Here is a 72,089-nt window from a genome sequence, read left to right on the forward strand (position 1 = left end):
AAAGAGATGAAGATGGTCATTTCATATTCATCGCAGGAGAAATCCATCAACACAAAGTCTCAGTTCTGAACATCTATGCCCCTAATACAAAGGCACCCACATTCGTAAAAGAAACACTACTAAAACTCAAAGCTCATATAAAACCTCACACACTTATAGTGGGAGACTTCAATATACCACTCTCAACACTAGACAGGACCACAAATCAGAAACTCAACAAAGAAACAAAAGAATTAATAGAAGTTATGTCTCAACTGGGGTTAACAGACATCTATAGAACATTCCATCCAAAGACAAAAGAATATACCTTCTTCTCTGCTCCACATGGAACCTTCTCTAAAATCGACCACATACTAGGTGACATAACAAACCTCAACAGATACAAGAGAATAGGAATAGTCCCCTGTATCTTATCGGACCACAGTGCTTTAAAATTCAACAACAACACAAATAGCAGAAAACCTGCAAACTCATGGAAACTGAACAATGTGCAATTGCACCACTCCTGGGTCAAAGAAGAAATAAAGAAAGAAATTAAGGACTTTCTAATATTCAACGAGAATGAGGATACAACATACCCGAACTTATGGGACACCTTGAAAGCAGTGCTACAAAGGAAGTTCATTGCACTAAGTGCCCAAATGAAGAAAATAAAGAATAGCCACATAAGAGAATTAACAGAGCAACTGAAAGCCTTAGAACAGAGAGAAGCGAATTCACCCTGTAGGAGTAGACGCCAGGAAATAATCAACTTGAGGGCTGATTATAGAAACCAGGAAAACAAAATCAATGCAACGAAGAGTTGGTTTTTTGAAAAAATCAACAAGATAGACAAACCTTTACCCAAATTAATGAAAAAGCACAGAGAGAACATGCAAATTAACAAAATCAGAAACGAAACGGGGAACATAACAACAGACAATTTTCAGGTCATACTTTGAAAACCTGTATTCCACAAAAATTGAAAATTCAAAGGAAATGGACAAATTTCTGGATAACTATCACTTACCAAAATTAAATCAAGAACAGACAAACAACTTAAATGACCTATAACCCACAATGAAATAGAAGCAGTCATCGAAAGCCTTCCAACCAAAAAAAGTCCAGGGCCAGATGGATTCAATGCAGAATTCTACCAGACATTCAAGGAAGAACTAATACCACTACTCCTCAAACTGTTCCACAAGATAGAAACAGAAGTTCATTGCCAAACTCTTTTTATGAGGCCACAATAACTTTGGTACCCAAGACTCACAAAGATACAACTAAGAAAGAAAACTACAGACCAATATCTCTGATGAACATCGATGCAAAAATACTCAATAAAATACTGGCAAACCGAATTCAAGAATACATCAGAGAAATCATCCACCATGACAAGTAGGCTTCATACCTGGAATGCAGAGATGATTTAACATACGAAAATCTATCAACGTGATCCACCATATAAACAAACAGAAAAAGAAAAACCATATGATTATCTCCCTAGATGTGGAAAAAGCCTTTGACAAAATTCAACAACCTTTCATGATAAAGGTCTTGGAGAGGTCAGGGATAACAGGAACATAACTAAACATAATAAGAGCAATATACAGCAAACCAACTGCCAACACCAAACTGAATGGAGAGAAACTTAAGCCAATTCCTCTAAAATCAGGAACAAGACAAGGCTCCCCTCTCTCTCCATATCTCTTCAATATCATACTAGAAGTTCTAGCTAATGCTATAAGACAACAAAAGGAGATCAAGGGGATCCAAATTGGAAAGGAAGAAGTCAAACTGTCTCTATTGGCAGATGATATGATAGTTTACATAAGCGACCCAATAAACTGTACCAGAGAACACCTACAGCTGATAAACACCTTCAGCAAACTAGCAGGATACAAGATAAACTCAAAAAAAATCAGTAGCCCTACTTTTTTCAGGCAACAAAGAGACAGAGAAAGAAATCAGAGAAACATCACCCTTTACAATAGCCACAAGCAACATAAAGTATCTTGGTGTAACACTTACCAAACAAGTAAAAGACCAATATAATAAGAACTTTGTGGCTCTAAAGAAAGAAATTAGAGAAGATAAAAGAAAATGGAAAGATCTCCCATGCTCTTGGATAGGGAGGAAAAACATAGTAAAAATGGCAATCTTGCCAAAAGCAATCTACAGATTCAATGCAATCCCCATTAAAATCCCACCACAATTCTTCACCGACCTTGAAAGGATAATAATCAACTTTATATGGAAAAACAAAAGACCCAGGATAGCCAAAACAACCCTATACAATAAAAGAACTTCAGGAGGCATCACCATTCCTGACTTTAAGCTCTACTACAGAGCTATAGTTCTGAAAACAGCCTGGTATTGGCATAAAAATAGACAGGTAGACCAATGGAATCGAATTGAAAATCCTGATATTAACCCACACACCTATGAACACCTGATTTTCGACAAAACAGCTAAAATTATACAATGGGGTGAGGACGGCATCTTCAACAAATGGTTCCGGCACAATTGAATGAGGGTGTGTAGAAGACTGCAGATAGACCCATGTCTGTCGCCATGCACAAATCTCAAGTCCAAATGGATCACAGACTTCAACATCAATCCAGCCACATTGAAACTCTTAGAAGAGAAAGTAGGAGGTACCCGTGAACAAATTGGTATAGGAGACTGCTTCCTGAACATAACTCCAGGGGCACAGACACTGAGAGCAACAATTAATAAATGGGACCTCTTCAAACTTAGAAGCTTCTGTAAGGCAAAGGACACAGTGGACAAGACTAAATGGCAGCCCACAGACTGGGAAAAGATTTTGACCAATCCTACATCCGACAAAGGGCTGATCTCCAAAATATACAAAGAACTCAAGAAACTAGTCAACAAAACACCAAATAACCCTATTTAAAAATGGGGTACAGAACTGAAGAAAGAATTCTCAATGGAGGAAATCAAAAAGGCTGAAAGACACTTAAGAAAATGCTCCACATCCTTAGCTATCAGGGAAATGCAAATCCAAACAACTTTGAGATACCATCTTACCCCTGCCAGAATGGCTAAAATTAGTAACACCAATGATGACTTATGTTGGAGAGGATGTGGAGAAAGGGGAACACTCCTCCACTGCTGGTGGGAGTGCAAACTCATACAGCCATTTTGGAGATCAGTATGGTGGTTCCTCAGGAAAATGGAAATTAGTTTACCACAGGACCCGGCAATCCCCCTCTTAGGCATATACCCAAAGGATTCACATCCATGCAACAAACACATCTGTTCAACTATGTTCATAGCAGCACTATTTGTAATAGCAAGAACCTGGAAGCAACCTAGATGCCCCTCAATTGAACAATGGTTAATGAAGATGTGATACATCTACACAGTGGAATACTACTCTGCAGAAAAAAAAATAATGGTATCTTGAAATTCGCAGGCAAGTGGAAGGCACTTGAAGAAACCATCCTGAATGAGGTAACCCAGTCACAAAAAGAGGAACACAGTGTGTACTTACTCATATATGGATTTTAGACCTACATCAATGGATCACCAGCCTATAATTCACACCACCAGAGGAACTAGGATACAAGGTGTATTCTAAGAGATTCATATAAAGTCCCTCACAGAACTTGGAAGGGACAAGTCCCCCAGAGCACAGGGGAAGTGTGGGGAGGACAGCGAATGGAGAGAGAAGTAGGAGAAAACGAGGGGGAGGAAAGGAAAACATGTGCGACCAGGAAGATTGAGCCTGGTTAGGAATAGAAGACAGGAAAGAGAGAGAGAGACAGAGACAGAGAGAGAGAACATAAAAGAGGGAGCCAATATTGGTTTGAAGATAAAACTGAACACAAAGAAAGGTCTAGAGAACTACAAGACTGCTCCCAACTAACAATTTGAGCTTCCGTGGAAAGGCTACCATAAATGCCCTTCCCCAAGAGTGAGATCAACAACTAACTTATCCATGGAGCCCTCAACTAATGCCTGTTGGAAACAGGATCAAACACCCATACATAAACACTGAGTCGAACTAGAACCCAGATGCAGATGGAGAGGCCAAGCCCAGGCTGCAGAAGCACATAGAGACAGCTTACCTGAACAGGGAGGAGCTAATGGCCACTAGACTGATAGCTGGGAAGCCAGCATGGGACTGACTCAGGCCCCCCTGAATATGGGTCTCAGCCAGAAGGACTGAGCAGTCTAAGGGACCTCAGACAATGGAGCCAGGATGTATCCCTGGTGCACAAAAGGACTTTGCAAACACATCCCCCATGGAGGGATAACTGCCTTAATCTAGAGACAGGAGAGAAGCCCTAGTCCCTACTTCACATGACCTGTCAGATCTGCATGACCCCAACTGGATGGCATTCCCCTACATATGGAATTGGGGAGGGGGGATGGGAGGGCAGGGTGGTTAGAGTGCATGTGAGAGGGCAGAGAGGGTAAAAGGGAGGGAAGGAGGGAGGGAGGGAGGGAAGAAAGGAAGGAGGGAGGGAGGGAGAGGGAACTGGGATCAACATGTAAAATAATAAATTAAATTTTAAAAAGATGCTTTGACTCCAAAATTTAAGTTGAAGGACAAGTTACTGGGGAAAAGGATTTCTATTTTTGTTTCCACAGAAAATGAAAAGATGTGGATTCCTTCCAGACTAATGTGGTTTGATCAAGCCAGACCGCCTGAAACAGAGTAAGAGGTGATCCTACATTCAAAACACTGGACAAAGCAGCCTGACAGACTACAGCCAGGATTTCTGAATCTTCTTCGAATTCCCCATGACACCGCCCCTTACCAGCAGGAAGTAGTTTGGAAAGAACAACGCCCAAATTCCCAAATATTGACTATAAATGTTTGTTTTCATTTAAATGGACTTTGTTATATAAAATAAATAAAAAAATGAAAAAAAATAAGTTCAGTCCATATCATCATGGTGGGACATGACAGCATGCAGGCAGATACAGTGCTGGAGCTGAGAGCTCTACATCTTGCAGGCAACAGGAATTGGACTGTCTCACTGGGCATGACTTGAGCATATATGAGACCTCAACGTCTGCCTCCACAGTGACACACTTCCTCCAGCAAAGTCACACCTACTCCAACAAGGCCACACCTACTAATAATGGCACTCCCTTTGGAGGCAATTTTCTTTCAAACCATCACATTATCTCATGGGACCTCATATACGCATTACCAGGAACTAATAGGGTAACTTTAACAGGTGTCTTAGTTACTTTCTCTTTGCTGTGATAGAATACCATGACTAAAGAAACATAAGGAAAAGTGGGTGCATATTTAGCTCATAGTTCAAGGTCCCATCCATGCTGGATAAAAGCAAGGTGACAGGACATTAAGGCCTGGCTACATGGCATCCACAATCAGGAAACAAAAATGGATGTATAAAGTGATCATCTCTTTTGCTCCATTTTATACAGTTCCAAAGTGAAATAATCCCAGCCACAATCTAGATGGGTACTCCCAAATCAATTAATTCAATCAAGATAATCCCCCATATGTATTCTCAAAGGCCTGTCTCCCATGTGACTCTAGATTCAAGATTCACACTAGCCATCACAATAGATAAGAGGCATGACCTAGTCTGTAGCTGATGGGAGATTTCATTCTGTAAATATGTTTCTCATACTGGTTAATGAATAAAGCACAGTTGGCCAATTTAAGGTCAATTTTGTGATATGCATATTTCTCCTTCTATTTAGGTATTGTGCTTATATATCTCAGTTAGAAATGTAATGTATAATTTAGTGCAGATTATAGTTATCTATAATAGTCAAAACTTATAATTAGGTGAGTTAGGATTTCTAGAAATATAGAGATGTATTTGAGATGAATAGGCAGTCTTCAAACTTTTCAAAGACCTACAGAATATGGCATTTAAAATGGTTTAGTGTTTTTCTTAACAATAAGGCACAACTGCTCCTGGCATCACCACCTGTGTCAGAAAGGAAAATGGACATCGAAGAAACATGTATGCAGTTTGCTTCCAGTATGACAAGACTAGCCATTTGTGCAAGATACTGCATTTATCTGGACTGTTTGACTTTATGCTGTATAAACTAGACATGCAGGACCCACAGGAAAGTGACTGGCGATACAGGATGGACATTGCTAAAGGATTCCTGCTTCATGGAAGAGTCTGCCAGACAGTCTGCTGGACACAGAGAAAAGTGACTGACAAAATGCCTGGACAGTTTAGTTTCCTCCTTTGCTGAGGAGTCTGCCAGACACACTATGGTCTATGGGCTAAAGATGGAAGATTACAGAAGAACTTTGGGTGACTGACCAGGAAGTGAGTTGTCTCTGTCATTTCTAGAGTTTATATATTATCCTTCTGTGGTCTTTGAGGGAGTTGAAGATAAATAGTTATGTTTATAGTTTTCCTTAGTTAGGATTAAAGATAAGTTACATAGATTTTAGACACACAAAGATAGGATAGATGATTGAATTATTTTCTTCAAATCTTGCCAAATGTTAATGGACTCTGATTTTTACTTGATAAGTATTGTGATATATATTTTGCTTTGTTAAGGTTAAACCCCTTCTTTTTACTTAGACAGAAAGAGGAGATGATGGGAGATGTCATTCTGTAAATATGTTTCTCATACTGGTTAATGAATAAAGCACTGTTGGCCAGTAGGAAAGCAAGATAGGTGGGACTAGGAGACAAGGAGGATTCAAGGAAAGAGTAAGGAGGAGTCAGCATGTAAAGACTGGAGAACAGAGGTCCGGACCCACTCTCCGGTAAAATGAGACCACGTAGAAATACTTAGATTAATAGAAATGGGTTAATACTTAAACAGAGCTAGCTGATAAGAAACAAGTAATAGGCCAACAGCATTATACCTAATACAGGTTCTCTCTGTGTTAATTGGGGCTGGCATGGCGGTGGGACCAGACCAGTGGGAAAAACCTTACTGGTAACATGTAGCTTTAAGGTTCTCACTGGGACTGGGCAGTGTTGGCACACACCTTTAATCCCAGCACTCAGAGACAGAGGTGGGTGGATCTTGGTGAGTTGGAAGCCAGTCTACAGAATAAGTTTCAGGACAGCCAAGGCTACAGAGATACATAGAGAGAAACCCTGTTTCCAAAAAACTAAAACTAAAAAGGGGGTTCTCACTGGGTACCACATGGAATCAAATTCTTATATGATCTATAAAGCACCTATTAAGTGTTCCTTGGGAAGAAATCAATCTGGGAACACTATCTACAAAAAAAAAAGGCACAACACAAATCTCCATCACTGCCCCTGCCACAGGGTACTCATGGAAAAGCCACGACATAAGCCTCACACCCAGCACTCCCAGGGAGCCTGAAGGTGACTCTCACTTTGAAATTTGTTCAACTTCTTCCTCCCGTCCCTGCAAACTCGGCAGCCTTGCCTTGAGAGCAAGTCATTCATCAGCAAATCTAAAATATTTATTGTGCATATTTTAAAGGCCAAAGTGCTACATCATGGAGCTCTGCCCAGATGGGGACAAGTTTCACAGTGCCGATGACTGAGATGAGGATGTGCCAGACAAAATTGCAGGCAATTAATCTGTGCAAATGGGATTCTTTAAAGGGGACTAGAGGACTCGCTTCAGACCACAGAAAAGTCTGCTCATAATGACCACCATTAAAATTTAACACAATTTGCTTATTTTAAAGAAACAGAATTCCTCATGTTCTCCCCAGCAATCATTCATCCTGCTCTTGCAGTGAAAATGGGAGAGGTCACAATGTGGATGATACAGGTTTGCATAGAGGGTGAATCTTGAGCTAAATTCCCATAGAAGGGACTCCCCAGGGCACCTGCATTCACTATGCTTCCTTTGGGGTAAAAATGGGATGCCGTGCATCAGTGCTTTTGTGGGGTGCTGGAGGAATAGGTGATAATGGCAAGATGGCTGTTGTTTCTAACTTGAAGCAAACTCATTCAGTCTTCAAAATCCTCATTTATAAAATCTATCCATCTGTCAGCACATGGTCAACCTTGGATTTATGTTACTAGCATCATCATCACTACCACTGTTGTTGCTATGGTTATGGCTATACACCTAGCTACTGGTCTTTGGGCTTTGGGGAAATCTCTAAGGTTTCCATAAAATAGGATCATTGTATTGTTGTGTGTCTTCCCCGTTGGGTTCTTGAGGAAATCTGACAAAATAACATGTGCTCAGTACTTAGAGCCATGGTCAAGGTCATCAGACAGCTACTCCTTTTATGGTCAAGGTCATCAGACAGCTACTCCTTTTATGGTCAGCATCTTCATCATGCTCTGTGATTGACACTATCTGTAGATCAGGGTTTGCCCTAAAACTAAGGCTGCTACCAAGATGCTCTGAGGAGGTGCTGTTGGAGGGAATGTAGATGGTAGAACTGTCCTGTTCTGAGTGCTGGCACTGCCCAGTCCCTGAGCTCAATGCCCCCATCAATAACTTAGGAGGTATGCAGAGGATATTTCACTAGCATAGTGGTGAAATTAAATGTAGTCATGGAAACTAACACACCAGGAAGGACTAAAAATCTATACGAAGTATAGATCATTATTGTTTATTAAGTGAGAAGAAATATATTTTATTATTATTTTGATTCATCTAACCATGAGGTAATGTATAAATCAAAAAAAAAAAAAAAATGTCAAGCTGGAGTGAAACACAAACCTCCAAAAACCAGGGTAGAGTTTCCTTTCATTCTCCCCCCTCTCTCTCTTTCTCTCTCTCTCTCTTTCTTCTCTCTCCTTCTCCTTTTCTTTTTGCAATCTTTGCTGAAAGACATTTGAAGTGAAGTTAATAATTGAAATGTAATGAATAACTGCAGTTTAGGGTCCATAGCACAATCATAATTGCCAGTTTATTACTTTTTTAATATATTTGCCAAGTATTAATAATATTGAAATAATGCAAGAAGATCATGGGGAATAAATGAAATATATCATTTGTCAAGGAAAAAGAATTTCCAAACAGTAGGCACTGCACTTATGAGCCTAGTGATGGATGCAGCATCGCCCTGAATCCTTCCGCATAGGGAGACACCTGGAAGTTCAGGTCTCTGCATAATTCTCATGTAGTCAGACAGAGAGGAGGTGGAGATTTGCCAAGTACCAAGTTCCATATCTGGAAATAACTAGGAAGTCCGGGGCTCTTTGCTAAAGACCTTTAGGCTCTCAAGTCTTCTTTGTCCTCATCATAAAATGAAATACATTTACATGATAGCACGTGCCTGTAATGGCAGCCTGGAGAGACCTAGGCAGGAGGATCATGAGTTCAAGGCCAGCCTGGGCTTATGTTGTAGTAGATTCAAAGCCAATCTGGACTACATAGTATGACCATTTCTCAAAAATAGATGGATGAAATAAAATAGATTCAAAAATATGAGACAAATATAAGGGAATCTAAATGGGTGCTTGGTAACTGCTCATTTTATTTATTTATTTATTTATTTATTTTTTATTTTTGGATGTTGGGGGGAGGAGAGACAGGGAGACAGACAGACAAACTTACCTGAATCCTGCCCTCTGCTCAAGGAACATTGACCTAGGTGAAGATGTTCCATTTTCTTGTCTCAGCATCAGGGGCACGCAATGGGAAAAGTGGTAGAGAATCTGTTAGCAAGATTGGTGACAGGAGTGCAGAGTGAGATCTGGAGTGTGTCACAGTCACATGAACCCTAAGGGCCCCCTAGCAAATCCTCTCTTGTTCCTTCCCCTTTACACGCTTTTCTTCTAGCCTGATGCCACATCTTAAACACATATGGTGTTTTGGGGACTTGGCTAAGGAAATGGGAACTAAGGAGGATATGGACCAAGAGCTAGAGCACAGACATCACCACTGTTCACAGTCTGGGTCACCATCTCCAGCCAATAAGTAAGAGCAAAGCAGAAGTGGTGAGCACCCGGGGTTTTCTTCACTCTGGTTGTAAGAATTGTGCATTTTCATTTGTCCTCCAAATATAAAATCAGCATCACATTAAACAGCACTTGGATGTAACTGATGCTGGTATTTTCATAAACACCTTCCCATTTAGACATAGATTCTATGCAGAGATGATTCTATTTGACATTAGACGCTAACACTTTCTTCATGTTATTCAACATTGGGAAGTTCTTCCCAGGACCACAAAGCCTTACAGAATGGCTCTGTTGTGTTTCTTTCCTGCTATTCATTCACCACAGATGTCAAATCTCTATTCCACAACACCTACAAAAAAGAAAAGAAAGTCTCCATGTACCGTTATGGCATAATCACCAAGACAAGCTAAGGATAAGAAGAAGGGTTAAGTTGCTGTGTGTTCACTCCTATTTCTAATGGGAGTTGGAGTTAAGGAAGAGAAGGAGAAGGAGAAGGAGAGAGAAGGGGAAGAAGGAAGGGACCGGGAAAGGAAAGCAAAGTAAGTGCCAGCAAAAGGAGGGTGTGTAAAGTGTTGCTCTCATGGTGTTTTAGTTTGCTTTTCATTATGATAAACACCATGGCCAAAAACAATTTAGGAAAGGTTCTATTTTTGATTAAGTTAGAGTCCCTCTCCAGGATAACCAGGGCAGGAACTCAAGCAGGAAATGAGGCAGAACCCATGGAGGAACTCTGCTTCTCTCTCATGCCCAGCCTGCTTTCCTACACATCCCAGGACCACCTGCCTAAGGGTGGTGCCACCCACAGTGGACTGGACCTTCCCACAACAATCAGAAATCTAGGAAATGCCCCACAGATATACCCACGGGGCCACTCTTATCAAGACACTTCATCACTGAGGCTCATCCACATCACTCCTTCCGGGTGTGTCAAGTGACAACCAAGATTAGCCATTACAGAAGGGGAACCCAAAGAACTGCAGTGTGGCTTTGCAGGAGGACCTAGCGAGCAAGCATGGCAGCTGGAGAGGGAAGATGCACTGTGCTTGCCACTGCACTTGTGGATGTTTGAATCACACAACTGGATTAGCATAGGTGTGTGTGTGTGTGTGTGTGTGTGTGTGTGTGTGTGTGTGTGTGTGCAGGCACAGTACTCATGCATGTATTAGGCTAGGTAGGTGCTCATCTAGCACTGATGGAGTTCTTGATTTGAGCCACACCACCTCATAAACTGGGTGTGGTAGCACATGCTGTAACAATAGCACTCGGGAAGTGGAAGCAGGGAAATCCAGATTTCGAGGTCTCTGGTTGTTTACTAAGTCTGAGGCCACCCTGAGCTACAGAGGAGCATCCAAAAACCGTGTGTGTGTGTGTGTGTGTGTGTGTGTGTGTGTGTGTGTATGTGTGTGTGTGTGTTGTATTGTTCACCCTGAGCTACAGAGGAGCATCCAAAAACCGTGTGTGTGTGTGTGTGTGTGTGTGTGTGTGTGTGTGTGTGTGTGTGTGTGTTGTATTGTTCACCCTGAGCTACAGAGGAGCATCCAAAAACCGTGTGTGTGTGTGTGTGTGTGTGTGTGTGTGTTGTATTGTTTTTACAAGTGTTATTGTATATGCATACATAGTTTTATTAAAGTGCAAGAATTGAGGCTATATTTGAATTATTTTTATTAACATGAATGTTTTACCTCTTTAAAATAGCTCATCATGTGTCCCCAGCTCCCAGCTTCCTCCCTGCTTTGTAAAAAATAGCATTGCAAACATCTATCAAATAACTTGATGATTACATTAATATACAGATTTTTTTATAGTTTAATGTATTTTAATAGCAAATTTACAGGAACAGCACAGAAGACAGACAACATTAAAAACATGCATGTACTTGCATGTAGGACAACTCAGTTAGAAAAGTATAGTGAATGGATGGAGTCTACTGTATGATAAAAATGCTACAAACACCATTTAGTTACCGTCAATAAGAAATTTACTTATTTAAAAAAAAAAATCCAAATGCTGGCACTGTCCAGAAAATTTTAACAGGTTTATTTATAATTGTTATAAAGTTGAACTGTTGAAAGTGTTCACTGAAACATTTTGCTTGCATTAATGCTTTACATCTTGCATTTATATTAAAAATTCACACACAAATGAAAACGGAAAAACTGCCAATACCTGATTTCTGTCCCCTATTTTTCCACTTGCAATCATATACTTAGGTACCTTTTGACCCCCATGGAAAAAATATCTAACATTCAGAACTACTGATAACAGGAAGAAGAGGAAAAAATTTTTTGAGAATGAAATGTTTCCCCTCATAGTGGACTCTTAAGCACATTCTCCACGTATGCGGCGTGCTAACTGGATATCTTTTGGCATAATTTTTACACGTTTGGCATGGATAGCACACAGGCTGGTATCTTCAAAAAGGCCAACCAGATAGGCCTCACTTGCCTCCTGCAAAGCACCGATAGTTGCACTCTGGAAGCGCAGATCTGTTTTGAAGTCCTGAGTAATTTCTCGCACCAGACGCTGGAAGGGGAGCTTGCGAGTCAGAAGTTCAGTGGATTTCTGATAGCGTCTGATTTCACGGAGTGCCACAGTACCAGGCCTGTAACGATGAGGTTTCTTCACCCCTCCAGTAGAGGGCGCACTCTTGCGAGCGGCTTTTGTAGCCAGCTGTTTCCTGGGTTCTTTACCACCGGTGGATTTACGGGCAGTCCGCTTTGTACGATCCATGATATAAGCACCTCCTTACTTACCCCCCTTCTCTTTCGGCTGGAGCTAGGCAAGCGAGAGGTGGCGCTGGCGTTAGAGAGCGGCTGCGAACACAATTCAATATACAGATTATTTTACTACAATATTATATTCATGAGTTGCATTTTTCATGTTCTCTTATATTCTTTTTCAATTTGGTTTTTCTGTTATAATCTGAATATCAAAGGAACACGCATGAGTGAACAAAGTCCACATTGTGCATGGTGGCAAATAAATGTTTGAGATCCCTTGGGGATATATTAGTTGGGGTTCTCTAAAGGAAGAGAACATATAGAATAAATGTATATTCCAAGGAGAATCTATTAGATTGAATTACATAATAGGGGCTGGGTAGCCTAACAAAAGTCTGTACAATAGAAAAGCTGAGAACCTGGTAAATTCTCAATCCGTGAGGCTGAGCCTCAGTAGCCCCAAACAGATTCTAAATGGTTGGGTGTTTCCTGGTGAGCTTCTTGCCTTCAATCCACACTGGAAGACTGAAGAAGCTGGACTTCATCAGTAAGGATGGCAATGGCAGCAGCAGCAACAACAGAACAGATGCACTCACCAACAAAAAGGGAAGGCAGGCAGGCAAAGATCACTGCTTTTCAAACTGGGATCTCTTTCTATCTAGGCCAAAAGAAGGTATGTCACACTCTTGGCGGGGGTCTTCTCTCCTCAGTCTTCTCTGGGAATGCTCCCATAAACCTTCCCAGGGGTCTGTCTATTAGCTGATTCCAGATTCAATCTAGAATCAACCCATCACAGGAAGACTTCATTTAAGCGCCTTCAGCTATCTGAACCAGCATCCCAGGGCTGATCTGCAGGACATGGGTTGTCCCCTCTAGAAGGAGCTGTGAAGTGGCAGGATTGGAGAAGGGGCTGGGAAGAATCTGGACAGATGTTCCACTAAGTGGAACCAGGTTGAGACAGCAGATGCCCCCATAGACATGGTAAACAGATCTTGTGAGGGGACTCTGTGAATAATCTCTATCTCACCAACAGCGGTAGGACATATTTGGGGTTGGAGAGTGGGAGAGTTGCATGGAAGGCAAATTTTACAGTTAGAGCTAAGACTGCAGTCTTAAAATAGAACCCCCAAGGCAGTGCAGAGTAATATCTCAAGAAAGAGAAGACAGCAGTGACTAATAAATCTCCAGAGAAGCTGGATGTGACAGTGTGGGTCCATAATCCCAATAGCAAGAAGGTGCAGGAGGGTAGTTAGCATTCAAGACCAGCCTCAGCTCTAGCAGGTTCAAATCCAGCCTGGACTACCTAAGACTCTGTCTCAAATAGTAAGAATGGGGAGAAGAGGAGGAGAAGGCATAAGAGAGAAAATGGGAGGAAGGGAAAAAAGAAAAAGGAGAGAGAGGACAGATGAATCTGGAGGAGCAGGAGATGAGACACCATTTAGCTTCAGGCAAAGAAGAGATCTCTATATAGCCAGGAAATGGCTTTTTAAAACAGTTCCCCCTGTTAGGAGATGAAGCTTCAGTCTAGCATAACCACAACTTAAATGCATTTGACATTTCAGAAAATAATTAATGGTGTTGGTTTTATTAATTTTTTAAAATATAAATTTAAAATGTGACAAACCAATGAGAAAGAGCAGTCTGTTTTAATGAAATTTTCACTTCTGCCATCAATAAATACAGAAAGAGCCCTGTCTGTATCACAGTATTCTTTCCCTGTCTGTGTAGGAAGACACGCATCTAACACAGGGAGCAGGAAAGATTCCAGACGTCTGCAGGGTTCAAGAAGACAGACTTGGGCTGCAGTGGAATGGGACCACAGGGAAGTTTGTTTGCTTTCCTTTGACAGTTTTCAAGAGATACTTCATCCATCCCTTGGCTAGAAATAAACGAATTCTTATCTGTTTCAGTTTTGTTCACAACTCAAGAACGTGGAACATTCCTTTCCACTGTGTTAATATATGTCACTGTGATTGGCTTAATAAAAAAAAGCTAAACGGCTAGTAGCTAGGCAGGATTTCTGGTGCAGAGAGAATGCTGGGAAGAAGAAGGGTGGAGCTGGAGGAGATGCCATGAGATGAAGAGTGATCAGGATGGGAAGTACATAGATGAGGTAAACAAGCCTCAGGGTAGCACATAGATTAATAGAATTGGGTTTATTTAAGTTATAAGACCTAGCTAAAAACAAAACTAAGCTATTGGCCAAGCATGTATAATTATAATTTATCATTAATAACAAGTCTCTGTGTGATTATTTGGGAACTGGCTGTTGGGACAGAAAAGTCTACCTACACAAGATGATGAGTATTTTGGCCCAGTCCTGTAATCCCAGACCTTGGAAGACTGAGGCAGAAAGATCATAAGCCTGGAGTGTCTCAAAAGAAAAGTGCAAGGCTGGGGATGCCACTTAGTTGGTAGAAAGCTTGCCAGGCACACACAAAGCCCCATATTCAATCTTCCATGGCACACCCTAGCACTGGAAAAGTAAAGGATCAGAAGTTCAAGGTCATCTTCATGTACATAGAGAATTCAAGACCAGCCTAGGCTACATGAGACCCTGTCTCAAAAAAATAAATCATCTGAGAACGCTATGGTATTCCTTGGTGACCCACAGCAAGGTGACATGGAGGGTACTAGGGTTTTAACCTGGAGCCTCGTGAAAGCCAGGCAAGAGAAGCAGAGTCCTCAGGTGGTATCCACAGCCCTCCTTCTTTATTTTTTATTTTTATTTTACATATGGATCCCAGTTCCCTCTCCCTCACTCCTTCCCTCTTTCCCTCTCTCCCACCCTCTCATGCCCCCCACCACCCTCCCCTCCCACCCACCCCCATTCCACATGTAGGGTGATGCCTTCCAGGAGGGGTCATCTAAATCTGTCAAGTCATTTGGAGTAGGGACTAGGCCTTCTCTCCTGTCTCTAGGTTAAGGCAGTTATCCCTCCATGGGGGATGTGCTCCCAAAGTCGTTTTGTGCACCAGGGATACATCCTGGCTCCACTGTCTGAGGTCCCTTAGACTGCCCAGACCTTCTGAGACCCATGTTCAGGGGTTCTGAGCCAGTCCCATGCTGGATTCCCAGGTATCAGTCTGGGGGTCCATTAGCTCCTCTTTGTCCAGGTCAGCTGTCTCTATGTGTTTCTGTAGCCTGGTCTTGTCCTCTCTCTCTACATCTGGATTCTAGTTCAGCTCAGTGTTTAGTTGTGGGTGTTTGTTTCTGTTTCCTTCAGCTACTAGATGAGGGCTCCATGATGGTGGATAAGTTAGTCTTTGCTCTCATTATCAGGGAAGGGCATTATGGTAGCCTTTCCACTGTTGCTCAAATTGTTAGTTGGGGTCAGTCTTGCAGGTCTCTGGACATTTCTCTAGGTCCAGTTTTCTCTTCAAACCTATAATGGCTCCCTCTTTTATTCTCTCTCTATCTCTATCTCTGTGTGTGTGTCTATCTCTCTGTCTCTCTCTCTCTCTCTCCTCTCGTCTATTCCTCCCCTGACTCAATCTTCCTAGTCCCATATGCTTTCCTCTCCTCCCCTTCTCTTTCTCCTAGTTCCCTCTCCACTCACTGCCCTCCCCAGCCCATATGCTCAGGAGATCTTGTCCCTTTCCCCTTCTGTGAGGGACTTTATATGAATCTCTTAGAATCCTCCTTGTATCCTAGTTTCTTAGGCAGTGTGAATTATAGGCTGGTGATCCTTTGCTCTATGTCTAAAATCCATATATGAGTGAATACATACCATGTTCCCCTTTTTGTGACTGGGTTACCTCATTCAGGATGGTTTCTTCAAGTTCCATCCACTTGCCTGCAAATTTCAAGATTCCATTTTCCCCCCACATTGTATTCCATTGTGTAAATGTGCCACTTCTTCTTTATCCATTCTTCTGTTGAGGGGCATCTAGATTGCTTCCAGGTTCTTGCTATTACAAATAATGCTGCTATGAACATAGTTGAACACATGCCTTTGCATCATGGATGTGGATCATTTGGGTATATGCCTAAGAGGGGGATTGCCAGGTCCTGTGGTAGACTGATTCTCATTTTCCTGAGGAACTGCCATACTGATCTCCAAAATGACTGAAAAAGTTTGCACTCCCACCAGCAGTGGAGAAGTGTTCCCCTTTCTCCACATCCTCTCCAGCATGAGTCATCATTGGTGTTTCTAATTTTAGCCATTCTGCAGTCCTCCTTCTTGCTATCTATTTTGAGATGGGGTCTTGCTAAGTTTCCCAGGCTTGTCATGAATTCACTCTATAACCCAGACTGACCTTGAACTTGTATCTATTTCCTAAGCCTACCAAGAAGTTGGGAGAGAAGAAGGGAGGAGGAGGCTTTTCTAATTAGGCTAATTAGTGTGAGAAGACACACCCTAAATGCCGGCAGCATCATTCCCAGGCACAGGGCCTGAGACCATCTACAAAGGAGACGAGTGTGGTGCAGCGTGCCCCTCTGCCTCACACTCCTGCTGCCACCCACCATGATGGGCAGTGTGGCCCTTAACTGTAAGCCACAAGAAACTCTTCCTCTTCCCAGTGGCTTCTCACAGGGTATCTGGTCACAGCAGTGAGACAGACAGGGAAGGACAGGGTTTGAAGAGTGCTCTGTGGATGTTGGATGGCCTCTTGGGAGCACCAGCATCCTTGAGTCTTGTGGGGAGTGTGGGAACTGGGCCTGGAGTCTGCAGGTGTTTTGGAGGAACTGGGAAACCTCAGTCTGGAATCACCTCTCTTTCAACTCCTCAGTCCTTGCCACCCTTCCCTGAGCCCTTCCTCTGCACCAGAGAATCCCAGCTTTGTCTTCTGAGGGCAGATTGGAATGCCAGAATGTATGGAGATTAATCACAGAATAATACAAACTGCCGCTTATCATTGCTCATATAGTTGACATAATTACCCTACAGGCAACATGAAAACGTTGTACTGCAGTAACTCCCAGCCAGGAGGAAAGGCAGCATTGCTGATAACACAAAAGAGAGAAGAATACTGAACACAGCCCTTTGAAAACTTTTAATTAATTTTCACCCTCGCAGCATAATTGGTGTCAGTTCAAACTTCAGTGTTTCCAGAGCCCTTGGCCTTGTTGCAGAGAAATTTAGGACCAGCATGGCTGCCTACAAAGAAAGCTCGACCCTGGTCAGGGATGAGGGAGAGGAAATAAAGTATTTCTGCATCGTTAAACATAGGCTGTGTCACTAGTCCATTTAAAATTCTTCCACAGTTCCTCATTGCATGTTAGCTGCCACCAAGGCAGCCAGCCTTCCTAGGCCACCCTGGCAGTTAAGTCATTGCCCATTGCCAAGTGCCAAGCGCACCCTTAAAAGTGCATTTTTATCTTTTCAGCATGCCCTGTGGAACTCAAAGATAAGAACTTTAGGTGTGACTGCTGACCCTGGCAAGGGCTGACTTGCCTTGTGTATTAGTCAACTTTCTTGTTCGTATGACCAAATATCTGAGTTAAGCAAGGTGGGGAGGTTACTTTGATTCATAGTTTGTGAAGATACCGTCCATCATGGCAGGAACACATGAGTGACCCTCTACTTCCAGTGAAACTCCACCTCTTAGCAGCCCCACAAGCTTTCAAAGCAGCAGCACCAGTGGGGGCCAGGTGTTCAAACACTCGGGTCTATGGCCATTTCACACTGCAGCCACTCCTGATCAGTTCCACCTGCTGTCCCTCCTCCACCCTGCACCAGACTTAGTGGATTCCCTGCTGTCAGATGCACTATTCTCCCAAAACTTTGCATTTGTGCGGCTGCTAATCACCTCTGCAGACCCTTCCCCTCCAGACTCCACCAGAACGATATCATTCTTTAAACTTAATCATTTAGATAGCAACATATCCCCAGAGCCTTCCACAGACAAGTTTTCTGCTTTGAGCTCTCAAAGCTTTGTAGTTTCTCCTCTGTTTCAAACCATATCCGACTACTGTACATGAGTGTGGACCTCCTTCCCGGACGATGCAAAGGCACCTTAGCGGTGAGTGTAGCCAACACCTACACTGTGTCTACAGTAGAGGATTTGTCCCTAGAATGTGCCACGTGGATGTAAACCTGACACTCTGGTGATGCCAATCGTATAGGATCCTATATTTAAACCTCTGGCTGGAACCCTTATCTTTCATAGTGAATTACTCAATTCTGTAGTCAAATTGACATGTATAATCCAATAGTTTCTTTTTTGCCTACACTGCCAGGAAGCCCAAATCTAAGTTTTACATTGCCAAAACATTGCAAAAGTCTTAGCCCACTGTGTTTGCCGTCGTTGTCATCAACTATGATGGTGATTTCCTTTTTCCATCTCTCTGGTTTTATTTGTTGTTATTTTCTAATTCCAATTTTCTGACCCTCTCTTCTTACTTTACCCACCCTGACTGTTGCAGTTACTTTATATACAAGGGCATGCTTGCCTCTCACTCCACAGAAAACATAGCAGTCAGATAAATAGCAAGAATGAGCAGCAAACAAGGACTGAGCAAATGTCTGTTGAGTATTAACTATGAACCTGGCATCACAGCAAAGCCCTGTATATGCACAGAAAAAAAAAAGGCATGGCTCCTCTACTCATGGTTCCTCCACCATCCATGGGGGAGTGATTGCAGCACAGGACACACACCTGCCATAAAAGTGCAAGTGCCCCGAGGCATCTCGGGAACAGGAAAAGTAGAAATACTTCTAGGGAAGGAAGGGGGACTGTCCACAGGCTTGTGTGTTTGAACACTACATCTCCAGATGGTATTGGCATTTGTACAGATTGTGGGCCCTTTAAGAGGTGGGGCCTAACTGGAGGAGGCAGGACTTAGGGCTGCTGTGAGGCCCTATGGCACCCTCAGTCCTCCCTGCTTCCTGGTCAGCCAAAATGTGAGCCACCCAAGCTTCTGCTGCCACTCCAGGTGACACACCTTTCACACCATGAAACCATAAAAATAAACTCTTCCTCGATAATAAGAAAAGCAAAGAAAATGGCATAATATTTGAGTAGAAACTTCATGGATATGTAGGAGTTTACGGTTTAAAAAGAAGAGCAACATATGCCGAACTTCAAGGGTGCTGAGTGACTTGATATTGCAAGAAGACAGGTGTAAGTAGTGGCTCTGTAGATGACTGGCCTGTTAAGACCAAGAAGGACCAGTCCAAAGGCACATCTGGGCAGATTTTCCATTCCAGGCCACTGTCCGTATCCTCTTACATAAGGGGACCTCTTTCCAACACTCAGCTGTTTTAGTGTCAACTGACTGAGAAAACACATCACAGCAAAAGTTATGGGAAGTTCAACGATGCATTTAAATTAATTTGTTCTCTTTTTCAACCCAATCAAGTCTACAGACATTTGAAAAATAGCTTTCCCTGGAAACAACCACTGTTCTCCTCCGAGATGTGAATAAAATATGAGTGTGTTCTCCTGCACAGTTACTCTCATCCCAAACATCTTGGGTCCTTCTCTCTCTCTCTCTCTCTCTCTCTCTCTCTCATCCTCTCCTGTGATGTTCAGCATGGAAATGTAGCCTTGGCAACACATATTCCCAGTCCACATTGCCTCATCCTTCATTGGTTGCTCATTATGCCTCTTTTTGCTGTGTCTTCAATTGATAATTCACTGTGGTTCAGTTTCTCTTGTGTGTTCATCAACTGGATGGTCCTCAAGTCTTGCTGTGTGTTAGAATCAGCCAGAGTGTCAGCTTAAGACCGAGTTCCTTCCAACTTCTCTTGGAGTGTCTAATTCAGTAGATCTTTCTAATCTGAAGCCTGGTAACTTGCATTTAAGATGACCTCCCCTGTCACTCTGAAGCTTCATAAATGAGGACCACCCTTTGATTGTGGCCAACCTGCAGGATCCTACTCATCCAGTCTATGTCACTTTATCAGTTGCTTCATAGTTTCTGGTATAGTTTCAGCCTCCTTAGAACTTCCTTTGTTTTAGCTTGAGGTTTGGTTTTATTAATATAGTTCAGGCTGACATCAAACTCACTATGTAGCCAAAGATGACCATGAGCTCTTGATCCTCCTGCCTCTACTTCTCAAGTTCTGGGATTGCAGGCATGTGCCATCGTGCCTTTCTTTATAAAGAAATAACATCATGGGCCCAAACAGCTGGTACTTGGGAACTACTCAGCAAACAATAGAAACAGTATTAATTAATTTTATCATTGCTGTGACAAAATAAATACCATCCAAAAAGCAGCTTGAGGGCGGAAGGGATGGTTGAGGGTGATGGTTTAAGAGGTCATAGTCCATCCTGATGGGAAGGAATAACGGCAGAAGCATGAGGCAGCTGGCCACTCTAGATCTGTGGTGGAGGCAGAGAGAGATGGATTCTGGCCCTCAGCTGGATCCTCCATTTCTCCTTTTTTATTCCACTTGCAATCCCAGGTCACAAAATCATGTTGTTCACATCCGGGATGGGTTTTTGTTCCTCAGTCAAGCCTATCTGGAAACACCTTCATAGACACCTGGAGGTGCGTTTCTACGGTGACCCTAAATCTAGTCAAGTTGATGATGAAGTGCCATCTGAAACTCAGCCGTGGGTATGACAATTCTCAGAGTTGGCTGTGCGTAAGGCACATAGTCAAGCCCTTTAAATGCTCCATTTCATAACAACCCTGAGAACCAGGTGCTCTGGCCACACCCTTTTCCAGAATGATGCCCTCTATAGGCAGAGAGGATGAGGTACATGTTCAGTCAACCATCCACAGTTGCTCACCTCACTGAGTGGTGGCCTTAGATTCACTCAGAGCAACGACTCACTTCTTGGAGACCAGGCTTTCCTGCCTGTCTTAATAACAGCTAGTCTCTGAGGGCTCAAGATGCACTTCCTCAGGAAACTGACACATTCTAGACAAACATTCTGAGCAGATGTCTTGACCCAGACTAGTTCATTTCCACAGCCCTAACAAGTCCAGATGCTGGGAGTTCAAAAAGCAAGTCACAGCCCACTCAAAGGCACGATGGGTATGGTAGCTGGAAAGAAAATGGCCACCAAAAGGAGTGGCACTATTGGGAGGTGTGGCCTTGCAGGAGGAAGTGTGTCACTGTGGGGGGTGGGCTTTGAGGTCTCTATGCTCAGGCTTCACTCAATCAATGGCACAGCTCCCTTCCTGCTGCCTGTGGATCCAGATGTAGACTCTCAGCTCCTCTCCAGCACCGTGTCTGCCTGCGTGCTGCCATGCTCCCCACCGTGATGAAAACCATAAAACTCTGAAACTGTAAGCCAGCCCCAACTAAGAGTTCCTTTATAAGAGTTGCCGTTCTCATGGTGTCTCTTCTCAGCAATAGAAACCCAAACTAAGACAATGGGCCTCCTAGCCCCGCAGCCAAGACCAGGTCCTCATCTGTGAACTTGCCTTCTGGCCATGGGATGGAAGTCGCTCATACTAATTAAATAATGGGTCTGATGACTGGATAGTGCACAGTGACTTTAGAGTTCACAGCAAAACAGGACAGGCAGAAGAGCATGGTTCTCTGGGACAGTGGATGTGTATTTGGGAGCAGAGAAAAGCCTTTCTGGAGGCAGGAGCTGGGTCAGGTTCCCTTTTCTGGGCCCTAAAAGTAGCCTGGGTTTAGGAGTCTTGTTTCTTTAAACTTCAGCCTCCACACAGCTGGATGTGGAGGAGTTCACACTTATTTTTTCCTAGTTTGTGCTCCCTCACACATAAAAGTGTGTGTGTGTGTCTGGTGTGGTGTGTGTGTGTGTGTATCTGATGTATGGGGTGTGTGTCTGGTGTGTGTGTGTGGGGTATGTGTGTGTGTGGTGTGTGTGGTGTATGTGTGTATGTGTGTGTCTGGTGTGTGTGGTGTGTGTCTGTTGTGTGTGTGTGTGGTGTGTGTGTCTGGTGTGTGGGGTGTGTGTGTGTGTGTCTGGTGTGTGTGTGTGTGTGTGGTGTGTGTATGTTTGGTGTGTGGGGTGGGGTGTGTGTGTGGTGTGTGTCTGGTGTGTGTGTGTGAGTGTGTGTATGGTGTGTGTGTGGTGTGTGGGTTATGTGTGTGTGTCTGGTGTGTATATGTCTGGTGTGTTTGTGGTGTGTGTATGTCTGGTGTGTGAGGTGGGGTGTGTGTGTGGTGTGTGTGTGGTGTGTGTCTGGTGTGTGTGTGTGGTGTGTGTCTGGTGTGTGTGTGTGAGTGTGTGTGTGGTGTGTGTATGTCTGGTTGTGGGGTGGGGTGTGTGTCTGATGTGTGTGTGTGTGAGTGTGTGCATGGTGTGTGTGGGGGGGGTATGTGTGTGTGTCTGGTGTGTGTGTCTGGTGTGTATATGTCTGGTGTGTGTGTGTCGTGTGTGTGTGTGGTGTGTATGTCTGGTTGTGGGTGGGGTGTGTGTCTGGTGTGTGTGTGTGTGGTGTGTGTCTGGTGTGTGTGTGAGTGTGTGTGTGGTGTGTGGGGTATGTGTGTGTGTATGGTGTGTGTGTCTGGTGTGTATATGTGTGTGTGTGTGTGTGTGTGTGTGTGTGTGCACGCGCACATGCATAGGGACCCTAGAGTCAAGTGACATTCCCCAATCACTCTACCTTTGCTGTTTGAGACAGGGTCTCTCTTTAAACCTAAAGAGCAGTGATTTGCTGTCTGATTGTGTCCAATCCTCTCAGGACTGGGGTGACAGTCACTTGTGCCCACTCCTTCCAAGGCTTGGGTGATAGTCGCATGTATGCTACGAGGCCCAACTTTTCCATAATTTGTGGGATCTGAACTCGGGCCCTCACGGTTGTATGACAGTCATTTCACCAAGACCCGTGTCAAGGTGGTGATCTGAATTAAGCATCATAATGGTCCCAGCCTCTCCTCGAAGCTGGAGTTTAGAGTGTGCACTTCCTACATATTAGAGAACAGTTTCCAGAAAACTGCGTGCAGTGCCTCTCAATCAGCAGCCCTGCTGCACCCCCTCCCTCCTGCTCCACTGAATCTGAGAGCACATGGACACCACACACAGCCCATCCTGCAGAGGGCTCTGCAACATAGGCACACTGGGCTCTTTACACAAGTACTCTCCAGGGACACATCCTCAGAGCAAAGCCCTGCCCAAAGAAGTTCATGACTGCTTCTCAGGGTATCCGAGCCCCTCTTGTTTTCCTGTGTGTGCCTGCTTCTCTCATGCTCCCTCTCTCCTCTCCTCACAAACCCTCAAACGCTCCCAGGGGACCCTCGCTTGTAAATGTTTGGAAAGGCTGTTGTTAGAACAAGCCTGGAATAATGACTTCATTCTGATAGCCAAAGAGGCCTAATGTCCCATCCCAGCTGTGGTGTCAGGTGTCCAGGAAACGACAAATGAAAATCACTGAGAGGGCCAGCAAGAACCATGAGTCACCCAAGCCACACACAGCACCACACATCAAACCCAGGCTGTCGCCCCCAGGAGTGGGAGCCCTGTGGATGATGCTGTCACCACTGAAGAACTTCCCAATGCAGTGCCCGTGTGCACACACACACACACACACACACACACACACACACGGGCGCACACACATACGGGCACACACACGCACATGCGTGCACACACGCATAAAGGACACACACACACTGGCGCACACACACATGCACACAGGCACATACCATACAGGCACACACATACACACATGCATGCACACACACCAGCACACACACAAATACGCACATGGGCACACATGTCACACACGCACATGCACGCGCACACACGCATACAGGCACACATATCACGCTCACACACACACACATACACGCACACACATACAGGCGCACACAGTCTCAGGCTCCTGGCAACCAAGGATTGGCCCTTCCCTGTGTGAGAAGGGTCCCTCATGGTGTCAGGGACCTGGCCAGCCCTGAGTCTTGTCTACAGTGAAGAAATCAAAAGCAACAGCAAATGCAGGCAAGCTATTATCTGCCTGCAATCACTGTCCCCAGGGAGGCTCCCCTTCCCTAGGGCAGGGCCCATTGAGCCCTGAATCATCTACTCATTGTGAGTTAGAGCACAGTTCTCCTAGCAAAACAGCCTCTGTGTTCAGCAGGTCAGCTCAAGAGTCCCATCTGGGTCCAGTCTGCTCACCGTTGCCATTTCTCTTACAGAAGGAAATGGGAGGGAGGAGAGAGTTTGGGGATCTTTGCCTGAGATTCTAAGCCAATTGTGTGCCATTCTGCCCTAACCAGCAATCGCAAACCATCATCCATGCTGGGTGAAGACTTCCCAGTGTAGCTGTTTGGGGTCAGCCACTCCTGTCAGTGACCCCCTCATCTGTCAGTAAGCTCCATAATAAGCCAGTGAACAAACATTCAGTAAATGAACTAGTGAGTGAACAAATGAAGGAGGCTTCACAGCCACTCAGGTCAGGTGACTGGGTTGTCCTGTGGCCCCTGCAGCCAAGGCTGCAGCCAGGTGTGGACTCATACCTCCAAAACAGAGGTGACTTCACACCGGCTCTTCCTTCTTTCCATTTTCCTTGGGGCACAGAAACCCCTCCACTGACTGCAGAGCACACCCTGGCACACTTACCCCGCGTCTCCACGGACCTCCTTCACCCGCCATCCCCTGACACTGGCTCCCTACAGGGCAAACCCCGAAGACCAAGGGACTTTAGAACCACCATGCTTACCTGCTAAAGAACAAAAGAGGAATAGCAACATCTGGGCCCATGCTTAGCTCTCCCAGATGAGGTGGGTTCAACTCCCAGAGCCCATGCGGTGGCTCCCAGTCATCTGTATCTCCAGTCCCCAGAGATCCAATTCCCTGTTCTGGCCTCTGTGGACACCGGGTAGGCATGTGGTGCACAGACATGCATGCAGGCAAGACATCATACACTTAGAATAAAATAACAATGATGTTAGCTGGGCATTGGTGGTGCACACCTACTCGGGAGGCAGAGGCAGGCAGATTTCTGAGTTCGAGGCCAGCCTGGTCTACAGAGAAACCCTGTCTCGGAAAACCACAACAATAACAACAATAATAATAACAAGATTAAATTTGTTTTAAAGCTTTTATTCCACTGGGCACCATTGAAGTCTGAGTATCGTGAGTTTGGGGTCTTTCTGTGAGGATATTAGATGACAGAGGTGGGAAGAATGGAAAAGCACCTCCAGGACCTGGCTGCCAGAAGCATCCATAGGTTGTCAAATGCAAATGGATTAGAATAGAACAACAGTAGAATCCTCACCTCATTGTCACAGTCTTCACCTCTGGCCATGATTCCAGCCACAACCCTCCTGCCCCTCCTCTCTCACCCACTACCTCACTCCCCAACTCCCTTTCATTGCCATCAAACATGCCACCTTGTGCCCACAGCAGGGCCTGGCCTGCTGCTTCCTTACACACAGGCTCCTGTCTGGGTCTGAGTACTGTGTCACCTGCTGGGTGAGGCAGGTCACCTCATGCTGTGTTTTGTTGTCCTGATGTTATCCACAGCCTGACTACTGTTTGTTCCTCCCTCTGTGCCGAGGTAAGGGCAGGGACCCTTCCCGCCATCCCATTCTTCTCCTTGCACTTCCATAGTTGTGACAAAATACCCAGACAAAAAGCAATTCCAAGTGACAGCCCATCATTGCTGGGAAACCAACGCAGGAACTTGAAGCAGCCAGTCACACCCCAACCAGTCAAGAGCAGAGGACAGTGAACGTGTGGATGCTTGCGCTCAGCTCTGGTACAGCCCGCTTTGGGGCTGGGTCTGCCCACGTTCAAGACAATCAGCCACAGACCAACCTGATCCAGATGACCCCTCCCTGACACACTTCCCTTGGGTGGTTCCAAACCGAGTCAAGTTGACAGTCGGAAACAACCCCCCACTAAGGTGCCCCAGGCTTGACACCTTTCTTGACACGCTAGATGTCTGTAGACACTCAGTGAACAGGCGAGGGGCTTCTTTCCTAAGAAGCTGTTGCTCCTTGCCTGCTCACTGCTTCTGCTCACTCAGGAGGGGCCTCAGCCTCAGCTCTATTGACACGGAGACCAGGAAGGCACCGCCTTCAACCTCTACTCTCTATGTATCGGTGGCACTGCTGCCTCCAGTTGTGAGGACCAAAATTGTCCTAGGGTGGAGAGCACCACCCAACCTGACAACACCTGTTCCTCACTGTCTCCCTTCCTGTTAAAACTCAAGAGGGTTTTTTTGTTTTGTTTTGTTTTGTTTTGTTTTGAATCCTCAGCCCCCATTGTTGTTGCTCTGGCGCAGGTCTATCATGTGGCCAGCAGATGGCAGCAAAGACCATCCTTCTGTAATGCAGCCTCTGCAAACATTTCCTGGCCCTAGACAGCAGGCCGCTTCTGGCAGGATTTGCTGTAGTCTGGTAGGAATTGCCTCGATGCTGTGTTTACAGTTCTCCTGAATAAACAGAAGATGTCCCATGTCCAAGGTCCAGGGACAAAGGAGAAGTGGAGGTGTAGGTCTTGGCAGGGAAGCAGAGGATGCTTTTGGAATTCCCAGTTCTGAGTTTCATTCCCATTGCAACCTTTGCCTCCTTGTGCCTTTGGGGCAATTGACATAGCTACTTGTACCCCAGTTTCAGTGGGGGTGATGATATCATATGAGGGGTGGCATGGTCAAGATGGTGCTGTGGTGAACATGATATAAAATGAAGATGTCACGTTGAAGGTGATACTGTCCTGAGGATTATAGTGATAAAGTTGATGTCATAAGTGAGAGACAGTGGCATCATGAAGTTGGTGGCATCATTGTGGTGATTTGAATGAGAATTCCCCCCATGAACTCATATGTTGGGATAATTGGTCCTCAGCTGGTGGGGCTGTGGATTAGGATTAGGGGGTGAGCCACCCATTCCCAGTTAGTCTCTCTGCCTTCTACTTTTGGATAAAGATGTATGCACTAAGCTACGGCCTCAGCGCTCTGCCTGCCTGCCTGCCACCATGCTCCCTGCAGTGATGGTCATGGGTTCTAACCTTCTACAACTGTGAGCCCCAATTTTAACATTTCCTTTTTATAAGTGTCCTTGGTCATGGTGTTGTGTAACAGCAATAGAAAAGTAACCAAGACAGTTGTTAGGATCTTGAGGTCACACAAGGGCAGTGATATCATTGGTGACTATGACGTTGCCATTTGAATGGCAATGTCACATGAGGATGGTGACTTATATCATGATGCTGAGAGCAGTGTTGCCGTCTAATAACCATGGCCATGGAAGCCACTGACCCACCGGCAATTCAGGGAGCTCCTTCAGCCCAAGGCTCCCTGCCTCCCATCCCAGGGAGGGTTCTAGTGACTCCTCCCTGGGCACGGCCAAGCTCCGCACACACTGAGAGAACTCTCATCCCAGGCCTGGGGAGGGCAGATACCTGGCACCTGGCGTTTGCTGGGCACAGATGCAGAGGTGACCATCCAAGGGGATGACTGTGGTTTTGAGGGCTTTCTTACTGACTGCAGCTGCCACCCACCCCTCTTCCTGCGGGGGTCTCTTGTCAGCCCTGGAGAAGTGCGGGGACCAACGCTGCCAACCTGAGTGGTCTAGAGGGTCTCTGGGATGCATCTGCTAACATTTCCAAAGTGAGCCCCTCGTTGTACCAGAATGCCTTTCCTACAGAGAAGTAGGCCGGACTCTTCCCCACTCCCCTGCTCCCTCCCTCATTTCCCTCCCCCTCCCTCCTCCACCCCTCCACTCACACACTGGCTGGAGTGACCCACACTCTCAGGGAAACTTCCCTCCTTGGTGTTAGGCCCCCAGAGTCTCCCTGGCACTGCCCACTGTGCCCTCCCATCTGTGTCCAGGCTGTGTGAAGCTCAAGGCAACATTTGAGGGCCAGGAGCCCCACATGGCCCTGACTCTGCTTAGAGAAGTCATGCTGGAAGGCAGGGTTGCTCTGAAGAGCAAAGTATGCTGTGTCTCTGCTGTGCACCTTTACACGTGTTAACTAAGCTCTCTGATCCACCCGACCTTTCTCACAAAGAAGAGACAATGATCCAGAGGTCAGAACTGAGGACAAAATAAAGCCAGAGAAAACAGAGACTGGGACTGGGTTACAGAGCTCTGAGGTGGTAAGGATTGGCATTTATTTCAGGTGATATGAGCTCCACACTCCCTCTCCTCTTGCAGTCCAACACACACACACACACACACACACACACACACACACACACACACACACACACACACCATAGCAGAGTGAGCATTCCAGAAAGCACAAAGACAGCAGCCAGCAGAGTTCACCCGCGGTGGGCACCACAGCCCTCTGGCCTCTGTGAAGGGCGTTTGAGGAAGAAAAGGCTGTCGCTCACTGGGATGGGGCCAAAAGACTCTGGGCCTAAGGGGCCCACCAAACTCAGACAGCCTGGTCCTGCCCCTGTCTCAGGCTGAGCACTCGTGCGGCTGCCAGGAAGGCCACCCCAGTGAGCAGCTCCGAGACAAAGCTAATCCAGCCTAGGGCCAGGGACCAGCCAAAGCGGATGTCCACCTGGTCCAGCAGGGCCCTCTCCTCCAGGAGGCATGCTGCCTCTCGGAAGGCAGCCGCTGAGTAGGCGATGTAGATGCTGATTCCAGAGAGGGTCACCATGGCTGCAGGGAAGATAGCAAAGTCAGCCAGAGCCCTCTGGCCTGCCCCTCCTCCCTACTTTTTCTTCCCTCTTCTACTCCTTCACCCCCTCTCACCTCCTCCCTCCTCCCCTGCCTCCTCCTCTCACCCTTGTGAATGGAAACCCTGAATGGAAGCCCTGTCAGCAATCCGAACTGGTGGGTCCTTGAATGACAGGGAGGGCTGTACCGACCACAGGGCTTACAGTGCTGTCAGAGAGCACCAAGGCTTCCTTCATTCTGCTGGAATTGTTGCTTCATCGGGGCGTATTTGTGGAGACCTAAATCTATGTTCCCGGGCCATGTTAATTCATATTCAGCTTCAGAAACAAACTCATCTCCTATCCTTTTGACAAAAAGCTGCTGTTTTCCAAGTGCCTTCCCTTTCCTCTACCTCCCCCCTCCCTAACGCTGGCCCACCTCTTCCTCCCTCATCTTCCTCCCTCCACCTTCATCTCCTCTCTCTCCCTCCCTTCCTTCCCCTCTCCCCTTCTTCCTCCTCCTCCCCATCTCCCTCTATTGTGCCCGACTGTTCTCCCAGCCAAACTGCTGCCATCTTCAAGAGTTCTGCTGGGCCTGCACCCAAAACGTCACCAGGGCTGCCTTGAGGGGCAGAGAGTGTCACAGCACCCTCACCTGGGTATGTGGCCACCAGTTCTACCCTACTTACTCGTGGTCTTGGGGGGGATGAGAGGACGCAGGAAGGAGGGAAGGATTGGGGTGTGCTCCAGCCTTAGGGAGTTACCTCCCATGCTGCCTTCAGGCCTCCCAGTGCCTGCTTTAAGGACACCCTTTTCCCACCTGCAACCCCTCACCGGGTGCTCATAAACTCAGTGTCTCCCCTGGTGAACCTCGGTGGAATTGTACCTCACCGGGCCCTGAGAAGAGGGGTCACTGTGGCTTGCACCTCTCCCCGGGAGGGATTTTAGCAACACCCTCCTGTCTCCCACGCACGCATTCTCTTCCCACCACACATACCCCTTTACCTCCTCGTCTTTTCCTCCCTCCCTCCTCTCCCCCCCACCTACCCCCTCCCCCCAACCCAGCCAGGGGTCTCCCCAGCACCATCTGCACAGCCTGCTGAGCTGGACCGCTGCCTGCTGCAACTGTACCTCTTCCAGTCCTGCTCAGCTCTGCGAGCTGGTTCTGGATGAGCCTGGGCAGGCTATGCCCCGGGACTCCACAGCTTCCCAGCCACCCACAGCCTAGGTCTCAGTTTTTCCCTTGGGTCTGTCTTCAGGCTGTGGGTCCTGGAATGTGGACTCCAAGCCTGCTCTTCTTTCCCCTGGCACTTACTGTGCTGGCACACAGGTCTCCATAACATACTGGTTTCCTGCTTCGTGGTCCGGGATGGTGGGTACTGGCCACACTTGGGTTTTCTTTTGTTTGGGTTTTGTAATGCTGGTGATGGCAGGCAGAGCCTCTCACATGCTAGGCAAATGCTCTCACTGGACCCATTCCATTCTAGCCCCTATGAGGCTTTTTACTTTGAAGTATCATTAAATGAATAACTGAGCCCCTTGGTGGTGCCAGCTATATGCTAGTTTGCCTCCAGATCAGAAAGAGCCACCATCAGAGTCTTACCTGAGGGTACTGAGTGACGCCATAGCCAAGACCATGAATAACCATGGGTAGATAATGCTTCGTGTTATCTGTTCCTTGATTTTCTTCCTCTAAGTCTCTCTCTCTCTCTCTCTCTCTCTCTCTCTCTCTCTCTCTCTCTCTCTCTCTCTCTGTCTCTGTCTGTCTCTGCAGGGAGCCAGAGAAAACAACCTGGGCCATAGGTCTGCTTTCCTAAAGCATCTGCATCAGTTTAATTGGATTGGTTTAGTTTGGTTTAGTTAGGTTTGGATTAAGTATGGGTTTGGGTTTGGTTGGAGAATGTGGTTTGGATTTGGGTTTGAGGGGTATGGTTTGATTTGGTATTGGTTTTACGTTTTTAAGAGTTGCACTGTGTGGTATTATCTGGATTTCTACTTGAGATCCTCCAGCCTTAGCCTCCTGAGTGCTGGGGTGACAGGTGTGTACAGCCATGCCCTGTGTCACCTAACAAATATATATATATATATATATATATATATATATATATATATATCCACAGTATGATGTATGTGGTTGTAACATGTGTGCATATGTTGTTGGAGCAGTTTAAGAAGCTACTGAGCACATGCATTGCTTCACATGGCCTCTTTTATGGTGAAACACACAAATCTACCTACTCAGCCACATTCAAATGCAGTGTGTGTGTGTGTGTGTGTGTGTGTGTGTGTGTGTGTGTGTGCATGACATATGGACAATAGTCCCTGAACTTATCACTACTGCTAGTGAAGCTGAGAGCCATTCAAGCATCATGTCCCCAGTCCCCACCCGAAGCTTCTGCTCATGGTTTTATTCTGTCTTGCTGTGAGCGCTGCTTATTGAGAACCTGCAGCTGAATGAAATCATGAGCAATGTGTCCTGCTATGCCATGTCAGTCTGATTTCCCACATCAGATGCTCAGCAGAAGGCAGCGAAGGCAGTGGGTGTCAGGGTCTATTGTCAACCCACAACTCAAAGCTGGAAGCCAAGGACATCCATGGGAGACCAGAGGTGACAGACACAGCTCTTCAGCAAGGTGCTGGGGATGGCTCCCAAGGCTGTACCCTCTTCTTCCCTCCCTGGAATCAGAGATCTTGGGATCTCAAGCTAGAAACCTCTGCCTGTTCCATCTGATAGCATAATGGGGGAAAGCCTGTGCAGGAGTTGAGACCCTGCCCCTAAAGAGGGTTCCTGCACAGCACTCACCACTCATGCAACTATACAGCCTGGAGGCAGAGAGAAACCTACCTCCAAAGAGAAAGAGGGTCCCAGTGAGCAGAAGGAGGAGGTGGGCTCGGAGGAGGAAGCTGAGGAATCCAGTCATTCCCCCAAACACCATCATGATCAGGCTTAATGGCAACAAGATCACAAATGTCCCATGCATTGCTAGAAAGGGGAACCGGCACAGGGGGTTAGTAACATCAGTATTCTATAATTTGCATACATTTACCATGTGCCCCCAATAGTAGGAACACCGCAACTACTTCTATTAATAATAATAACAACAACAGTGGAAGAATTCTTTATATGCACGGTCTGTACTTACTCTCTATGACCTGTAGAGGGCAGTGCTGCATTATTTTTTCAGTGCAGCATCAAGAGACTGATATTCTAATGAGCATACAAATAACAAACAAACCTTTGTGATCAACACTGGGGCTCCTGGAAAATCTAGGCCCTTCTAGGCTAAGGACAGTTGCGAGAGGGTGAGCAGGTGAGAGGGCAGAGGACACGGAGAAAAGCCATTTTATAAACCCCTAAACCCACATTCTGTCGCTACCCCTGACCCTACCCCCAAATTACAGGAACCTCCTAGATTCAAGGCACATGACTCATTTCTCCTGGGGGAGGGGGGTGGATCTAGCCTCATCCCACATCCCAGAAGAAACTACACACCCAGAAGCCTTTGTGATCTTAATAATAAAACATTAATAAAATATCACACAGGGACCAGAGAGATGGCTCAGTGTTGAGAGCACTTGCTGCATCAGCCTTAATCTCTGCGTTCGACACACAGGTGGGAGAAGAGCAACTTCACAAAGGCTGTGGTAGACCTCACACACACACACACACACACACACACACACACACACCACACACCACACACATACACACACACCACACACACCACACACACACACCACACACACACATACACACATCACACACACACACCACACACATACACATACTCACACACACCACACACACACCATACCACACACACACGCATACACACCACACACACACCACAAACACACACACACCACACACACACACACCACAAACATACACACACCACACACATACACACACCACACACACACCACACACACACACCCACACCACACACACATACACACACACCACACACACCACAAACATACACACACCACACACATACACACACACCTCACACACACATACACACACCACACACACACCACACACATACACATACTCACACACACACACCACACACATACACATACTCACACACACACACCACACACATACACATACTCACACACACACACCACACACATACACATACTCACACACACACCACACACACACACACACCACACACACACACACACACACACACACACACACACCACACACACACCACACACACACCACACACACACCACACACATACACACACACACCACACACACACACCATACACACACCACACACACACACATACACACACACACCACACACACACACACACACACACACACACACACACACACACACACACACACACACACACCACACACACACCACACACATACACATACTCACACACACACACCACACACACACCACACACACCACAAACATACACACACACACCACACACACACCACAAACATACACACACCACACACATACACACACCACACACACCACACCACACACACATATACACACACACACCACACACACACACCACACACATACACACACACCACACATACACAAACCACACACCACACACATACACACATACACACACACCACACACACCACACACACACACACCACACACACACCACACACACACACCACACACACATATACACACACACCACACACACACATACACACACCACACACACACACCACACACATACACATACTCACACACACACACACCACACACACACCACACACACACACGCATACACACCACACACACACCACAAACATACACACACACCACACACACACACACACACCACACACACATACACACACACCACACACACCACAAACATACACACACCACACACATACACACACACACCTCACACACACATACACCACACACACACCACACACATACACACATACACACACACCACACATACACACACCACACATACACATATCACACACACACACCACACACATACACACACCACACACATACACAAACCACACACCACACACCACACACATACACACACCACACACACACCACACACACACACCACACACATATACACACACACACCACACACACACCACACACATACACACACCACACACATACACACACACACCACACACACACACCACACACACACCACACACACACACACACACACACACACACACACACACACATATACACACACACCACACACACACACATACACACACCACACACACACACCACACACATACACATACTCACACACACACACACCACACACACACCACACACACACACCACAAACATACACACACACACCACACACACATACACACACACCACACACACCACAAACATATACACACCACACACATACACACACACACCTCACACACACATACACCACACACACACACCACACACATACACATACTCACACACACACCACACACATACACACACACCACACATACACACACCACACATACACACACCACACACACACACCACACACATACACACACCACACACATCACACACACACACCACACACACACACCACACACACATACACACACATACCACACACACACCACAAACATACACACACCACACACATACACAAACCACACACCACACACCACACACATACACACACCACACATACACACACCACACACACACACCACACACATACACACACCACACACATCACACACACACACCACACACACACACATACACACACATACCACACACACACCACAAACATACACACACCACACACATACACAAACCACACACCACACACCACACACATACACACACACCACACCACACACATATACACACACACCACACACACATACCACACACACCACACACACCACACACACACACCACACACATACCACACACATACACACACCACACACATACACACACACCACACACACACACACACCACACACACACCACACACACACACCACACACACACCACACACACACACTACACACACACATACAACACATATACACAACACACATACCACACACCACAGGTACACAGTAACAAGATTTTGAAGCCCTGTCCTTCAGGCTGCCTCTGACATAATCTGGGGCCTTGACTATGGTGTGGGCACTAGAGATTCAAACAGGTCCTCAGGCCAGAGCAGCAAGCACTTAACTGACTTAAGCTGTCTCCTCAGTCAACCAGGATGGCTTAAACCCAGCAGTTGAATAGACAGTGTCTGCTATGAGCCCAGATCCACAGTCCAGAGACAAAGATAAACAATTCACAGACAGTACCCCCTGTGGGTAAACTGATAGAGTGTGCACAGAAATTAACATCCAGATCACAGTGCTTCTAAGAGCCAGACAAGCCATTAAATCACCTGCCTCAACCACAGCCACACCAGGACTCAGACAGCTGGGACAAGTGTGCGTCCCCATTGTCTCAGGATGTACCCAGCCAGGCTGCCACACCCCCTCCCGGGGCTCTAGTGTGCACCCCCTCATCTGAAAGCCCAGGGGCCATGGCAAGCCAGGATGAAGCTTTGCAAACCTGTTTTCTCCTATGTTAAATGGAGAGCCAACAAATATCTCATCCTCTAAGCCTGTATGTTGAGACTCAGAAGAAAAAAAAATCAACCATCAAAGGGTTGGGGGGATGGTTCAGTATTTAGTGACTGCTGTGCAAACACAGGGATTGAGTTGGAACCTTAGCATTTAGAGAAAGTGGGGTGCAGCAGCACAAATTTGTAACCCCATGCTGGGGAGAGGTAGAAAGATGGGTTCTTGTAGCTGCTGGCCAATCAGTGTAACTTGCAGTGCTGGCCAGTTACACTGTCTCAAAAACTAAGGAAGAGAGGCCTTTAATCCCAGTGGATCTTTGTGAGTAACTTCAAGGCCAAGTCTGGTCTATAGACTGAGTTCCAGGACAGGCTCCAAAGCTACACAGAGAAACACTGTCTCAAGGGAAAAAATAATAATAATAAAATAAATAAGGTAGAGAGCAATAAAAGAAGACACCGGACATCAACATCTGGTCCCACCTTGCCAATTATAACCCAGTGTAGGAGAGGGACTTAAGTAACAAAGGGTGGGGACAGCTGTGGAGCCAGGAGATGTGCCCAAATCAACTCCTACTCTTTGATAACCACCTGCATTTCTGCAGCTTCCAGATCTAATGTCCAGCTGCATGGTGTGAAAGCTGGAAAGATGGCTCTGGGGGTGTGGCTCCATTGAGTGCTTGCCTGTCATTTGGCAAGCACCAAATAAAACCAGGCTTGGTTCTCAAAAAGAATTTTAGAGCCAGTCCCACCCTCCACCCCCAAACTGAAGAGATGAGTTGTCAGTTCAGAGCATCAGAACCTGTTTAAGCCAGGTTCAAGTCCAAGCTCCCACGAGACAACTAACAAACATTTGCAACTCCAATTCTAAGGGGGTCTGGTTCTAAGCTCTTCTGGCCTCCATGTGTACTGCACACATAGACAAGACACCCATACACATAAAATTCAAAAATAATTATCTCAAAAACAAAAGGTTGAAACCAGACATTGTAGTATATGCCTATAATCCCAGCAGTAGGGAGGTAGGGGCAGAAGGATCCAAAATTCAAGGTCATCCTTGGCTACACAGTTCATTCATGGCCAGCCTGCACTACCCAAGACACTGCCAAAACAAAAAGCACCAGGAATTTATCTGCTAAGTTGTAGAGGCGAGGGCAGCAGTTAGCAGCACAGGGCATTGCTTGGCTCAGCTCCAGGCTCTACGGCCATGCCTGCCTCTTCTCTGAGCTTTTCTTCTCATAGAACACACTCATCCTGGGCTTTGCAGCCCGTCACATTAACCCAAGAGGACCTCCCTTGAGATCCTCAACTATGTCTGCACTGTTGCTTTCCCCAAATAAAGTCACTCTCCAATTCTGGAGCTGAGGGCATGAGCACATCTTTTGTAAATGTGTTCATTTAACGTGGGGGACATGCCATGGCACGCATGCAGAGGTTAGAGGACAATTGTGTGGAGTTGGTTGTCTCTTTCCACCCATACATGGAAGTGTGAATATGAACCTTGTCCCCAGCTGGTGGCACTGTGTGGGGAGGTTGAGGAACCTTTGGAATTGCCCAGCCGGAAGGGGTTCATCACAGAGGTCTGGTGGGCTTTGAGCTTTTACAGCCTGACCTCCTTCCTTTCCCACTCAGTCCTTGCTTCCTTTGTGTGGAGCCAGCCTCCTACTCCTGCCCCCATGCCGCCCTGCCTGCTGCCATGTCTTCCTCACTGTGATGGACTCTATCCCTCTGAGACTGTGAGCCAAATAGGCCTTTTGTCCCTTGAGTTGTCCTTGCTATGTTTATTCAATCACAGCAACAGAAAAGAAACTAACACACATGGGTTCTAGGTATGAAACCCGGGTCCCAAGGTTTGTGAGGCAAGTGCTCTTCCCTCTTGTAGCCATGCATAATTTTTGTTAGTGTCATCATTTTTTAGTGCAGCATCATCTACTACACTACCGTACTGCCATACCTTCAGTGACATACAGTAGGAGCATCGTATATGCCAGGAGTAGGTGCTCAATAGATGGTAGCATTGTTGCATTATAGATGGCTATACGGTGTTACTATAGAACTGGGTACTGTACTGGCCATGGTTAGCATGTGTCCCCACTTGGTCCCCACTTATGTCTATCACGGAGTGATGGGAACAGCAGGATCAGAGGCCTGGAGTGAGGTCTGAAGTTGGGGTATGCCTTTCAAGGACATTGCCAGGCTCTGGCCTCTTTCTCACCCTTACATCCTGGCTGTTTAAGTGAGCAGTTTTGCTTGGGCCTGTGTTCCCATCACAGTAAGTCACCACAGCCCCAAAGTGACGGGCCCAGTTGCAAGTACAGTGTGACCTTGGAAACCATGAGCAAAAATGGACTTTCTGTCCCCGTGAGTTGATCACATCAGGTGCTCTAGTAAGGGAGCCTGATTAATCCAGCTGGGGAGCTACACCGGCATCAGGCGGCCATAACGTTCTGTAACCAGCATGCTGCATGCCCATTCCTCTGCGGCTTCCTGGTCTAAGCACATTGATCTTTCTTCTTACAGAACTTTATGTATGCACATGAATGGCTAGCCATTTTCATCCTATCGCCAAGCTTTCTTTTTCAGTGCTTCAAACAAACATGACACATATCTTCTGAGAAACATCATACAGATTCCAGCAGAATCAACTTTTTCAATGCTTTGACATGGGGTTGGCTTTCCCTAGAGCCCCCAAAAGGCTGTCTTCACACCCAGCCTTCCCTCTCCCAAAGAGTTGAGTCTCTGCATTTGTCAGATTTCTATTAAGAGGAAAAAACTGAAAAGAAAGATTGATTTGGGCTCAAAGTTCCCAAAGTTTCAGCCCATGGTCACATGGCCCCCTGGCTTTCAGACTGGTGACAGGGCAGAAATGTCATAGCCCAAGAGGCCAATGCAGTGACTCCTCAGCCACTTCCTCCAACCAGCTCAACAACCTAAATCTCATTCAGTTCAAACTTATCCACAGATTTGTTCATGGATAGATACAGCTAGTGCCTCGCCATCCGGTGACCTCTCTGTCCTCCCTCGCCATCTGGTGACTTTGGTAAGTGAGACCATGAGAGGAGACCCCATATCTGAACCATGACAGACTGGCTGCAGGCTCTGGCCTCTCTCTCTGCATCCCACCTTGCCGACAGCAACTCTGAGGAAATCATACGTTATCTCCCTCCTGCTCCTCCTGCTCCCAGAGCCTCTCCACATTGAGTGTTTTATGTCCTACTCCCTGTTTCCACCCCCGCACTTCCATTTTCATTTTGTACCCAGCTTCATTTTAATTTTCCACACTACTGCAGCGGCCTGCATCCAGAACTCCAGGAAACCCAATCAGGTGTTTTTTTTTTTTTTTTCACCGGAATTTCAAGGCCTCACAGAGGCCAGGTCCAATCCTCAGTCAGCCTCTCCTGCCGGCTTGTTTGCTGAGAAAGCATTTGACCCTCTGAGTCTGCCTGATCATGGTCACCGACTCTGAAGAGACATGAAGACGGGCCTAGACAGAACAGGCAGTCCTCCCTCCAAAACTGCAGGCCTTCTGGCTGTTTATGGAGCACACTGGCCCAATCCTGTCTCCTGTTCCCTCGTTTCCACTTGCTTTTCCTCTTCAGTCTCATGTCTGAGGCAGAATAGCCTGAAACTCTGATCTCACACACATGTGTGAGTGCATGTATGTGCCTGTGTGTTTTTACATGTTCCTGTGTGTGCAGGTCTGAGTGCACCTGTGTGACGTATATGTAGAGACCAGAGGTCAACCTCAGGTATCTTCGAAGGACCTTCGAAGGTTTGGTTTTTGAGAGTCTCACACTGGCCTGGAACTCATGGATTCAGCTCAGCTGGATGGACAGAGAACCCCAGGGGTCCACCTGTCTCTTGTCTATCTGCCTACTAATAATACTAGAGTGACAAGTGTGCCTGCTAGTATTGGGGTGACACACCTGGTGGGGAGTTCTGAGGGGGTTATGAATTTTGTTTTGGTTGTTGTTTGATTGGGATTTTGTAGATTCTGGGTATTGAACTCAGGTCCTCATACTTACATGTCAAGTGCTTTACCTACTGGGCCAGCCCCCAGGTCCTCTGGTCTTCTTGTACACACATTGCACAGCATCATTCCAACAGAGTAGAAGTAAACTGCCAGGGTTCAAGTCCCAGACCTGCCAGCTACTGTGCAAACTTAAGTAACTCACCCTCTCTGTGCCATATGTTTCTTCACCTACAAAGGTGGGCGTGATAATGTGCATAATATTGACCACCTCATGGGCTGTTGTGGAGATTAAATCAGTTGATACATGTGAAGAAATCAGAGCAGGCCAGAGCAGCTAGGAGTGAAATAAATATATACTGAATAAATCAGTGTGTCAGGTGGGGAGATGGCCCAGAGGGTGAAATGCCTGCTATGCAAGTGTGAGGACCCAAGTTTAAAACCCAGCATCCATCCACACCAAGGCCAAGTATGGCATCACCCATGTGTAACCCCACAGGTTGGGCAAGAAGGGAAATCTGGTCACTGGAACTCACTGCTAGTTGTCTGGCTGAAGCAGGAAGTTCCAGATTCAGGGAGAGACTATATATATATATATGCAGAAGACACCAACATCAACTTATGGCCTCCACATGTATATGCCTGGCATGTACACCTTCATGCACACACACACCAACCACACGTGCACACACAAAATATTCTTTTTAAAAGCTTTGTCATTGTGTATGCATGTGTGTATATGCATTTTCATGGGTGCCAAGGACAAAACTCAAGCCCTCAGGCTTGCACAGCAAGCACTTTACCCACTGAGCAATCTTACCTCCCCCCCCCAAAATCTCTACAAATAAATAAATAAATAAATTTCCAATGACTAGTTCTATTTTCCAAGTGAGAAGCTGGAGGCTCAGGGATGTAATAAAGATTTAAGCATTAATTGTGTCCCTGTTATATACAGATCCTATCCCTGTGTCTTTGCATCTTGGATCTCATTTCGTCCCAGAGAAACCCACTCTCAGACACAGGTGATTGCTAGGAATTCATACGGGAGGGTAAGCTACAATCAAGAAACCTCTCTCTCAGTCCATTGTCTTTAAGGTGCTGATGCCATCTCCATCCCTTTATTAAGAATGTCCACAAGGCCAGGTGTGGTAGCCTAGGACTTTAATCCCTGCACTCAGGAGGCAGATGCAGGGGGAATTCGGGGCAAGCCTAGTCTACAGATGAGTTCCAGGACAACCTAGAAAGTGAAAACAAATTTTAAGAGATAAAGAATGGCTACGTGGTTCAACTTGGCTAATCAGCACACAGCATCTTATTAGCTTTAGCCAGTTGGCTCAACACAAAAGCATATGATCCGATCTGGTCCAATGGGATAGCCCATTCTTCTGGGTTGCTGGACTCAGCCCAAACATACCCCTGTCCAAAGCAAAGCTCACAGAGGATCCCTCAAAAACGTGTGCCAGCCATTCCTCCTCATCTTTATGTTGGCATAATTGATGTTTTTGTCAGTTGCCACAAAAGATTACTGGCTGACACCCCTAGAACACTGGCTGTCCACCGAAACTCTTGAAAAGTGTTGATGACCTCATTGCCATCAAATGCACTGGCCCAGAGTGAATCTGGAAGCCAAAATAAATATTCAAGACAGGGTATCAGGACATTGTTACTAAGGGACGTGCCTCTGGAGGCTGAACTAAATGGTTTTCGTCTAAGAAGAAACTCTTAAGGAGGAATTATATAGACCTGGTTGGCTGGTGGGTATGTGGGGAGGAGGGGGTTTCTTGATTCTTGGTTGAAGTGGGAAAATCCACCCTAAATGTAGAAGGCATTATTTCATGCACATGGTCCCTCACTATATAAAATAGTGGTTCTCAACCTTCCTAATGCTATGACCCTTTAATATAATTCCTTGTGTTGTGGTGACCCCCAGCCATAAAATTATTTTTGTTGCTACTTCATAACTGTAATTTTGCTACTACTATGAATTGTAATGCAAACATCTGTGTTTTCCATTTGTCTAAGGCAACCTCTGTGAAAGAGTGGTTTGATCCCTCAAGGGGTCTGGACCTTCAGGTTGAGAAATGCTATTGGACACAAAGCTCTAAGTTCCTGCCTTGACTTCCTCACAGCAACAACTGTAAACTGGAACTGTGAGCCAAACAAACCCTTTCTCCCCTAAGTTGCTTTTCATCGGGGTGTTTGTCACAGAAATGGAAGGAGAACAGATGGCTTTCTCTGTCCCTGACTGGATGAGGTGAGGAGCTGAGCCATCTGCTCATTCGCTCCTCCCCAGAAGGCCAAGGGAATCATGAGGCAGTGGTGATGGGGTTTGCCTGACCACTCTGCTGCTGTGGTCAGGATACACTGAAGTGGTCCCCTGGCAGGCTTGAGTTATCTGACCATCCATGCCCACCAGGATCAGCTTAGGGGGCTGACTCAGAACAAGCCTGTGGTCAACCTGTCTCTCTGGCCCATCCATGCAGCAGATCTTTAAATGACTGGAACATCTTTACATCATAAAGAGCTTGGACTAAACACAAAATTCATTTATGGAAGAAAACCAATTCTGAGAAAAAGCTCTCTCTGGGGGTGATCTGCAATGAGTGTGCAGTCCAAAGGGGCAGCTTGTCCTCATTCCTGGATAATACAATAGAAACAACAGTAGCCTCAGCGCCTGGCTGTATATGTATGTAATCAAGCACTCGCCACCCTGGGCTTTTTAAAGGCAACTCTCAGATTCTGTCATCACTTTAAGGTTAGAAGGAGGCCATCAAGATGGCTCAGTGGGTAAAGTGCTTGACATGCAATCCCAGAACCCACATAAAGATAGAGAGACCCAATTCATGAAATTGTCCTTTGATCTACACATAGACATCACACACAATAATAATAAACATGCTTTTTTTTAAAGCTCTCTGTGTAGTGAGGAGGTTAAACAAACAAACAAACAAACAAAAAGATTAGAAAGAAAATGGCCAGTGCCCTCAACACAAAGGATCCAGACAAGTGAAGGAAATGCCCAAGGTCACGTGTGTCACATGGACACGGTAGTGAAGTGTTTAGACTTGCATGGGGGTGAAATGCCAAGGAAGCTGTTTCTCAACATTAGGAAAAAAGCAGGGCTGTTTCAGGAACAAGGCAAAGGGATGCCAGGCCAGTGTCATCTACCTGCAGCTGTTGGAGTCATCTATAAGCAGGACAAGGTGACTGAATGATAGCTCCCAACCCCAGCAAAGGGTCAAGATAAGAAAGAGTCTGGAAGGGGTTGTAGTGGGGAAAGTGGATGATTGCTTAGAGCTTGCCATAAGCCTGTCAAGCCCTTCTTTGAGGCAATATGTTGCCTTGCACATACACAACTAAAAAGCAAAGTAAGCTCCTAAGTGGTGTTCATTTTACACATGCCATCTCTTGGTTCATCATGGTTATTATTATTCCCACTCCACCCCATGGTTGGGGATAGAACCCAAGACCTTGCACAGGCTAGGCACCTTACTGAGCTATACCCCAGACCTTTTTAAATTATTAATTTAGTTTAGGTTGCCAGGCTAACATCAAACTCACATTGGAGCCCAGCAGTCTTTGGTCTTCCTGCCTCAGCCTCCTGATGTATCATGTATCTTTGTTCCACTTTGTGAACAAAACAAAAGGCCAAAAAAATCTACTCTGGCATCAAGAATCAGAGAAGAACTGAGTTAGGACGGGATCCTCCTCTCCCCTACTTCAAACACAGAATGCTAGATGATTCTTGAAGCAGAGCTCAGACCTCCTCTCCCCTACTTCAAACACAGAATGCTAGATGATTCTTGAAGCAGAGCTCAGACAGCAGCCAAAGCACCTCTCAATGCCGCTAGAGAAGCTGACTGTACCAATACTCTCCTCAGCCCTCACACAGGGGTGACCCTCTCAGCCCACACAGGGGTGACCCCCTCAGCCCATACAGGGGTGACCAAAGGAAACCACTGGCAGTGGGAATGAACACAAAGGTGTGCTGGAGCTGACTGAGGAGAAGCTCACAAGAGCTAGATGAGATTTGGGGAACTTTGTGAGCCAGGTAATAGAATGCTGACAATTTAAAATTGGTCACAGTGGAAATATTTACACCACAGAAATAGATGAGTACTATGAATTAAGGGCATTTAAATTTTTTCCAAGCATGCTACTGAACTTGGGAGAAACAGTTATGATCCATTCATCTATTCATACATCCACCCATCCACTCATCCATCCATTCACCCATCTAGTCATTCACTAATCCATCCATCCATTCACTCACTCATCCATCTATCTAGTCATTCACTCATCCAGTCATTCATTCAACCTTCCATCCATTCATTCACAGGCCCAGCCACTCATAGACACACACACACACACACACACACACACACACACACACACACAAATTTTGACCCATAATATAGCTTGCATTTACTCTCATATTCATTCAACAGACTTAACGCTTTGTGCTAAGTGCTAAGTATTGACAATTCAACAGTGGGCCTGCCTTCGTGGACTTTACAAACTAACAAGAGAATTGGATTCTACATCCAAAATATTCTCTTTACAATGAGAAGGAAGTTAGCCAAGCTAAGCAGGTAGGCAGGAGCAGAGAGGCACCAGGAAGAGGAAATGGCATGTGCAAAGTTCTATGGCAGGATGAAGCCTGGGATGGAGAGCGAAGTACTAGGCAAGAAATGAGACACAGAGACCAGCTTCTGGTCACTTCCTAAGACTCAGGCTGTCTGCCCTAGACTACCCACATCCAAGATCTATGGATTTCCACTCTCATTTCCTCCTCAGGCTCTTCCCGGACTCAGTTTCCAGGTGAAAGCCAAAAATGGAAGCACCAGGCCTGGTGCTACGGGCCTATAATCCCAGCTACTCAAGCTGAGGAAGGAGAATTGCAAATCCAAGGCCTGATGGGGCTACAGAGTGTGTTCAAGGTCAGGCTAGAAAACTGAGACTGTTCAAAATAAAAACTAAAAAGAAGGAACATGGTATAGGGACAGAGTTCGGTGGAAGAGCATTTGCCTGGTACAAGCATGGCACTGGATTCAGTGCTCAGTACTGAATGGGAGTGGGGTGGAGGGAAGATTACAGTACCAACTTCACAGAGACAACAAAGAAAAGCTGCTGGCTCCGTGTCTGCACAACTCTAAGTCTCAATAAATGAAACCACTCCCTTTGTTCCCTTCCTTCCACAAGTGCCATTCGGCCCTTTTCCCCTCTTGTGTGGATCCTCTCTTCTCTAAGGAGTCTCGGGCGCTGTGGGAGGTGCTGGGAAAGGCGGCTACCAGCAAGGCACAGGCAATGGCCCTCAGACAATGGCCCTTTCTCCACCTTCTAAGCACCTGCCTTGAATGGCCTCACACCCTTCCTACTGGCAAGCTGGCCCTCTTGTCTAGGAAACAAGTCTTCTCATTTGGCCTTTAGCATCCAACGATGTTCAGACACAGGTGTGGGCTTCCCCACCTTCTTTCATGCTGATTGCCACGGAAATGCAATTGCTCCAGTAGCGAGGACCTCTCTCCGCAACAACTCTTTGAGAGCTTAGAGGGCATAGCCTGGATTTGAGTTCTCATTCACCAAGTTGTTTGGTACGTAGGACTGTCACTTGGTTGGATGAATTCTACACAGATTCTGGGTAGAGCAAGAGGGGCCCCGCCCCCTGCCATAGCACCCCCCACCCCACCCCCACCCCGCTCTTGTCTCAGGCCTGGTGGTCAAAGGCCACCCAATGCCATCACGAACACTGCAGTTCAGGAACCCAAGTTTAAAGAAGAGCACCCAAACTGAGAGGCTGAAAGAGGCTCTTCTCTCCCTCCATCCATCCAGTATCCCCAGACTTACTGAGAAGCTGTCGGCTGGAGTCGCTGACCGTCACATTCTCCTGCCAGAAGGGGTTCATCAGCGGCGTGCAGGAACTCTGGACTGGTGGGAGGGAGGAGTTCAAGGGGAGGACCCTGGCATTCTCTCTCCCGCAAAGCCTTCCTAGATGTCTCCCACCCAAGAAAGCAAACCGAACACTGCATTTGTGAGCCGAGCTGGACAAAGCCGGGAGCACTTGCGCAAGCCTCTGTCCACCCTCCCCGCACCTCTAAGTGCTTGGCCCTATAAGCTTGGAGGCTGAGCCAAGCAACAGGTCCCAGGCTTGCAAGTATGGCACCTCGACCCTTACCCCGGCAAGTCCGCCAGAGACCGGAGTGGGAGCTCAGAGGCTCCGGCTGGCTGCGGTTGGCGGGTCCCTGGCCCTGCGCCCCCGGACTGCTCTTCTCCAGCCTCTCGGTGTCGATGATGTACCAGAAGTCGGTGCCGATGGCGGCCGCCAGCAGCACGAAACTGAGTGCCCCACTCAGTGCCGCCGCGCCTGCCAGAGCACCCAGGCGCACCCGCATCTCCCAGCGTAGGACCCCTAGCCGCCGCCGGCTCCTGCCCAGGCTCCCCGTCTGTTCGCTGCACCCCAGATTCTCCAGCGCGGATCTAGAGCCCGGCTCAAACTCTGGCTCCACCACCCTCACCTGAGCATCACACTCGCACGTGTCCCGGCTCGGACCCACGATTTCAGAGATCCCTGTCCTCTCAGACCTCCTCCTTGGTGTCTTCGGACCCTCTCTGGAGCTGGGATCCCAGACCAGCCCAGTCGCTGCCTCCTCACTCAGTTCTACCCTGTGTCGGAAGCACAGTTCCAGCGCCTTATACCTTCTTGCTCAGCACTTTTCTCCCCAGACCTCCACTGCCTCAAGCTCCATGAACGCCCCAGCTGCTCCCCACCTCTGTCAGCTTCAGCTCTCCTCGCTGTCCCCACACCTCTGCCTTGACCCCCCCCCCCAACCGCAGCTCAGGTCTGCTACCTCTACTATGTTTCCCACAGCTCTGGTTCAGGGCCAGTGTGCTAAAACCTCGGGAAGACTGGCTCCCAGTGCAAGCAGGCTGGACTGAGGGAGGGGCCAAGTGCTGGAGGGAGGGGCGGACTTCAGACACTCTGGAAAAGAGGGGGTGACACTCTCTAGGCTGGGGGTACAAATTCTCCTGCAATGCCATCCCCTGAAACGATTTTGATTCCAAACTCCACTTTCCAGTATTTTTTCTGGGCTGGCTACAAAGAAATAAGTTGAATTTGGGTTTGGGTTTTTGTTGTTGTTGTTTGGGTTTTTTGTTGTTGATGTTGTTGTTGTTTGTATAAAAATTCTTTGAAGTAGGGAAGACCAGGTCTGTGAATCTATTTTCTTTGTCACCAAAATCTTCATCATCACAGCCACCACCTCTATCACCACTACCTCACCCCTACCCCACCACCATCATCACAACCATCACCCTCACCATCTCTACCATTGCCCCATCCCATAACCATTACCACTACTGTTCCCACCCTCACTGCCTACCCAACACCATCACCAAGGACAACCATCTCCATCCTCACCCCACCACCATCACCAACAACAGCCATCAGTCACCATTGTTACCAGCAGCAACACAAACATCATTACCATCTCTTTACCTTCACCAGTGTTCTTATATTCTTAATCAGCACAAACTTTCCATCCCGTGAAGAAATACTTGTAAAGCCAGAATGTCTGACACAGCGCCCATGTTGAGAAGGAAGATATGAGCAGCCCAAACACAACCGAGACTTCCTAGTCCTTGACCAAGACATCCAGAGAAAGTACACATGTGTGTATGGCATATGAAAGTGAAGGAAACAGATTCTGAGATAGCCTGCCTTGGGGGCTTTAGCTGTCAAGAATCCTCATGACTGCCTTCACGGCTGAGGGGCTCAAACCCTTGGCACTGCTGTGATATATTCTTAAAGACTGTCACACTAAAGTCCAAAAGTGAACAGGCTGTGGTCAAGCCCAGGATCATTAAAGCCTGAAGAGAGCATGTGGAGTACTGGTCGTGGGGGGAGGGGCACCACCACAGGGGAGGTCTCAGGTAGTCTCTGAGGAAGTGACAGTGACCTGGGAGACACCAGCCTATCGTGCCTACAGATGTGTGAAAGTTACATCCCAGAGGAGCTGAAAGAATCCAGTGAGAGAAAGGTACACAGACAAGATGGGAGAAGTAGAGGTCTGCAGACTCTCGAGGCCGATGGGACTTCAGAGCCCCCAGGACAGTTTAGAGCAGGAAGCAGAAACGTTCTAAAGCACATGGTGAAGGGTGCAAACCCCTCGTGCTGTTAGTGTGCACCACTGGATGGCAAGAAGCAAGAACAGCTGAGGAGGTGAGAGCTGGGGAGATGGCTCAGCCGGTAAGAGCCCTCGCTGCACATGCATGAGGACCTGAGTTCAAATCCCCAGAGCCCTCGCTGCACATGCATGAGGACCTGAGTTCAAATCCCCAGAATGCACATAAAAAGCCGGGCATGGTCACATGTGCTTGTAACCCCAGCTTTGGGTGGGAAGGGGAAAGACAAGAGGACTGTCAGAGCTTGCTGATTGCCAACCTAGCTCCAAATTCAGAGAGAAACCCAGCCTGAAAACAACAAAGCAGAGTTCACCTGCAACCCCCACCCCAGTCTCTCTGGCATGTATGAGAATGTGCACACACACATACATGAGCAATACAACAACACACAAAACTTTTTAAGATGAGTTGGGTAAGGCTAGTACCATGGTGAATGGGGGAGGGGGTAGAATGTACAGTTTCTTGAAAGGTCAGACTTGATAAGGATTGTAATGTGGAGAATTATGCTGTTGCTTTTCTTGTCCCCAAAGCCATCTTAGTCTTCATCCTTCTTACCCTCATCTCTGTCCTCAGCAGCAGCTGCAGCAGCAGCAACTAAACCCTCAATTTCACTTGCTCTTGGTTGGCTCTCTCAAAAGTCCTTAATTGTGGAAGTCACACAGCTGGGCCATTCATTTCTAGTCTCCCACTGGTTTTGCTGTTAATGACACCTCCAACTAAAGCCACCTAACAAGTTGAACATGGTTCCTCAACAAATGTTATCTTTCCTGTCCTCTGAGGCAAACAGCTTTTCTCTGTATTCCCTGATCCTCCAGGGGTGGGGAGGAGTAACCTCTTTCTATCTTTTCCTGTCTCCAGAATCAAAGACTCCTTTTGTACCCTAAGCTAACACAGCAGAATAAATTGTCCTTGGGAGGATATCAGTCATGGGAACTTTTCTTCAGATCTACAGAATCCAGAACACAACTTGTAGATAGCAGCAGCCCATGAACCAGAAAAATAGGTCCCCTCCGCTGAAATTTGTAACCACCCCATGATTTGTGATTAGACCATTGCCCACCTATCTGATACATCTCACCACAGCTCCCTCATGCCTGAAACCCTCAGGGAAGTTGGCCTTAGTTGCACAGATTTTTATTCTTAGGACAGCAGCTTGTACTTGTAAACTCAGATTCATAGTTGCAAGCTAATAGAGCTATCAACTGCAAAATGGATCTCCTTATTCTGTGCGCCGTTCTACCCCATCATCTCCATCCACCATCTTCCACAGGATCCTTCTTTTCCCTCTTTGTCACCACTGATGGTGTGTGTGTGTGTGTGTGTGTGTGTGTGTGTGTGTGTGTGTGTAGATAAGCTCACCTATGAATATACATGTGAAAGCCAGCTTTGGCTATCTTCCTCCAACACTTACACCTCATTTGTTGCCACAGGATCTCTCATTGAATATGGACAGCACCATTTGAAGCTAGACTGCCTGCCCAGTGAGTCCCAGAGACCCACCTGTCTCTTCTACCCATCTGGCACTGGGGTTACAGCTCAGCATTCACATGGGTGTAAAATGGATTCAGAAGAGGTCCTGGGTTTACACAACATGAGCCTATTCCCACCCCTAAATTTTGTTTGCTTCTAAACTCATTTTCATTTGAGAAATCACCAAAAAGATTCACACCATCAACTTTACAAAGGTAAAATTCAACTACATTCCAGAAGGCCTAAAGATCTGCTCCAGTCTCTCTCTGTCTCTGTCTCCCTCCCCCTCCTCCTCCTCTTCTCTGCTCCTCCCTCTCTCCCATTCCCTTGACCTCAGGCTCTGTCCTTCAGTTTGACTCCCACTTGCAGCACCAAACACAGCCTTCCTCACAGTGCAGCAGCCCAGCAGAAGGAATCTTTCTCGATGGTACCAACCAGATTCGCGAGAGTACAAAACTCATTGGCCCATTTTTGATAGAATGCTCATCTTCTCTGGTTACATGAGTCATACTATAGCACTGAAGACTATGATGTGCTTGCTGGCCACATTTGGGCCACCTGCAGAGTCCCGCCATAACCATTTAATTGAGATGAGAAGTCACCTGTGGGAGTAGACAATAAGAACATAGATGCCCAATTAAATTAGACCTTCAGATTCCTAGTGAACCTTTTTCACATAAGGATCTCCAATGTCAGACATGACAGTGCAAGCTTATAATACTAGCACTTAGGATATTGAGGCCAGCTTCCAACATAAAGGGAGTTCTAGGCTGGCCAAGGTTATATGAAACCTTATCTCAACACCCCTGTTACTCACAAAAGGATATATTTGAAATATACTTTTAAAAATGTGTTGTGCTGTTTGTCTGAAGTACAAATTTAATTCTTTTTTTCTGCATTTTATATGATGAGCTCAGTAGGCGACAGTAAGAAAACCAACACACATATACCAGAACCAACATGGACAGTCATGGGTAAAGCCACTAGATACCTTTCATATCTAGCATGTACCTAGTGAACGCCCGTGCTCCCCACTTGTAGACGACATCCTTAGAGGTTTCTCTGCGAAGATAATTTTATAGGCTTTAAAAAATCCCTTTTCCCCCAGAGGATTTTAACACAGTCTAGCTAAACTGTGCCCAGTCATTCTGAAAGGAACATTCAGGGAGTTCTTAATAATACTGAGGTGTGTGTTGGGGGGGGGGATCATATCAAACACTGTGTAGCATCATGACTCAGCCAGTCAACCACAGAGCCCTGAACAAATGCTCTGACTTCTGGCACAGGAGCCAAACGCCAGAGCACTGAAGGTGACCGACCCTGTTACCAGGCACCCTGCTAGCCAGGGACAGACGATGGAGAGCAGCAGCCAGCATGGATTCCAGAGGCTGGTCCATGACTTAAATCAGCACCTAACAGGCTGTGTGAGGGAGAATAACTTGCTTCTCTGAGCCCTGGTTTCCTCATCAACCCCAGAAGGACAACACAGAGATGATGGTCCTGTGTGGAGCTTTTGACTAGTGCCATCACAGTATGTGGGGTGTGCTACTCACAGTATAATGGGGCGACGGTTTAAAAAGAAGGGGAAGAGGGACAGACACTGGTGGCAGCCGATCGTGATTATCAACTTGATTAGATCGGGAATAGGCTAAGAAACACACTTCTGAGTGGGTCTGTGAGGGCACTTAGGGGGAGAATAAGCGTGTGCTCGCAGGGGTGGGGGGGATAGCCCCGCCCAGCTGTGAGAGCAGGTGCTAAGAGGAAAAGAGGTCAGAGTAAAAAACAGTGCCGCTTGCCTGCTTGGCTTGGCTTGGCTTCCTCCAGTGAGTGTACCTACTCTCTGCCCTTAGCTGCTGCTGCTGTCGCCACCACTGCCTTTCTTCGTTCTTTGCTCACATCAGAACCCAGCATCAAGGACTCTCCCAGCTCCTCAGTGCTAGATTGGGGCTGTTGAGACAGGCAGCTTCGTGGGCTGAGCTGCTACTGGGTTCTCAGCCTCTCTGGTGTAGAAAATGGGATTGTTAATCTCCCTGGCCCATAACCAAGTAAGACAGTTTAGTGAGTCTCTTCATGTAGTGTACATTCATTCTCTCAGTTCTCCCCTCTAGAAAATCCTGACACCACAGTGAGGTTTGTTTTTCACCGTGAAGCCTGGAGCATCACAGAAAAATCCTGTTTGAGTCAACAGGACTCAGGCTTGGCTCTTTTCTTCCTTGCTTACCAGCATGTAAACTCAGATAGGCCACTTTTCCTATAGCCTCAGGTTACCCATCTGGTAACCTGTGCTGGTTGGCAGCATCCTTCCAATCACAGGGCCCTCTTCCTGGTACCCAGCCTTTGTATGAGGATGCCAGCCCCTGGCCGCCCTGATCCTTGTGACCTCACCCCACTTGAAAGTGTTGTTCCCAGGGTTGTATTCTGGGGTTCTGGAGGCTGTGGATTTGGGGAGAACACCAGTCAATCAAGCTAACGAGCCAGAGTCTGCAGGGACTCAGGCCAGAGACAGCCATCACCACCCCCTTTCTTCCTCTCTGGATCCAAGGAGCTGCTGAGGCAGAAATTGTCATTGCTTGTACCTTATGAGTCTCCAGTTTGCTGGCTCCCTCATCCAGAATAAGAAGGTTCCTTTGTGTTTCCTCCTTCTGGAAAGTCTGCTTGTTTGTAAGGATGCATACAGGTGTGTCTCTCTAGTCACAACTAAACTCTTGGACAATGATAGACAAGGTCTCACTGTCCAGTGCTATATCTTGCCTTTTACCTGGGTACCAGTGCACCTGAGCAACTCCAAATCCTGGCTTGTTCTTCCAGCATCACATACCCAGCCTTTAAGGTCCCCAGACATATGGAATTCTTCCTCACCCACGGGCCTTTGAACAACTGGCTCCTTAGACTGCAGTGTTCTTGAGCCATCTGCCTGCATTACCATCTAGTGGAAGTAAACATCCCAGAGGTGATATGGGGGTTAGGGGAAGCTGGTACCAAGCCAGCAAGTGAGCCACTTCAGGTCCCTGTTCATCTTACAGCCAGGCACTATAGTGCATGCCTATAATCCCAGGATTAAGAAGGTAGAAACAAGAGGATCATGAGTTTAAGATCATCCTCAGCTACATACCAAATTGGAGACCACATGAGGGTCTGCCTAAAATAAAAAAATTTTAAAAATGGAGATAAAGTGGGGCTGGTCAAGTGCTTCCCTTGCAAGCATGAGGGCTTAAATTCAACCCCCCCAAAAAAAAGATCCCAGTACTGGAAATTCAGAGACAAGTGGATCCCTGAGGCTCCATGGCCTACTCTACCAGCTTCAGGCCAATATAAGACCCCATCAAAAGAAAAGATAGATAGTTCCTGAGAAAAGACACCCAAGGTTGTCCTCTAGTCACCATACATAAGTATACATCTGTGTACATGATCTGCACACATACCTCACACACACATATATCTATATGCACACACACACCTGCATACACACACACCTGCATACATACACACACATACATACCTATATGCACACACACCTGCATACACACACACCTGCATACATACACACACATACATACCTATATGCACACACACCTGCATACACACACACCTGCATACATACACACACATACATACCTATATGCACACACACCTGCATACACACACACCTGCATACATACACACACATACATACCTATATGCACACACACCTGCATACACACACACTTGCATACATACACACACATACATACCTATATGCACACACACACCTGCATATACACACACCTGCATACATACACACACCTATATGCACACACACCTGCACACTCACACACCTGCACACACACACACACATAGCTATATGCACACACACACACCTGCATACACACACATCTGCAGACACACACATCTGCAGACACACACACATACACACACGCCTGCATACACACACATATATACCTATATGCACACACACCTGCATACACACACACACACACACCTGCACACACCATAAAGCACAAAGGCCCATTGCCTTGGTTTGTAGGTTAAAGGCTCTGACAGGCATTTGGGGGCAGGGTAAACCAGATAGGTACATGACAGGAAAGTCACTCATTTTGGGTATCTGTTTCTTTATATAAAAATAAAGAAAAATAACTAAGACCAATCTGGTAGTGCAGGCTTCTCATCTCAGTTGTACTGGAGGCTGAACGAAGATTGTAAGTTCAAGGCCAGCCTGGGCAACTTAGCAAGCAAGAGCCTGTCTCAATTTGGGTTTTTTGTTTGTTTGTTTGAGTTGCTTGTTAATAGCAGCTGCTGCTCTTGCAGAGGACCTAGGTTTAGTTCCCAACAGCCACATCACGGATCATAACTATCTTTAACTCCAGTTCCAGGGTATCTGATGCCTTCTTCTGACCTGCTCCGGTACCAAGCATGTATATGGTGCACAGATAGTCATGCAGGCAAAACGCCCATCCACATAAAATTTTAAAAAGGAATCATGTTTTTTTAATATCCTAGAAGAGACAAACTAACTGCCAGCTGCATAGGGACATAGAGAAGATTAAGAATGACTGCAAGTGGACTTGAAGGTGATCTGGGGAGTGGCACAAATGCTTTTTAAATAGATTATGGTCATAAGGATAGGAGTCATTTGAATACATGTACATTACAGAGCCAGTGTCTACCTTATCTAGGCCTGAATGAGGCAAAGGGAGAGTGGATGCTTGGGAATAACTGTAATGCTAGAGGTGGGGAGACAGCAGTGGTTGAAGTAACAATAACAGAGATGTCTGTAGTACCCTCTGTACAGTGAGAATGCCAGGTGGCACATGTTGGCTCCATGATTAGAGTACTTGCTTAGCATGTACAAAGTCTGGTTTCCATCCTCCAAATCACAAAAATCACAGATGAGACACACCTGTGATCCCAGCACTCAGGATGTGGTGCAGGAAGACCAAGAGTTCAAGGTCATCTGCAGCCATAGAATTAGAAGTCAATTTGGACTACTTGAAACCCCATTGAAATAAATAATGAACATTTGCTCAACTATGTTCATATCAGCATTATTTGTAATACCCAGGCCTTGGAAACAGCCTAGATGCCCCTCAACTGAAGAATGGATAAAGAAAATGTGGTACATTTATACAATGGAGTACTACTCATCAGTAAGAAACAATGATATCCTAAAATTCACAGGCAAATGGACAGAACTAGAGAAAAACATCCTGAGTGAGGTAACCCAGACCCAGAAAGACAAATCTAGTATGTACTCAGTCATAAGTGAATACCAGACATAAAGTAAAAGATACCCAGCCTACAATCTACAACCCCAAAGAAGCTAGATGGAGAAACAAATGGAGTCAGATTAAGAAATCCACAACTAACCAATGGGTCAAGCTCCTGGAGTATAATCAAAGTGAGGGAGGAGTGATAATATGAACGAAGGAGTCAAGACCAGGATGGGAAAACCCACATTATCACCTGACTCGAGCTAGTGAGAGGTCACTGACTCTGCTCTGACAAATGGGGAACCTGCATAAGACCAAACTAGACTCCCTTGATATAGGTGACCATAGTGTGACTGGGACAATAGATGAGGCCACTGACAGTGAATTCAAGATCTAACTCTAATGCACAAACTGACTTAGTGGAGCCCATTCTGTATGGAGAGACACCTTGCCCAGCCTAGCCACAGGGGTATGGAGGTAGCGAGGTGCCCTCAATGAGATGATGGGACAGGCTTAGTAGACTTCCTAGGGGAGGCCTCACCCTCTCCGAGGAGCATGTGGAAGGTGGGGGGGTAGGGCTGAGAGGAATGGGAGGAGAGGAGGGATGGGGAACTGGAATTGGAATGTTAAAAACTAAATTAATAAAAAATGTTTAAAAAACAAACAAATAAAAAGATGGGTTTGATCCCTAGCATTCCATTTTAAAAAGGAAGAATGAGAGAGGGGGAGAGGAATAGAGGAGGGGAAAGGAAGATGGGATGATAGAGAAGGGGAGGGGATGGGAGGAGAACAAAAAAGTCACCTTCTATATCTCAGATACCCACTGCTGCACTTCCTGCAACAGTCCAGGAAGCAAATGTGTCCACTGTTGGGTTGGTAGTGTCCACACTCACCACTGGCCTCAGGAGACTGTCTGCCTGTCCATGGGACCTGCTGTCTTCCTTGGCAGTGGGTTTCCAGGAAGTCAGAAGCCTAGTGGAGCTTCAGTTCCTCCATCAGTGTGAAGGTGCTCCCTCAGTTCCTCCATCAATGTGAAGATGCTCCCTCAGTTCCTCCATCAGTGAGAAGGTGCTCCCTCAGTTCCTCCATCAGTGAGAAGGTACTCCCTCACTTCCTCCATCAGTGAGAAGGTGCTCCCTCAGTTCCTCCATCAGTGTGAAAGTGCTCCCTCAGTTCCTCCATCAGTGAGAAGGTGCTCCCTCAGTTCCTCCATCAGTGAGAAGGTGCTCCCTCAGTTCCTCCATCAGTGTGAAGGTGCTCCCTCAGTTCCTCCATCAGTGAGAAGGTGCTCCCTCAGTTCCTCCATCAGTGTGAAGGTGCTCCCTCAGTTCCTCCATCAGTGTGAAGGTGCTCCCTCAGTTCCTCCATCAATGTGAAGGTGCTCCCTCAGTTCTTCCATCAGTGTGAAGGTGCTCCCTCAGTTCCTCCATCAATGTGAAGGTGCTCCCTCAGTTCCTCCATCAGTGAGAAGGTGCTCCCTCAGTTCCTCCATCAGTGAGAAGGTGCTTCCTCAGTTCCTCCATCAGTGTGAAGGTGCTCCCTCAGTTCCTCCATCAGTGTGAAGGTGCGCCCTCAGTTCCTCCATCAGTGTGAAGGTGCTCCCTCAGTTCCTCCATCAGTGTGAAGGTGCTCCCTCAGTTCCTCCATCAGTGTGAAGATGCTCCCTCAGTTCTTCCATCAGTGTGAAGGTGCGCCCTCAGTTCCTCCATCAGTGAGAAGGTGCTCCCTCAGTTCCTCCATCAGTGTGAAGGTGCGCCCTCAGTTCCTCCATCAGTATGAAGATGTTCCTGACCTCAGGATTCAAGGCCGAGCTTACTGAGTTCCAGGTGGCCGGTGGAACAGATGGCCAGTGATTAACTCCAGTTATGAGCTTGGAGTGTGATCTAACAAGTTCACACAGCTCTTGAATTATGAGCTGACATTCAAACCCGGGGCTGGCTCAAAGCTCAAAGCCATTGCAGGTGTCCAGGTATTAATGAGTGATTAGGTCTGAAATTGGCTCCTACACCAGAACCTTGGACAGCAGCCAGCCAGCACCGTCTCCTCCTGGAAGCATTTACAATTCTAGAGGGGACCTATGCCTCCACACATGGCTTATGCTGGAAGCGCTACATCAGTATCCAGCACCTCCTCCTGCCAGCTCCCCAAGGCCCTCTTAGGCCAGAGCAAAGGAGGCCACGCCAGAAATTCACTGATCAAGATTCTGCACACCACAGGGATGACAGGTGGAGAACTGGAATCAGAACCCAGCCGATCCCCAGAGACACTGCATGCCTTCCCCAGTCAGGCTCTGCAAAGACAGATGACAAGAAATGAATTTGGCCCTACCTCCTACGGAAGAGCTATAAGAAGTTGGGAGGACAGACGGAGAAAGATAAGCCAGCATCTCCTCATCTCTGACCTCCAGCTGGCCCTCCCCAGCATCTCCTCTCCGACCTCTGGTTCACTTTATATCCAAGCATTACACTCTCTCTGACCTCTGGTCTATCCCTATATCACCCCAATTCTCTTGCCTCACTCTAGCATTCTTATGACCATGCTCAGCTCCCTATAGCATCCAATAAATCTCTCCGTCTCAAATGCCTTTACTTAGCCTTCCTTCATAAGTCCTCTTTACCTTATCAGATAATATTCATACAATTTTTAGAGGTTGAGCTGTGGGCATCTTTTATGTGTCATGGTTCTGTCCTCCAGGAACCCTAACTGTATATAGACTTACAGTGACTCACATGTCAGAGATGAACGATATTCTGAACAGTACAAGGGTTTGGGATACAGTGTGTTTTGATGGGTTCCTGTGTTGGAAGTTTGATCTCCAATGAGGTAATATTTGGGCCATGCACTTTCAAGAACTTGGAAGTCTAAAGTCCCCAAGGCTGTGTCCTCCCAGGAATTGGTGCCTCTGATGCGTTTGTTTTTTGTGGTGATGGAAAAAGAACTAGGACCTCATGAAAGCTAGGCAAGTGTTTCAGCATTAAATCCCAAACCCAGCATTCTGAGAGGGGTTTTCATACCAGGAGCAAGTCCATGAATGCCCCCTACTCCAGAATCCTGTTGGAAATGGGGCTGCTTTCTCCCCCATGTGCTCCTGTGACCATCCACCATGACACAGTGCAGCCAAAGGCCCTCTCCAGATCCAATCTCCCACAGGCTCCACACCATTGAGCCTCCAGACCCACTAGCTCAATAAAGGGCTTTACTCTATAAAGTTAGGCATCCTCCAGTGAAAGGAGTGACTGGGGTAAAGTCATTAAAACAAGAGAGACTGCCCATGCATAGCAGCATGGACTTGTCAATCACAGCTACTTGGGAGGCAGGGCCAAGAACACGGAAAGTTCAAGGGTAGCTTGGATTGCACAGCCAGATCCAATCTCAAAGGCAGAACAGGGATTCTAACCATGTTCATCTGATCTTCAACCATATGGTCTGGCCTCCATGTAAGGATGACTAGCCTTGGTTCTCAGCTTCACTGGGTCAGGAATCAACTAAAGGCACACCCTGGATGCACTTGTGAAAGATTTCTTACTTAGGACAATTGAAATAGAAAGACCCACCCAAATGTAAGTGGCAATTTCCACTGGCAGCCCATATATAAGGAGACCAAAGATAAAAGGCTTGGCTTTTTGCCTGTCTACCTTCAAACCATGCTGGCAAGTTCATCTACTTCTGCAAAAGCTCCAGGAATCCCCCAGGACTTCAGTACCAGACTAGGGCTGCTGAGGCATGTAGCCTCATGGACTAAGCAATTACTGGATTCTCAGCCTCATCAATGTGCAGATGGCATTGCTGGACTACTCAGTTTATATTTCATAATTCAATAAAATAAACACTCTTGGCAAAATACATTTATTCTGTGGGTTCTGTTCCTCTAGCAAAATCCTAACAGGTCATTGAAAGAAGACTTTAAGGAAAGAAATTGTGCAATACAGATCAGGCAAGCTGGGGCTGGGCTGCAGAATGCTGAACTCCTCTTTGTATCACTGCCTTCCACAAGTGGGTCTATGAATGCAAAGCTGGAGAAGAACCTAAGTAGCCAGTGTCCCCAAAACAACCCAGGCCACATGCAGCTGCACACCATCAAGGCTCCAAGAACTAGGCCATTTATCTCCAACTCAGTCATTTGAATGTCTGAGGCCCCTGTGAGCCCTGGTCTCCCCACTGGACACAATGGCTGACTACTGGTTCCAATGAGCTAGCCTCTCCCTAAACCATCTCCATGCTACTCCCAGACCCTGGGCTTGCTGTTGCTTTGCTTTGTTTTGTTATGTTATTAGACTATCTTTATAGCACTTCAGGGCCATAGCAGACTGAGGGATGGTACTACACACCCCTGTGCCACCATGCATTATCCCATTATTCACATCTCCTATCAGAGGGCTTCACTGGCTACACTGTTGACCCATGCCCATCACCTGGAGCCTGAAGTGTTGTTGAGAAGCACTTTCTCCAAATTTCTACAGCAGGAAAGGGTAATAAAGTGTCTAGACACAGGCCAGACGAGCCTGCCTCAGCATCCTCTGATGAGACTCACAGTCTACACAGATTCCCCCAGAGGACTAGCCGTGAGACTCCTGGGTCACTGGGCTGCGAAGGAGCAGAAAGGTGCATCATAAAACAGTATGCCATCCTTTTACTTGGGAAAGGGGGGAAATAAAAGCTAGTGTCCCACAAGCAGGTGAAGGCCATTAACCCCTCAAAAGCATGTCTTCCTAATGTCTTCAGGCTCTGGGGCTTGAGAACTAGAAGATGCTGTTGTAGCCAGGGTGCCATCTTCTTCCCCAGCCCCTGCACAGTGTATGGATGTGGAAATGACAAGGGCTCAGTAATAGGCACTTCCTGCTATGCCCTGCCCTGTTTTTCAGCCATGCCGACTCCATTAACCCTGTGAAGACTGCAGTGCAGTGCCCTCTGCGGGATGGGATGTATCAAGTGTTTGCATGCATGTGAAGGCAAGAGGACAACCTCATTTTTTGGTGATGGGTCTCTCACTGAACTAGAACTCACCAATTAAGATATAGTGACTGGCAAGTGACCCCCAAAGACCATCCTGTCCCTGCCACTCTAGCACTGGAGTAAGTAACACCATAACTGGCTTTAAAAAAAAAAACAATGTGGTGGGGGTTAGGTGGTCGTCTGGAGAGATGGTTCAGTGCTTAAAGCACTGCTGCTCTTGTGGAGGACCCAAGTTTGGTTCCCACAACCCACATAAGGCTCACAACTAACCTTAACTCCAGGTCCAGGGGATCTGATGACCTCTTCTGGTCTCAACAAGTAGACACATGCATATGGTGTACATATATACAGGCAAAACACTCATGCTCGTACAATAAGAATAAATCTTTAATTTTTCATTAATTTATTTGAGTATGCATGCATATGCACGTAGATGTCAGACAACAGTTTGCAGTGTCAGTTCTTTCCTTCCCAAATGTGGGCCGCTGGAATCAAACTCAGGTCATTTCAGCTTGGTAGAAAGCACCTCTACCCACTAAGCCATCTGGCGGGCTCACACCAGATTTTTACATGGGTTCAGATCCTCATGCCTGTATGGCAAGCACTTTTACTCACTGCCATCTCTCCAGCCCTGTCCCTGTCTTATAGACAAGGAGGCTGATTCCTGAAGCCAGTGCAAACCAGCCCACTGCAGCCCTTGCAGTTTTATTGTAGCTCCAACCCACAGCCTGAGTACTATTGAGATGAAATTCCATAAGGGGGTTCTGTGCTTCCAATGCCCACAACCAGCCCTCCTCCACCAGGTGAGTGCTGGGACTAATTCTGGTCACAGGTCACAGAAAGCATGGTTCTTAAAGCCTGTTGACTATTATTTGAGTTACTTTTATGTGGCTGTGACAGGGTACTTGACACAACTTGAAAAGGGAAGCAAGGTTTGTCCTGGCTCGTGGTTTCAGACTTGCCAGTTTCACTGTGGTGAGGAGGGCAGCATGGAGCCGTTTATATCCTAGCATACAGGAAACAGAGAAACTAGAAGGAGAATCCAGGCAGGAAATGGGCCCCTAGGACATGCCCCTGAATCTACTGCCTCTGACCAGGCTGCACCTACCTCTCTCTCCCTCCAAATAGTGCCATCATATTACAAAGACAGCAAGAGATGAGCCCACTAGTTAGGTCAGAGTCCTTCTTTCTGTTCTTTGTCCCTTTTTTGTTTGGTTTGGTTTGGTTTTTTTCCACACAGAATTTATCTGTCTTTGAGGCTGGCCTGGAACTCACTCAGTAGTCTAAGCTGACCTAGGACTCGCAGAGATCCATCCACCTGCCTCTGCCTCCCGAGTGCTGGAATTAAAGGCATGCGCCACCACCACCCCGAATTTGTCTCTTTCTTTCTAACAAAAATCAGTCGCATGCAGTACTTCAACTGGTGTGTCTGCAGTCTTGCAAGTTAGACCCCCTTCTGTCCTCCTACTAATGGATTTTGGAGGCTAATTTGAAGGTTCCAGCAAGGGGAGCTTCTCGTCTACCTGAGACAAGACTAGTTTCTTCTGTCAAGGAAGGGCAACCTCTTGACGGAGCGTACAGGATGGTGAGGGAGGAAGGGGACACCTGCCTAGCCAGCCAGATCAGCAGATAAGTCCTGGTAATGAGTGGGATGACAAATGTCTCAGCAGGATCAGCCCCACCTCCAGAGCCTTGTGTTCTAGTCCTCTCTGGAAGACTGGTGGACACCACCAGAGATATGCATAAGTATGCTAGGTATTTTTTTAATCCAGTAAAGTTGACCGGTAAATTTAACCACAATGAGCTTGGGTTATAACCCCTGGTATCTACTATTTCCTGGTAACTGGGCCAACCACCTTCATGCATGGTCTCATTAAAACCACATGCCTTGGGCCATAGGCACCGTTGCTACAACTTCACTCCACAGGATTACAAGATGGGTTGAATGAACTACTATGGGAGCAGTGTTTGGCACATAAGATGCATCACGTATATAATAATTAGTACTGCTTATAAAGCACCTTGTGCCTGGTTATATGTTGGTCCCTGGGCAGCAGGGTCAGGGGACCATGAGCAATAGGCACAGATGCCTCTCCTGTATCCGTTTGTGGACAGTTTCCCAAAGTGGGGTATTGCTGTGGTTTGAATGTGAACTGTCCCCCAAATACTCCCATGACTGAGCACCTGATCCCCAGCCAGTGGCAATCTTTGAAGGCTATGGACCTTTAGAAGATGGACCCTTGCTGGAGGAACTGGGTCAGTTGGGGTGGGCATGGAGGTTTTATAGCCCAGACCCACTTCCTGTTCACTGACTACTTCCTGAGGGTACATACAGTGTGACTAACTGGCCCCTCCTGAAGGTAGATACAGTGTGACCAACTGGCCCCTCCTGGAGGTAGATACAATGTGACCAGCTGGTCCCTACTGGGGTAGATACCATGTGGCAAATGAAATGAACTCTTGTCTCCCAGAACTATGAGCCAAAACAAGCCCTCTGTCTTAAGTAACTTGTGCGTAGTATTTTAGCACTGAAGAGAGATGTTCACTAAAGCAGACACATTCTCAGAGTAGGCTGGAACTGGAGACCATTTACTGATGGTGTGCCTCAATGGATGTGGTGACATCTGACCAACCATGAGACAGCCACTGTCTCTCTGTCTGTCATTGGAGTCCATGTGATTACCCACAAGAAAGAGGTGTCACTTTGAGGCCAGAACACATACCTTCCACAGGTGGGTTACTTACTTTTCTCATTGTTGTGACAGTGTGCCTGATGATAGTAACTTGAGAGAAGGGCTTGTTTGTGCTCAGAGTGCATGAGCATGAAGCGGGAAGTCACAGCCACAGGGAGGAAGCAGAACAAGATGAACACTGGTGCTCAGCTCACTTTCTCCTTTGTATTCAAACCGGGACACCAACACGTGGGATCGAGATGCCCACACTCAGGGTGTATCTCCCCACCTCAGTCAATCCTTCCTGGAATGTCCTCCCAGCCCCTCCCAGAAGCATGTTTCCATGGTGATTCTAAATCCCATCAAGTTGAGGACCAAGACAGACCATTCACTGTGTAACACCAGAATGTCTCCCTTCACCTTCACAGTGAGAGTGTGCCTGGTTCTGAATCGAAACAGAATGGCCCAGGCTGAAATCCAATGACTCATTTCCAGTTACCTCCATGGGAAGAAACAGTGATTTTTTTTTCATGTCAGTAGCAGCAAATAGAGTTCTTCCCAAAGTTATTTTAATAAGGCATGATTTAAACAAAAATATCACACAAATGACCAGGCTCTGGATTTGAGGGGGAAATCATAAAGATGTCTGGGAGCAGACTTTATGAATCTGAAATGGCTGTGCTATGCATAACAATAGCCAGTATTCATTGATGGCTGTCTATCTGTTTATTTGAGAGTTTTTAAACAGACTCTGGATATGTAACCTCCTGTCTCAGTCTCCCAAATACTGGGATTCCATAGTGCCCCACTGTAATTGTTAATACTGATTGTCAACTTGTAGACATGCTTCTAGGCATGCCTGGGAGGGATTATCTCAATTGGGTTCATGAAAGGGAGAAGTCCCACATTAAGAGTGGGCAGCACCATCCCTGGGCTTGGGGACTGGGATGCATACGCAGGAGGAAGAGAGATGAACACCAACCTTCATCTCTCTCTGCTTCCTGTCTTCCCCATCATGGTAAACTGTGCCATTTATCACATTAGTGAGCCAAAATAAGCCCTTTCTCCCTGAAGTCACTTCTTCCCGGGTATTTTGTCACAGCCATGAGAAAAGTAACTGAGATGCCACAATGCCTGGCTCCTACATATTTAACATTACATTAATCATGATTTTCAAAATGTAAGTGTATTTCTACTACAAATAGGATACATTCGGTGAGTGCTCATTCAAGTGAATAAATCAATTTTTAGATCTCTATCATACATGGAAAATCTTATTTTAAGAAAAATGAGTCCTGCTGGGCCTGATGGCACACCAGGGCTTGTAATCCCAGCAACTAAGGCAGGAGGCAAGTTCAAGACCATCCAGGGGAGTTTAGTGAGGCTTTCTCAAAATAAAGAGAGGGAGAAACAGCTCCCATGGCATGTGTAGACCCCGGGGGGGGGGGCAACCTCCAGCGCGCACACACACACACACACACAGTGGATGGCTGGGGTGGGGAGACAGGCAGACAGACAGACAGAAAGATACAGACAGAATATGCATCTATAAAAGTGTTGATGCAGGCAACCCATGCCTAAGCAAAACTAGCCAGTCCCTGTGAGTAGTAGAGGAATGTCTACAATAATACATCACACCTGAAGCCCTAATCACACAAGTAAGATATATAGCTTATGCATTAAGGAGTCACTTTCTTTCTTTCTTTCTTTTAAAGATGTATTTACTTTTAGTTTGTATATAGGTGTTTTACCTGAATTTACTTCTGTGCACTTACATGTGTGCATTTCCCATGGATACCAGAAGAGGTTGCCAGATCCCCTGAAATTGGAATTACAGGGCATTGTGAACTGCCATGTGGGTCCTGAGAATTGAACCCTGGTCCTCTGGAAGAGCAGCAAGTACTCCTCTAAGCCTTCTCTCAGCCCCTGGCCAACTTTTCTGAAATGGCCAGACAGGAAATATGTGAGACCTCCCAGCATCTCTGTCCCAATGACTGACATTGAACATCTTAGCAGCACTAAACTGAGGTCTGAGATGTTACCTGACTTCCAAAGCTTGGTCCCCTGTAGGTGGCAGTACTCAGAGATGGCAGAACCTGGTGAAAGCAGAAGTGTACCCTACAGTGGTAAGAGATAGTGACTTTGGTAACCCCCCCCCCCGCATGCTTTCCTTTTCCTTCCTTTCCTCTTTCCCTCTCTTCCTCCTTGTTAGCCACAATGAAGTAAGCAGTGTATCACCACATACCCTCTACTATGTTGTCTTGCTTTGCCAAGACCTACACCAATGGGCTCAAATGACACCTCTAAAACCACGAGCCAAAATAAGTCTTTTCTCCTCTTACATTATTTTTCTCTGGTGTTTTATCACAGCATAAGCATGTGTGTGGCATAGCAGCTAGAAATGAACAAGCCTGGACAAGCTTCAAAGAGACCTTGAGATGTTCACTCATAAACTCAGGATGTCCCAGGGGGAGAAGGGGAGCCCATGAATTCTTCCAGGGCTTCTGCTTGAGAATACCTGGGGGAGAAAGGAAAATTCACTGATGAAGCAAATACTGTATGGTATCTAAAGGTCCATGTTTTGATCCCAGGTTTCCATAGCAAAATCCACTGGGCTGGGTGGGGATGGGCTTTGGGATGGATAGCATGTTTGAAACAGATACAGAGATGGATTTAGAGAAAAGGTCTTTAATGGCAACAGTAACAGCTAGACAAAGAAAACTCATGATCTTGAAAGCCAGTGGGGACTGGGCTCCAAATTAATACATGATCTGTACTCTAATGACTTGGGCACCTGTCATTATTCCCCAACAGGGGAATAGAGAGATTCATGTGTGACTACAATTCATGGAGCCTCAGACCCCAGGCAGTAGGGGGTTGGGCTCACTTTCCCAACCTGCCCCTGGAACAGCAAAGATGGCATTTGGGTCCCACTGCAGTGTTGGTTTAGAGCCTGAAGGATGGGGGCGCTCTAACTGACAGAAAATTTGGGCTACTTCAAGCTACATCCTTTGCTTAGTTCTAAAAGAGCAACCCAAACAGGTGGGTGCTGTTTGTCTGCTTTATGGCTGAGGAAAGAGGCTCTGAGACATCAGTAACCTGCCTAAGCCATGCACTTTTAGGAACGAGTCCCAGACTCCAAATACAGGGCTTTGTGTTTCCACCCTGCTGACTCGTTAGGCGTGTGAAAAGTCCATTCCTGGTGCCCGCTGCAACCCAGCACTCCAACCTCCTTCACTTAGCCCCTTAATCTGTGAGGAGGACAAGTCAATAATGCAAGTCCTGGTTGCCCTAGTCCCACCTCCCTGCCAGCCCCACTGCCCCTGTCTCCCTGCCCCCCTCCCTTGTGGTCTGTCCCTGCCCCCTCTCCTCTAAGCCCATTTTCTGCTTTCCCCCATGGCACTCAGCCCTGCTGTCTGGAACATATTTTCCCAATTGAGCGACAAGAAATCGAAATTTTTGTTTTCGCTCTAGCTACCCTTTCTCACCCGTGGCTAAAATCCTCACACAGAACAGTAATATCCAGAACAATTTGGAAACCAAGTTAGGAGCTTGGCCTCCCCCGGTCAGTATCTACTAAATCTGCACCTTGAACCAGAGGCTGGCTTTGGTCTGGCTAGGGGCAATAGGCATAAGAAGGGGCTAGGGTTGGGCGCCTGGGGATCAGAGCTTCCCAGCACCCCTTCCCCACCCCAAGCAAGTGAGCCTCAGATTCCTGATCTTCAAAACAGAGGCCTTCGGGGAGTGGGGATAAGGGGAGCCAAACCCCCTTAGAACACACGGGGGCTGAGCTTGGAGCCCATTCCCTAAGCAGAGTTCTGGAAGCTAACCCTGGCAGATGCCACCCTCCTGGCACGCCTGCCGCCCTGCATCAACTGGATTTGCCTTACAAAATGTTCCCAAGATGAAAGGAGCTGCTGGCCAGCCAGACAATCAAAGCTTCTTTGGGGCCTGAAGTTCCTAGCCTATCGCTGGCTGGAAAAGAGAAAATGAGAGGTGGAGAGAGGGGAGGAAATGGCAAAAGATCACAGAGCAGGTTGAGCCTCAGTACAGCACCCCCTCCAGCTCTCTAACTTGTTCACACGCAGGAGGAGTGGGAGGCGTGGCGTTAGCCTGTCCATCCCTCCAGTGTAGGGAAGCTGGCACTCGGCAGTTCTCAGATCTCACCCCTTGACTTCCTTCTGCTGCCCAGAGTCTTTCTTGGACATGTTTTATTCCTTTCTCCACCCTGAAGTCTGCTTCCCAACCACCAAGTCAGTCAGTTTTACCCCTGGTGCAGTCTGTGCCTGGCTGTTCCCTATACAGGGCAACTGTGAAACCTAAGGTACACTGGGCAACCGCAGCGGCTGCGGCTTCTTCAAGGATTCAGCCCCTGGGAGGCTTCCCATGCCCTGGTAGATGGCCTAACCCCATGTGTATAGATTCAGTGGGTTGCAAGGACTGGGAAAGGGAGAGGGAGAGAGGCAGATCGAAGAGCACCTGTGGAGCTGAGAGGGAAACATAGAGGAATAAGGGAGGAATTGTATGGGAGGGAACAGAAGACAAATTTCATCAAAGCACATTGTGTGCACCTATGAAATTCTCTAACAGTATAAAAGTATAAAAAGAGAAAGGAATGAGAAAGCATCTCGGAGGCAGTCCATCATCACCACACTGTGGCCATGGATGCTTGCTATCCATCACGATGCCATCTAACTGGGTATCAGGAGCAGGCTGTACACAGAATCTCAAGGTGCCACTACAAGGTGGACATGGGGTTCAAAGAACAGCATAGTGGACTGGGACACTGGTGGGCTAAGGTAAAGAATCCTTCATGGTGCAGGAACAGTGGCTACACAACTACAGTGCTTGGGTCCCCAGAAACCACATCAGTGCTGGGTGAACATAGGGGCCTGCCTGGAATCCCAGTCTCAGAAGATAGGGCTTCTTCCCCAGAGCGAGCTGGGTAGTGAGACTACACATACCAAAACTCTCTGGGTTTGATTGAGAGACCCTGCCTCTCAAAGGGTGGTGGAAGAGAATTCCATCAACAACCCCAGGTCTCCATAGTTACATACATGCATGCCACACATGTAAAACATGCATATACACACATGCCTATCACACAAATGGAAACAGGGAAACAAATAAGTGTTTTTATTGGGTGATACAAGTAAGGAGTTTATGACTCCTAGAAACAGGCCTTGCAAACAGAAGAACCCTAAGTGAAAAGAGTTGCAGGTAAGGCAAGGACACATCCAGCTCCACTGCTACACAGGTCCAGAGGCAGGGCGATGACTGACAAGTTGTATAAGTTATATACTAACTAGACCCATTGTTCTGCGGAATGTCCTACATGCCCCTTACCTAGAAATGCTTTGGGGACTTTGCAAACACCAGCTGGAGCCCAACCCACAAAGAACACCATGCCTATTAGCCTATAAGTTGGCAATGTCAACCAGTCTTGGACCCATGAGTCTCTCAGAACTTTGGGAATGGAATGGGTTTGTACTCTGCTTCACTTGCAAGAGCTGAACAGTGTTTAGAATGTTGCAAGGCCTATGTTACCCCCTAGCTCACAGGGAGGAAACCTTAACTACAGTACTTTTACTCTTCAAAGGGTCAACACAGCCTGACATGGTGGAAAGAGCAGCTCACACAGAGTCTGCCTAGCACCCATCAGATTTTTTGAATAAGTGTAATTGCACTGTGGCCATTCCATGAAACACCATACGGCAATGAAAAAGAGTGACGCTCACGGGCAGAGCACAGGAATTGGACAGTCCCATAAATGTGAAACAAAAAGCTTCAAACATGAAAAAATATGCCCAGTACGATTCTTATTAAGTTTAAAATAAGCAAAACTAAGCTATGCTGGGAGGAGAATGCATACACAATAATACCATGAAAACCAGCCAACAACTAAGGACCTCAGAAGGAAGGATGGTGAGTTTCTGTAAAGAAGGACATGGGAAGCTGTCTCTATGTGCTTCTGCTGCATGGTCTTGTCCTCTCCATCTGCTTCTGTGTTCTAGTTCAACTCAGTGTTTATGTATGGGTGTTTGCTCCTATTTTCAACAGGCATTAGTTGAAGGCTCCATGGAGAAGTTAGTTGTTGATCTCACTCTCCGGGAAGGGCATTTATGATAGCCTTTCCACGGAAGCTGAGATTGTTAGTTGGGAGCAGTCTTGTAGTTCCCTCGACCTTTCTTTGTGTTCAATTTTATCTTCAAACCAATTGGGAAGCCAGCAGGGGACTGACTCAGGCCCCCCTGAATATGGGTCTCAGCCAGAAGGACTGAGCAGTCTAAGAGACCTCAGATAGTGGAGCCAGGATGCATCCCATGGAGGGATAACTGCCTTAATCTAGAGACAGGAGAGAAGCCCTAGTTCCTACTTCACATGACCTGTCAGATCTACATGACCCCAACTGGATGGCATTCCCCTACATATGGAATTAGGGTGGGGGGAGGGGAGGGGAGGGTGTTTAGAGTGCATGTGAGAGGGCAGAGAGGGTAAAGGGAGAGAAGGAGGGCTGGGGGGAGGGAGGGAGGGAGGGAGAGGGAACTGGGATGGGATCGAAATGTAAAATAATAAATTAAATTTAAAAAAATGCTTTGACTCCAAAATTTAAGTTGAAGGACAAGTTACTGGGGAAAAGGATTTCTATTTTTGTTTCCACAGAAAATGAAAAGATGTGGATTCCTTCCAGACTAATGTGGTTTGATCACGCCAGACCGCCTGAAACAGAGTACAAGCTAATCCTACATTCAAAACAGCTGGACAAAACAGCCCTACAGATTACAGCCAGGATATCTGAATCTTCTTCGAATCCCCCCAAGACAGCGCCCCTTACCAGCAGGAAGTAGTTTGGAAAGAACAACGCCCAAATTCCCAAATATTGTGTATAAATGTTTGTTTTCATTTAATTGGACTTTGTTATATAAAATTAAATAAAATAAAAAAAAGAAAAAGAAAAAAAAAGAAGGACATGGGAATAAACAGAGCCTCTTGAATGGGTTGTCAATTAGAGGGGTGTTTATTTTACAGCTATCATACCTGCATGCTGTCTGTAACTTTATTATTATTATTTATTTATTGTTGTTGTTGTATTGTGCTTTACAGAGACATGATCTTGTTGTGTAGCCCAGGCTGACCTGGCACTTGCTGTGTAGTCTATGCTGGTCTGGAACTCACAGGCCATTGCTGTCTTTCATGATAGAAATGTGTTCAAACTGTCATTAGGTACCTATAAATTAAAACATCAATGAAATAGCACTACCTACCTTTAGTGTGGGAATAATGTTGGGGAATATTATATTGAGGTGTGTTACTTTTTTTAAGTTGCATTTGTTTAACTCAGTGAAGCTGTGTTACTATGCCTGTCTAAAACAGCTGATGGTCTAATAAAGAGCTAAAAGGCCAATACTGAGGGAGGGAGAGAAATAGGCAGAACTGCAGGCAGAGAGAACAAATATGAGGAGAAATCTGGGGAAAGAGGAGATCTGAGAATGAGGCGGAAAGGAGGAAGACTTCAGGGGCAGCCACACAGCCACACATGGACTAAGAAGGAAAGGAAAGGTATACAGGGATAGAGAAAGATAAAAGTTCCAAGGCCAAAAATAGATGGGATAATTTAAGTTAAGAAAAGCTGGCAAGAAACCAGCAAAGCTAAGGCCAGGCATTTATAACTAAAAATAAACCTCCATGTATGATTTATTTTGGAGCTGGGTGGTGACCCCCCCCAAAAAAAGCCAAGCATCCAAAGAGCCAAAAGAGTAAACCATTGCATAACAAATGAGAAATGGTACAACTGTGTAATTTAGAAAGCAGCACAAGAAAGAAAGATGCCATGTGACAGAACTCACGTGGAGGGTTCCCCCCCCTATTAGGGGAAAGGGGCAGGGAAGGGGGAGACTGAGCAAAGAAAGGCAGAGGGGTGGGGGAGACAGACAGGCAGAGAAGGAGAAAGTGAGAGGAAAAGGGAGAGGGAAAGGGAAAGAGGGGAAGAGGAGAGGGGAGAGGAGAGAGGAGAAGAGACAGAGAGAGACAGAGACAGAGAGAGAGAGAGCAGAGATGGCAGAGCCTTTTAAAAGGGAACACAGTGACTGTGCACAGGTGCTGCTCTTAGTGGCTGCAGCTGAGAACATACCCTGTCAGAACCTCAACAGCAGGACAGTACAAAAGCCTGAATACTAACTATTGCTGTTAAATAAGAATCAGGATAAACAAATAGGCCGAATAGATGTTTATTCAGGGAGAAATAACTTACAACCTAGACAGATGAACACCAGCAGGTTCCACCGGATGCTCTCCTGTCTGAGTCCCGCCACCAAGAGAGCCTTTCCCCCTGCTCTTCCTCAGACCTCCTTCCACCAGTCACTTCCGCCCATGGCTCCACCCCCCAATGGGCGTGGTCAGTGCCACAGAAGGACTATCTCACTACAATTCCACTTTCAGTCTAAAAAAAAGATTTAGGCTTAATACAAAACTATATACAAAACAGTGAATAACAACTGTGCTCTAAGAAAAGGAAAATCGAGAACAAAATGACCTACATATCTAGTCCTAGGGTGAAGGCATAACGGAGTTTACAATAGAGTTGTCCTAAGCTGGAAAACATAAGTCTAGTACCTAATATATCTAACTAGGAAGAGAGAATAATAGTTGTGATAGTTTAATCTTCAACCTCATCAAGACCTGAGAAGGAAAATAATGATACTAGGGTAGACAGGAAGTGTGGATGGGCAACTTCCAAAAGGTGCAGCGAGGACAGAAACAGCAAGCCACCTGGACAGTCACCCTAGGTCTCACAGCAACGTTGGTACACCCAGTTTTGGTTAAGGCCAAGAGAACTTGACAGAGCACAACAACAGGGAGGTAGAAAGGCTGTCTAACCCTGACTTGGCAAGGTCCAGCAGTCTTCTATATTTGTCTGCTGCAAGCACATAGGACTGCATGTCCAAATCAGTGGTCAAGGTGGGGGCAATTCTTTGCCCAACAGGCCATTAGCTGAGACAAGAATGAACTCCAGCAGGAGCAACAATAGTGTCCAACATATTTTCGGGAAAGTGCACAGTGCTGTCAGGAGCAACAGTGTCTCATGTCAACGGAGTACTAATATTAAAACATTTAAATGCCATGTTCTGCATGTCTATGAAGTGATTGAAGATTAAGCATCTATATCTGACTAATCTCAAAGGTACAGGAAACATGAGTGAAGATAATCTGTAATACTCAGGAACTTAGTTAAAAAACTGATTAAAACTTCCCTGAGTAACACAGGAACAAATACTTAAACAATATAACTATATACATACATATAAATCCCTAAAATAGAGGTAGAGTAGAAATGTCAAGACAAGAGGTAGAACTCTAAAGGGCAGCATGATAAATATCCCAAATTGTATCAATATACAAAATGTCTTGAATACAAGAAAAGTATACATACATAGAATATGGCAAGAATAAATGTGCTTAAATTGTATTAATATATGAAATGTCTTGAACATAAGTAAAAGTATACATACATAGAATATGGTAAAAATATTGTGCATAAAACATCATAAGTGGAAAGATTTCACACAATATAACAAAATATAAACTTAATTTTACATAGCTTACCACAAATAAGAATATATAACAATGTAAGCTGTAAAATACTATCTCATTCTTACTCAAATTCACAAGAAAATAGGCTAATCTACCTATATCCTATCTAAACCATACCTTTCCCAACCATTCCCTATTCCTGTCTAAAAGATAAACCCGAGTGTAAGCATCACCTTCCATACCCAACCCTAAATAACTAAAACCAATCCAAAGAAGATGACTATTATCCCAAAATTCCAAGTGTAGGGAAAGGGGGTGTTATTATCTTAAGGTTACTTCCTGCTGAAATGGGACGATGATTGCTCCAATGGATCCTGTAGGAAGAAAATTTTTAGCAACCAAATTTCTCAACAGATGGGAGATATCATTATGTAAATATGTTTCTCATACTGGTTTAACGAATAAAGCACTATTGGCCAATAGGAAACTAGTAACGG

At 46.4% G+C, this 72,089-nt stretch overlaps 2 protein-coding genes across 2 annotated transcripts; both read right to left on the reverse strand.

The window, feature by feature from the left end:
* Positions 1 to 11,846: 11,846 nt before the first annotated feature.
* Positions 11,847 to 12,601, reverse strand: LOC127219648 (histone H3.3A-like). Its single transcript, XM_051181390.1, has one exon. It carries the CDS (start codon positions 12,558 to 12,560, stop codon positions 12,150 to 12,152), a length of 411 nt encoding a protein of 136 aa, XP_051037347.1. The 5' UTR covers positions 12,561 to 12,601; the 3' UTR covers positions 11,847 to 12,149.
* A 16,156-nt stretch (positions 12,602 to 28,757) lies between these two features.
* On the reverse strand, positions 28,758 to 45,991 carry Tmem114 (transmembrane protein 114). Its single transcript, XM_051181582.1, has 4 exons — positions 45,754 to 45,991; positions 45,426 to 45,506; positions 31,833 to 31,970; positions 28,758 to 28,991 (listed from the first exon to the last, which is right to left on the reverse strand). Exons 1-4 carry the CDS (start codon positions 45,968 to 45,970, stop codon positions 28,759 to 28,761), a joined length of 669 nt encoding a protein of 222 aa, XP_051037539.1. The 5' UTR covers positions 45,971 to 45,991; the 3' UTR covers position 28,758.
* Positions 45,992 to 72,089: the final 26,098 nt, after the last annotated feature.

Source organism: Phodopus roborovskii, unplaced genomic scaffold (assembly GCF_943737965.1).
Source record: "Phodopus roborovskii unplaced genomic scaffold, PHOROB, whole genome shotgun sequence".
Taxonomy (NCBI): Eukaryota; Metazoa; Chordata; class Mammalia; order Rodentia; family Cricetidae; genus Phodopus; species Phodopus roborovskii.

What these genes read in the sequence shown, in the direction of transcription:
- Tmem114 (XM_051181582.1), bottom strand. Translation starts at nt 45,970, where the DNA reads ATGCGGGTGCGCCTGGGTGCTCTGGCAGGCGCGGCGGCACTGAGTGGG. An exon ending in TCTCTGGCGGACTTGCCGGG is followed by an intron (nt 45,507 to 45,753) that starts GTAAGGGTCGAG and finishes CCCTCCCACCAG; the next exon opens with TCCAGAGTTCCTGCACGCCG. An exon ending in GACCCTCTTTCTCTTTGGAG is followed by an intron (nt 28,992 to 31,832) that starts GTAGGTTTCTCT and finishes TCTTCCCTGCAG; the next exon opens with CCATGGTGACCCTCTCTGGA.
- LOC127219648 (XM_051181390.1), bottom strand. Translation starts at nt 12,560, where the DNA reads ATGGATCGTACAAAGCGGACTGCCCGTAAATCCACCGGTGGTAAAGAA.